This window comes from Lipophrys pholis (assembly GCF_963383615.2).
Source record: "Lipophrys pholis genome assembly, chromosome: 4".
NCBI classification, from domain to species: domain Eukaryota; kingdom Metazoa; phylum Chordata; class Actinopteri; order Blenniiformes; family Blenniidae; genus Lipophrys; species Lipophrys pholis.
In genome coordinates this window covers 33036018-33096965 of record NC_137637.1, presented here as the reverse complement: position 1 = coordinate 33096965, position 60948 = coordinate 33036018, and the positions used below count along the sequence as shown (strand labels likewise).

Sequence of the window (60948 nt, the reverse complement as noted above, 5' to 3'; positions counted from 1 at the left end):
AGTGGAGCAAGCAGGTGAGGGAGGAGACAGAATTTCTTCACTTCTGGGCCGCATACACAGGCTATAGGGACACATATTACTGATATGAAACCAGTAGAAATGAATTTTGTATAATATAGGACCTTTAACATTTGATTAAAAAAGTATATTTATCATTTTCAAAGCAGAGGATTTTTTTTTTCTTCTTCAATGCTGGAGGTGACTCCATCTTATAATGGGTGAAGGCAGGGTACACCGTGAACAGGTGACCAATACATCACAGGTCAAACACAATCATACAGATTCACATGTTTATGTCACCTGAGAAATCAGAGGAAACCCACACATGCACATGGAAAACATGCAAACTCTGCAAGCCTAAGATTTGAACCGGGCATTTTCATGCTGTGAGGCGCAAATACTACACACTACACCACTCCTGAATACAGTAAACAGATATCTGACTGTACCAAAGTAAGTATTTAGGACATTCACCTCAAAACACAAACTTGTGATCACAGTTCGTTCCACTGGTTCAAGCAGGGGTGGAATTTTCCCTCTCAGCACTCATCATACTGCATTTCCACTTCAAAGGGAGGCCGACTCACTCCACCACCCTGCTGGTCCGTCTCATAATCAAGGCACAGTTTGTTGCGCACCGTCTCATTTCGTTTGATTTGGGTTGATCACAGTGCAGCTCGGGCCGGTGGGGGTTTACAGGGGCCGATGATGCAAGCTGATAGATAATTTAACGGGGTCAGATAAGACTCTGGCTCCAGTGCAGAGCACCGCGATAAGACCAGAACATGTTACGGTGCTAATAAGTCAGAACCAGCAGGAGCAGCAGACTTTCTACATGTGAGCGCCTTCATGTTTTACTGATCCACACACGTTTCAGTCCTTCTGGAGACAACATGTGAACCCAGTGCAGTTTCTTAACGCAAACATCGCTGATCTGAGCGACAAAATCTAATCCCAAGCTTTTACACTTTTCTTTAAGTTCAATGAGCATAATCTGCATGTGCACATTTTAGAGTCACACATTGGTGTCATGCTCATTGGTTTACCTCACATATTAGCTGGTTCACAGTTAAAACGAGGTTGATTAAAAAACAGATTTTTCATTCACTTTTTAAAAATAATTGATCAATTTTTAAAAGAAATCAGTCACAATTACATGACAAAGTCTGGGAAAGACAGAGAAAAATTAATGCAGAGCAACTAGCTCATAAAAACTGCTTTTTATCAACAGATCATTTTCTTATTGAGCGAAACTGAAGCCGACTGACGTCTCGGCTCACCACAGTCGATCTTATTTTCCTTGAGGGAAAATTAGCTGCTCTCCCCTGGTTATGATGTTTTTAGTGAAGAAGTCCCCGGCTGCAGTTGAAGATGGGAATGTGGACGTTACTGTGTGGAGTTTGCATGTTCTGCCTGCTCATGTGTGGATTTCATCTGAGCAGCCCGGTTTCCCCCAATAAACCTACATTTGAGGTCCCGTTTGCACGACATTGTTTTAAGTGAAAACTCATAATTTTGGCATTTTTGTTTCACAGAAGTTTTGAGTTTTGAAAACTATGTTTACACAGAAACAGCAGAAACGCTTTAAACTGTGTGATTTTCATGTTGGGCCACTAGTGAGTGCTGTTAGTTGTTTTTGTAATGAAACTATTCTGGGTGTATGTCAACGACAAAACCGTCACGTCCCAGGAGAAAATGGACGGGGAGTCATGACACTCTGGAGGCAAACACTGTTATTGGTCATCTCATTGCGCACGTGCAGAAGAAGTATTCACGATTTTCAGAAAGTTGCGTTTCCCCCCAGATTACACGACAATGTAATCGGAGTGTTTTCAAAAAAAGTCCACCTTGGGAGTCATTCCCCGGTGACTCCGATCACCATTGCCGTGTAAACGGACACCCAAAAAGCAATGAAAGTTTTCAGTTCTCAATTGAATACGTGCATGAGTAATTAAAAAAAGAAATCCTTTAAATATGAATGTGTGTTTGTTTGTCCTGCACTCTGTAAATAATCAGCTTGGATTGGCTCCGGTCTCCTGCAAACCTGAGTTGTATAGAGCGGTAAAAAGTCGGATGGATGTAAGCGTACATTGTGTTCTGGCAGCCTTTAGAGATGCATTTTCCTGCTGCTCCCCCGTTCAAGTCGCTCCCACTCGGCCGTGCTGATGACTGTCAATCCTGTCGTAACTCGTCCCTCGCTCTCCTTCTGGAGCCGATCAGGTCTGTCTCATCTCCTCAACCCAAACAGTGTACCACTCCACTCCACCAACAACGGTGTTCCAGCCTGACTTCACTATTTATCTGGGTCAAGACGTGCGTGACCACATTGGAGACTGAACGCAAAAAACAAAATTCAATATTCAATAAAATCTCATCACTAATTTGGTAGTTTGTAAAAGGATTGCTGCTGTATATGGTAAACACACACACACACACACACACACACACACACACACACACACACACACACACACACACACACACACACACACACACACACACACACACACACACACACACACAGAGTCTTGCACAAGCTGTAATTACTCCTTCTGGTTTCTGTCCTGCTGAGCGCTGCAACATTTCCACTTCCTTCCTGTTCGTGGTTGCCATGGTAACAGTCAAGGAGATCTCTGTTTATCACCGAATGGATCGGCCCTAAAAATACAAAAAAGATTTTTTACTTTTTTTTTTTTTTAAATCTCCACTTCCCTGTCTGTCGGCCCCGGGAAACGAGTGTCCTCGCAGGTTTCATGCTACAGCTCAAGCGTGCGGCAATAATATAGAAGAGCGGAAGTTCAAATAAATCTTCATCAGAGGATTAACGTGTTAAAGTCTCAATTAATCAAAATGCACCTTTTTTTTCAAAGGATTGAAGAAAAAATATAATAATGAAAACTGTGAACTTTTATTCGCCTGTATTTTTTAACACTGCGGTTGATTTTGAGTCAATCCCACACACAGTAGAAGAGATGTGTCTGCGCATTCTTTATTTAGGTCGTGAGCACGAGACATTCAGTGAAGGAAAAAGGCTGGAAATCATCCCTTTGCTCACAAATTCAGATGGTTCATAGATTTTATTTATTTTTTTTTGTTTGTTTAAATAATGCATTTAGTTTTGCCCGTGTCAGACTGTACTCCAGGCGTCTGACCAAGACATTCAATCAGAAAACCTGTCTGATTCAGGACGAAGTGCAAAACTGCCAACCTCTTGCAGAAACGTGGAAATGACTCCTCTTACTGGTGCCAGCAACAGCAGCATATATCAATAATTCAAAAGCCAGTTCCTCACCAGATGACACAACACAGAGGGCAGCAAGCACAATTTAAGATGCCACTTGGCTGGAAATACTGAAAGAGAGAGAGAGCGGGACATCTTGAGAATGAAATGGACAGTTTAGGGCGGACCAGGTCTCTTCTCTCAGAGTGTGTGGAGCCCGTCTCATAGCCGGCAGCCAGTTTATATCCGACCGGAGCAGCCGGGGTGAAAGAGGAGCACGGCGGTGCTCTTCTGACGTTTGGGGCAATTTGAGGGAGTCGACCTGCTAATGGCCTGCTAATCCGACTCTGGGGAGCACAAGGCAGCGCTTCATTCATCATTCATGAATGCCAGAGAGGAGATCATGTCTAATCACTGATTATTTTATGGGTGCATTTTACCTGTGTGCTGAAAAAAGACTGGATAACTGAAATAAAAGGAATCCGGAGGACTAATATCAATGTTCAGCAATGACTGATGTCACATTTGTCATGATCCAAGTGGACGAGACTGATGGTCTGTCACCAGTCTGGAGAAACAATCACACAAACCACATTTACGGGCAATTAAATTCAAGATGGTTTTGGTAAAGAAATAGATGTAAAAAAGCGAGTTAGTGTGAAGGAAATCACCTTAGATGATCAATAATTGATATATATATCACAAAGTTTGTTTCTGTTCAGCTACAATTCAACTCAAATTCCCTCGAGTTGAACTGGAATGCAGTTAAAACGGCTCTGTAAACCTTCATATGTGTGAATGTGTGTTTTTCTATACTCACAGTCTGGTCCCTCCCTTGAAATGATCAGTTTCTAGTGCAACGTCTCTCAGAATGACATAATTTAATCAGCAAACAGTAAAACAAAGTCTTAAACCTCAAATCTTCTTTGCTGCTGAACGCATTGCCACAGACAGAAAGTCACAATATGTTATCTCCCCTAAATAATCTTTTTAAAAAAAAATCTGGTTCAATATTTGGCATCAATATTCAGGCACTTTTAATCCAGCTAGTTCAAGAAATAAGTGGGGAAAAGTTATTTTCCCAACTATTAAGACAAAATGCATCACTAGTTTGCAGAATGCTCAAGTCGCTGTGAATTTTCTTTTAAATCTAAATAGTCACTGACCTCAAAAAAGACACCGATCTCATATGAGGAAACGCTGGGACAGCTTGTTCTAATCCGTCCTGACATCAACAGGGTCGCCTGGTACCATTCAGCTTATTATTATTCAAGGTTTTATTGATTCGCATAAAGTGAGATGGTGCCTATTACTCCTTTAAGGGACACATGATAACATGTGATTTAGGTTTCTTCACCAGGACACACTAACACACTTTATGCACGACGCTTATCTCCCTCCTAAAATACTTGTGTGTGTGTGTGTGTGTGTGTGTGTGTGTGTGTGTGTGTGTGTGTGTGTGTGTGTGTGTGTGTGTGTGTGTGTGTGTGTGTGTGTGTGTGTGTGTGTGTGGTCACGTCGAGCTGTAATCACCTGCTGCTGTTAGTCTTTAACTTACAGGCGGATGTGTGAGTGTGACCCTCGCCCTGCGTTAGTCATGTTACACTGAGGAGGTGAGGGAGGAGGTGAGAGAACCTGAGAGAGAAACAAAGACCAAAAAAAAAAAAAAAGAAATGGAAGAGGATTTGGAGTTAATTCACTGAGATGGAAATGAAGGGAGACGGGGAGGATAAAACGGGCTGAAGAAGAAAGACGCCTCCTTTCATCTTTATCACTACAATGTGCCAAACTTCACTGTGACTTACAGACGAACCCACAGAGAAGTTTCAGCAGATCTCCGGATCGCCGGCGTACACGTTGGAAAAGGCTTTTAAAAACCATAAATAACTAATAGCAGCCAAGAAAAAAAACATCCGTCAGAGCTCGGTTCTCTGCTGGAAACCGAAAAAGAACATTTTTGACCTTGGCATTGATCAGAAATATATTTAACATAACGAGGACTGAGCAAACACACCCAATGGCCTCTTGGGCAATGCCACCAGGGTCAAACAGATAAGACGGACTTTGAATGTGTTTGCTCACCCTGGACAGGGTCAAAGTCAAACATCCACTCAGGCACATGTGGCCGCCCACGTACACATTCACACATTCACACGTTCACACGTTCAGACATCAGACTCCACCAGTCCTATTGAGATGCAGCGTAAAGAAGACAAACATTCTTTTAAACTGCTCAGGTGAATTCCTCCATTTCATAACAGGGTTTGATCTCAATACATCGACGATGGGTTTTGTGCCGTATTGAGAGTTGGTGAGCGGCGTGGGGCTGACGTCAGCGCCGTGCGGCGGCCGGACTTTGCTCAGGTGTGTGTTCAGGTGACGTGGAGAGGCGTGTATTCACCAGCTGTTCTCGTTAAACAAATGGAGGACGAGACCCACTGACCCGAAAGGGAAGACGTGATCAAACTCACAGACTTTTTTAAAACCACCGTTATGGAGAAATTACAATATAGAGCCTGTTTACTACACAATTCATGCGACTTCCCTGAGCATTTGGAGAGATCATTTAGAGCAGGGATGCCAAACATAAGGTCTGTGGGCCGACACTGATCCACAAGAGGACATTATTATAAAATCAATAGCCATAAAATGGAGAAACAATCGAGCATTAGGATGCTGTTTATGTATCTATGCCTCTCAGATATTTATATAATCGGTACTGTTACTGTCTGGTCTGTCATGTTATCCAGTATAACATGCAGCAATATAACAGACACAATAATAGACCATAATTCATGTGATAAAATAGTTGATAGACGTTTCACGGAATGCATCAGTTGAAACTTTTTTTCCTGAATCTGTTTTTCCCAGTTTCCATTTATTTCACATGCAGGTACTCCGACATGATGAGACATGAACATCGCTCCCCTCATCCAACCTCCCTCAACTTCCACTCCGTCGCAATCCCCTCTCATTGTGCTCTTCAAGCGGTGCGTTACTGTGGAGAGAGCAGCACCGTGTGTGTGTGTGTGTGTGTGTGTGTGTGTGTGTGTGTGTGTGTGTGTGTGTGTGTGTGTGTGTGTGTGTGTGTGTGTGTGTGTGTGTGTGTGTGTGTGTGTTTTAATATATAACAGTGAAAGACAGTACAGCTCCACTAACAGTGGGAGGACAGTATTCTCGCTCAAGTACTGCAGCAGCAGCCATAGCAGCTATTTACTGTAATTACTGGAGCCCATTAAAGGAGCCAGCGACCGTGGGATGTTAGTGAAGCATCAGGACCTGTAGCTCTTCATATGTCACCGTCACGACTCTGGCAGATGTAATTTATTTCACAGGGCTTGAAGCACGGCAGTCAGACAGAGACGACACGGAGAGTCTCATTAAAAGAAGATGGAGGAGTCAGATCGGGAATAAGTCAGAGCAGCCGCAGCTTCCAGCGACTAATTCTGGATTTTGCGTTTGAGTCTTTCGCCTTTATTTGGATAATGAAGGTTTTTAAAGTACAAATGTGTTCCAGTTTGAAATGGCCTGTTTTGGTCTTTACATTTAGATTTTGATGGAGTACCTTCCTGTCAGCCAGATTTATTATGAGTTACTGCTTTAACTATTTACTTCAGGAGTCCATCGAACTAACTGCTTCTTCGCAGTAGATTTATGAAAACATAATGAGGATTGAGATTTTCCTTTTTTTTTTCAATAATTTTATAAAGAAAACTTTGGCTCAGTCATCAGACTGAAACCCGGAGCCAAACATATCTTTAAAACAAACAAACCCAAACACTTCTTTGATATAGTTTGGTGTGTCGATGTTTTTTTATTGTGTCACGTCCATCTGTGAACATCCAGTTCCTACATCCTCCACAATACAACAGTGATACCAGCAGGGTTCCAGTGTGCAGCCAGATGCAGACGTTTCATAATGTCATTTCCTGCACCACAGCTTGATAAGCTGGAGGTTTTTATGAATTTATTTTTCAGCCTCTGCCATGTGACTGCTACAGGTTGGAGGTGTTATACGTCGTGGGTCCTCCCAACACTTGCTGGTGTGATATCATACATATTCACCGTTACTGAAAGGTTAAATGTGCCATTCCCTTTAACAGTTCATTTAGACTCACGGACTAAAACAAGGAAAACAAACTATCACCCACACTAACTTTCACACCGATGTCCGAAGAGTCACGGGTTATGTTCAGGATTCTCTCGAGGAAACTTCTGCAGAGGCATCGACCGGGATAGGAGTCGTTTTTGTTGTTTTATTCCAGCAGAGCAACACAACGATAACAGTGACAATGGTAACAACATGCAGTGCAAAGACCATTAAATCAAAACTAAAAAGCAAGTGAAGAGCTGGACAATAACGATGTTTTCCTCCAGAGTGTCGTGACTCCCAGTCCAGATGCTCCAGGAACTTGGTGGTTTTATTTAATTTATAATAACAATCCACCTTCATTGTCTGTCCATACGAATATCCATGAACTCGCCATGTTTATAGCATATTATGATAAATGATTATTCTCCTCTGCATGTGTTTGTGATTTTCTTACATAAACACGCAACAGCACCAACTGGTGGCCTGGCGTGCCAACTACAACGTTTTTTTTAGTGTTTCTGCCTTTTCCGTGAAAACTGACATAGCTTACAGAAGGTTGCCATGGAAACGCAAAACACATCAAAGATTCGTTATTATGGGGGACTGATTGTGCCAAAATTAAATTTAAAAAAGACACCATTAAATTAATTATACGTGTTATTAATTGATTAAGATTAGAATTAAACATATAAATAATTAATGACTTCTAATGACACATTTATATATTTAATTCCAATTTGAATAAGTTAATGGCACATTTAATTAATTGTTTGATGGTCTATTTATTTATTTAACTTTGGCACATTGAGTCCTCCGTAAGTTTATACTTGAAACATTGTTGTGTAAATGGGGCCTTGACTACTTCACTCTCAAGATGGAATAATTTTCTGTTACATGAAGTCTCAGAATGATGATGATGATGATGATGATGATGATGATGATGATGATGATGATGATGATGATGATGATGATGATGACGATGATGATGATGGGAAACCCCGTCATCGCATTGCCTGGATACGAGAAACTAATCAGTCGGCGTTGTCGATCATCCGGTGGCCTCGCTCCTCAAGTGGGGGCGGGGCCTTCATTTCCGCGGTCTCACCTCCACCGCCGCTGCAACATCCTGTGCAAATTACCGTGAGGCCAAGCGGCTCGCTGGACGTCGAGGGGAAATCATTGGGAAAGAGAGGGAGGTCCGTGGAAGAACAGAGGATGGAGCGAGAGAAGGAGCCAGAGATATTTATAGCCGGCTCAGTGGTGCTGTTTTTAAAGAGCTCACTTCCTCGCTGTCTTCTCCTGCACACCGCCGTCTTTCATGTGCACATGTGGCAGCGCTGAGCGGAGATGAAAGCTCGAGGAGGAGAGGTTACACATGAGGAAGAAACAGATTTCTACTTCATGCTGATGGTTTCACAAATCTTGTGCAACAATTAGCTTCACATGACGAGGAATTCTGAATGAAACTGAATGACGGCGACCATCTTCGTGGGCTTTATTCTCAGGCCGGGACTGGGGGATCAGTGGGCCGCGTGTTTCTTCCCTTTCAAGTTAAACACAAACGCGATTTTGGTGTCAGCAAACTTTGGTCGCATCTGAGAAGGGAAGTGGGGAAGTTTCCCGTTAAGCAATCAGACACGTCGCTTTGAGAAATCAGTCAAAACCACAACAAAGAGTAAACAAGACGAGTTCTTCCTTTAATGTCTTTGAAACACACAACACTTGGGGGGGGGGGGGGGGGGGGGACTAATATCATCAAGTTTCTTCGGATGTGGCGTGAAAATGTCACGTCAGTAAAATCTTTAGAAAGCCTGTCCTTTGTACTATTTGGCTTTCAGATAAAACAGAATAAGAGATTATAGGAATTTACACATTTTTATTGAATATATTGACTAAAAGATTGACAGAGTATTTACCACCAGTGTAAACGGAAAGGCTTGACACTGCATTTTATTGCTTTATTCTTATTATTGACTGATTGATTGGTCGTTTTTTGTCGTTCTTTTTTTTCTTTTTAATGTTTTGTCTTACGTTCTGTATTTGTTCACTTTGTGGTGTTGCATTATGAAATAAAATAAAAAAAGATTGATCTAAATAAAAAAAGTAAAACAAAAAAAAGTTTTACCTGTCAACAGCATCATTCTAATCTCTTTTACACCATTTAAGAGATTTTTATACATACGTGTAAATCACCCACATGATAAACCTTGATTTAAATGTCGCAATACTAAAATCATTTCTTTATGTCTTTTAAAGAAACATATCAGATTTTGACAATTTGGACAAGAAAACACCACTATGGTATTTATTTGTGAACTATAAATAAATTTCTTACACCCGTGTGTGACGGTTTAAAGTAAAGCAGCTTCTTCTTCCTGACCCAGTTCTATCAATGACAATGCTTTATGAATATTATTGCGTTGATTCAGTTATTTATAGAAACACAGACCTGTAAAACAATCCAATTATTCATGTCATTTCCACCAAAGGAGGAAAAAAAGTGAACCTAGTCATTACATTCAAGAAAGATTCTAAAATGTTTTCGATTCAAGCACATTGATGTGAATACCGAATGTTGATTTGTTTTTTTTGTTGGCCTGAGTAGTAAAATATGGATAAAGATCTGTTAGCTCATCTTTAAAACTAGAAGTTCTAAACACCAAATATAAAGTCCGAAACACGAGGAGATGCTGAAAAGTTCCAACAGAGGAACTCAGAAAAGACAGACAGAGTGACAGGAGCCCTGTGCACACAGAGACAGGGACACAGACTGACTGGCGACCAGAACACACAGAAGACGACCAATATAAACCACAACCACCAGGTGCAGACGATCACACACTCAGGTGAAACACATCACAGCAATCAGACACGAGGAGGGGAAGTCAAGGAGCCTGAGGCCTCATTTACGCCTTCTCAGGGTTTTACAAAAACGGATATTTCAAAAAAAAAAATCTTCATTGACGAGAAGCATGAAGCCATGATAGCCAATCAGAATCCTGGAAAAAACACGACGTCACAAATTGTGACGTAAATATGTGCATACCCCCCTTTAGATGTAAACAGAGTTTATCCAGATCTCCAATGTGGTCGGAGTTTTCAGGAATCATCGTTTGTGGTCAGTCGTTGCTGCGTTTTCAGAAAAGCGTCCTGGTGTAAAATACTTTGAAATGTAAAAAAAAAATTGTATTTTAACAACAATATGTCCTCTTGTAGCTTTTAAAAAAAATATTGACATTTTCACCAATTCACCCTCACAATGATGCTAATTGTACCTTTTACTGATACTGTATATCTCTCGACTCAGGTCCTAGTATGTTACTATATCCACTATTAGTAGTAAAATAATGTGAGTCCCAATCAGAAACAGTAGTTACGTTCAAAGAAAAATTCAAGTTGGGTTAATTTTCACACCAGGGGAAGCACATTTGAAACCAAAATATTTAGGTAAATTTACGCATTTCCTGATTATTTTCATGTTATATGAGATATTCATGATTTCACAAAAAAAAGCATTTTTAAATCAGAGCGCTCAAACTGAAGGTTCAACATGGCCTCCAATCCAAACTAATTGTAAAAACTTTCAAAGAAAGCAGATTTTTTAATACTTTTCTTAAAAGTAGTCTCTGCGTTTCTCTGCACTTACACCTAAACGCAGCTACGACTCACCACAAACGATGATTCCTAAAATCTCTGGCCACAGTGGAGATTTAGAAAAACTCTGTCTCTGGTTGCATCTAAAGAGAGGTAGGCGGATATTTATGTCACAATTCGTGATGTCATGTTTTTCCCAGGACTCTGATTGGCTATCATGGTTTCATGCTTCTTGTTACACTGCCCCCTACAGGTTTGGCTGCTCATAGCAGCTCTGAACCAGCTGTATATGCAGTCCGTGTCAATGAAGATTTTTTTGTAAACATAGAGGGGGGAATATCAGTTTTTGTAAAAACCTGGGTAGGTGTAAACGAGGCCTGAGACCTGAGCTGAGATATAGACGAAATCGAAGCACTGCATTGCTATCAAACAAGCCTCACAGCCTGGCTGGCCGTGTGAGTTTGTAGACAGAGGAGGATTTTTGGACATATAACTTTATTTTGCACCAGAAGGTTTCATTAAAATTCTCTTCAGATTGTAGTTATTTTCTCTAGTAAACGTTTGGTTTTGTGGAAATATAGACATTTTCATCACGTATACTCGAAGACACAAAAAAGAAAAACTCAAAAAGTTAAAATTTAAAGGTTATTATGGCACTACTTTACCGGTCCAGCCCACTCAGAATAAAATTGGTCTGTTTTTGTGCGTGACACCCAGTGATTTAGAAGATTTGCATTTCAAATTCAGCAGGTCTTTATATATAGTTTGCAAAAGTTGCAATCATTGCGTAATCTCCATTAAACTTACAAGATATTCAATCATGAAAAACTAAAAGGAAAAAAAAAAAAATCCAAAAAGACCATCAGCTTTTACCTGCTTCTGTTTTCTGCTTTGTCCTGGAGCTTCTCTAATGCACAGGTAGAACCTGCAAACTCCACAACTGCAGGCTCCAACATGAGTAAGTGTATAAATTAGTAAACAACATTGAGGTGTTTCATTCATTGTGTTATTGATAACGAAGAAAAAAACCAAAGGAAACATGTTAAAGAAAAAAATATTTCAATATTTATTTGCAGTATAAACATGTCTTGTGTTGTTTCCATACACTGTACAATACATGGGGTCAATCATATTTCCTTCAGTAGACAGAAAGGTGAAACTGCCCCCGGTTAACAACATGCCCCCCTTTTGTTTTCATACACAGACAGATTGCATCGGGGGTTTTTTGTCTTTTTTTTTTTTTTTTTTTTTTTTTAAAAACTGTTTACAGCACGATACAAAACAGCTATTTAACTTGACTTCGAAGCTGTAACACTGCAAGATGCATTGTCAAAAAAATCCCTGAAAAATTCCTCACTGAGGTAACATTTTTAAAATCATTCACTTTATCTTTCACTTTGTGTGTTCAGGCTGAAAACGCTCCCCCCCTCCCTCCATCCCTCCTCCCTCCATCCCTCCTCCCTCCATCCCCCCCTCCCTCCCTCCTCTCTGCTCCATCCCCCCCCCCCCGCTATCGAGCGCATTCTTACCGAGATGTAGCTACAAGTTTAAGGACACAGAAACGGCCGTTCCCGTGATCTGGCAAATTTACAAACAAGAGAAAAAGACTGGATTTCTCTTTCATTGTTACAAAGACACACACACACACACAAAAAAAAAAATAATAATAATAATAATAAAACATGAGAAAGCAGCTTGAAATCAACCGTATTCTTTTCCTTTTTGTTTGTTTGGAATAGAAAAGCTCCGTACTGAGATAGATATCAATCCTAGGGTGCTGAGTGATCGTCAAGTTCCCCCCGACGGGTTTTATTATCATATAATAATAATAATATTAAAAAATAATAATATTAATATTAATAATAATAATAATAATAATAATAATAATAATAATAATAATAATAATAATAATATTGTAAGTGGGGTTTGACTAAAGACCAAGTCCGTTGAAGCAAGGTGGCATTGTTTTTCATCTTTGATGCTGTAATAGGAGAGGAACTTTGCATATAAATTCATCACACATACATATATATATATATATATATATATATATATATGTATATATACTGAGATATAGATTCATATTGAAAGGCCACAGGAATAGCATAGAGCACATTATATCAAAACAAGATGGAAAAAAATACTTTGTAATTATTTAAGCCGGGTGGTGGAATTGTCTATATAACTGGCATGCTGAACCACAGCTCCGGGTGTGTGTGTGTGTGTGTGTGTGTGTGTGTGTGTGTGTGTGTGTGTGTGTGTGTGTGTGTGTGTGTGTGTGTGTGTGTGTGTGTGTGTGTGTGTGTGTGTGTGTGTGTGTGTGTGTGTGTGTGTGTGTGTGTGTGTGTCTGGCCCTACGTTTTGGGACACCCCAGGTGAAATGTTATTTTAGTCCTTAAGCCATAATGGAGCTGGATCTTGTATAATAATACAGTACAGTACAAAAAAAGAGAAGAAGAATTTAAAAACTCTGAGGTCTTCGATCTACAAAATACTGCAGAAAAGGTGTTTTGATATATTGCAGAGTAACAAAGACGACCTCGTGTGACCCGTTGACGGTGAGGCGGCAGCTCGCTGTCCGTCGTCACCGACTTCTTATTCAAATAACAGATAAACAAACTTTTATTTTCCCCCCCACACACACAATGTTGTTGTTGTTTTTTCTTCCCTAAAGTTGAGATACAAAGAGTATTGAACAGTCAGCATTAGAAACAAGTTAGAAAGATTATATAAGGCCAGCTAAAAAAAAACCCAACGCTCATCAGATCCTACTGCTGTGCCCTCCAAAACCCGCTTCTTTGTTTCTGTTCAGACCTCGTCCATATCTCTGCTTCCAAGGCCAGAAGTTCTGGCAGGGAACACGGGGCCTCGTGCAAAACAACACTTACATGAGTGGATTTGTTTGATGCCATTCAAAAGGTTTTTTTAATTTTCTTCGCTCGACGCCAGGTTTGTACCAGATCTGCGATGGTGAATGCGAAGTGACAGATGTGCACTGCAGGAATTAAGAAGAGCCACAAATACATGCTGTTGCATTTTTTTTTAAGCATTTTGTTGTTCGTATAACCACATATATGACTTACGGCTTCCTCATACACACCAGTGAACCGGCGCCATAATAACCTTGAAATTTAAACTTTTCTATTGTTGTCGTGCGGAGTATACGTGATGAAACCCGAACAACCACTGACAAAAAAATGTACTACAATCTCAACATAAAGCCAATTCTAATGAAACCTTCGGGTACAAAATGCAGTGAAATATTAAAAAAAATAAAAGCTTCTCCTACAGCTGTTGCATTCTGGGTGTTTTTGCAAACTCACCCTGACAGCATGACTTTGAGGCTAATGCTCGTTTGCTATCTTTACTGACACCATCACTGATATCTCAGCTCTGATCTCAGTGATGTTCGGTCCACTACTCTTAAGAACTTTTAAAAAAATTTTTTTATCAATATTTCTTTGGAATTTTCACTATTTTGGTTTTGGCCCAAAGGCCTTATGTTTGACCCCGTGTGATCTAATCAATTAGAATACAATGGAAAACTCTCCTGTAATTTAATTAACTATGAAACTTAGAACTTTTTAAAACGAAAAAGTAAATATTTCGGCCTTATGTGTTTAATTCTTGGGCAAAAAAAAAAAAAAAAAAGACTGTATCTGAACTGTAATCTGTGGAAATGAAAGATCTGCTGAGTTTCAATGGCGGATTCATTTTATGTGTAACTGACATCTCGACCTCCACGTCTCTGAAATATCTGACAGGGGAACTCGTGTTTCCTTCCAGCAGCTGCCTCAGCGTCTTCACGCCGGTGTCACTGTGGAGTTAAAAATATCCCCGCTCACACCTGGCCCTGAGAAAACACCACCTGGAGCTCGACGCTCGTTTGTCTCCGCCTCACCTTGAAAACACCTTTTCTGGCATCCGGCTATAAAGTCCGTCGGTCTTTTTAATTCTGCAGTGCAATGTTCAGAGGTTTTTTTTATTTTTTTTGTGTGTGTGTGATCTTTTATCGTGTCTGAAACGTGGAACTGGCGTCGCGTGTCAACTCTGAGGTGTCGATTTCAGGATTATACGACCTGGCGAGCAGATGGTTTGTATTCATTACGTCCCGCGGACGCGCGATTCTCAATATGCCTGTGCAAAGAGGAAGAAGATGAAGCTGTTTGTTTTCCCACCAGGCCCGATGCGTCCGCTTCTCTAATTGGCAGAAGAAAAAAAAAAAAACCCTCTTAAACCCGCCGCTGGGGGTTTTTCCTCGTTTGTCTTCCAGATGATTCTTCTTTTTTTTTTTTTTAAAGCGTATCAAATCTCTTTTTGGTATAAGTGCTACAGATGTGGACGCTGTCTCAGAAAACGCCTCGGCCACACGCTGTGCGCCACCGCAGCGGCAACAGCAGTTAAAAAAACGGTCCTCGTTTGTTTTGTCTTTCCTCCGGTTTAAAGCAACATCCAGCCCGTGGTTACGTCTACTGTTAAGAGAGCGTACGGCACCACAGCATGCTCAGGGTATACAAAACAATATAGCTCTGTTCACTATTGACTATCATATAAATATCTGTCCATATATATTCATTTGTATTTAATATAACTTTCGTATAATATACCCAAGGCTTAAGGGTGAACGGACTCCGACAAAGCTTTCTTTGATGAGATGGGTGATTTGGAGACCTTCTGTTTCCACCGCTGCAGTTCAGGGACACGAAGCCCCGTTTGGCGTTCGGTAAGTGCAGGTTGTATAAGTTGAGGCCAGTCCCAGCACGTATCGCCGCAATCACGTAAAAAAAAAAACGACTGTGTGAAACGATCCGTGTTGCGATTTCTTCCAAGTATCGTGACGCTGCAGAGGGCGCTCGACATTTCCAGTGACAGTTTCCCAGACGCTCGTCCGGGTGTGCAGGACGCGGCGTCGCCTCTTCGGCTTTTCAAGTGTCTTTGTCAGAAAAAGTGAACGCAAACCGAACCGCGAGCCGGCGAGCTGTCGGTTTTTCAGAAGGCTGAGGTTCCTGTTAGCACGTGGCTACTAAGATAAGCTGCCCCGAAGAGTCACCCTCACGTTCTCTCCTTGTACGAGTACAATAAAAAAAAAAAAACATTCGTTCATTTGTTCACTCACTCACACCACGACGAGCGAGGAAGTGCCGAGTTTAGGTTCTAACTGCAGTGGAACACACGAGAGGAGCTGGTGGAAACGGTGGCCGCTACGTCACAAACGGGAAGGAAGACGGAACCGGGAATGGGGAACCAAGCGACCCCCCCCCCCCCCCCCCCCCCACCCACCCACCCACCCCCGGTTCCGTCTCCCTCCCCACTGCAGCGTGCAGCTGTCAGGACTCGTCGCAGCCTGGGACTGGCCTCCTCCGCTCTGAATGTCTCTTTATCCGCCTGCTTCCAGCGACGGGCTCCAAGTGCCAGCGAGTCAATGGCTGCACCACTGTGCAAACTGCATTAGGTCATTACAGACCTGGAGGAAAACACAAACCAAGTAGAAAACAAAAACTAAAACAGACAACTACCTCCACACCCATTCCCCTTCTTTAGTTTTACAATCTCTTAAGCCATTATTGGATTACTTTGTTGTTTTGGATAAAGAGAAGATTTCTATGCGTATATATTTATATAAGGTTTAGATCTGTGCGTAAATGTACATAAAAATATACAAAAATGCATAAAGACATACTGAATTCGTTAAGGACTGCCCATACATCTTCTGCAATGTACGTTGACATACATACAGTACAAACGTACATACTTTGTTGATGTGTGTGTGTGTGTGTGTGTGTGTAAATTCCTTGGTTTTGAAAAACTCTACATTCAGTAGAGCGAGATTTCCTACGAGTAAATCCCAGATTCTCCACTTGGCACCAGTCGGCTCGGCTGGAGGAGCCGAGACAGAAAGACAGAGAGGACGCCGTCGTCTCCTAAAGCCGGCGCCGCACATTTTCCGGCGTTCCTGTCTTTGTACGACGCTGCGAGCCGTCGGTCCCTCGCTCCCTTGTTCTGGCGTCGCCAGACAGGCCGACCAGGGTTTATTCCTTCCCTCAATGTAAATCAATGCTGAGGAGAACGTAAACACACAGTTCACCCGTCTCTGGGTTGCAAAAAAGAAAAGGAAAAAAAAAAGAAAGAAAGAAAGAAGAAAACAGAAATCTCCCCGTCCTCTTTACCGTGGCTTCTGCGACCCTGCCGTCGCTTCGCGGCCGCCCCGCGGCCGGGCTCTCCGCCGACGAGCCTCGGGAGGCCGAAACATTCATTAAAAGCTGGCCGCTCTCCACCGGCGCAGCCGTTCGTTAACCGCGACCCTCCCTTTCGCTCTCAAGCCGTGAATCTCATGTGGACTCCAGCGTGTCCAGCTGAAACACGTTGTGATTGGTCGGGGTGGTGAAGAAGAGCTGGTCGTGCGTGGGCGAGGCGGAGTGGTTGTCGCAGGGGCTGTTGAGGCCCAGCGTCCGCTCAAAGTCCAGCAGCTGGCCCATGAAGTTGAAGTTCGGGGAGATGTTGGACTTTTTCCGCTTGACGAAGTCGTAGGCGTCGTTGAGCGACAGGTTGAGCTTCTGCATCAGGTAGGCCACGGTGACGGTGACCGAGCGGCTGATGCCGGCCAGGCAGTGCACCAGGATGCCGCACTTCTGTGAGCGCGCCTCGTCTGGGGGGGGGGGGGGGGGGGGGGGGGGGGGGGGGGGAACAGTTGTTAGTCACTGGGGATAGAAACACTACGTCCATCTGGAAACGTGAACAGAACCAAGCATGCAAACTGAATTCACTTCTCGGCCTATCCAGCGCCGCACTCCAACATCGGCATGGAATTGGCTTGAAAGCTTCGCCGTTGCTCAAAGTGAGTTTGTAAAAACATGAAGGATGCAACAGTTTTAGGAGGTTTTTTTTCTTTTCTTTGACATTTCACTGTATTTTGTACCAGAAGCTTTCATTTAAATTGGCTTTATGTTGAAATTGGCAGTGACATTTTTGGCAGAAATCGATTGATTTTGTAGAAATATAGACATTTTCATCACATATTACTCAACAAAGAAAAACTTTAAAGGATAAATGTAAAGTTTATCATGGCACTATTTTACCAGTCCGGCTCAGTTAAGATGAACTAAACTAAAAGGTTGTTGACACTCCTGATTTAGCCTGAGTTACTTTATCCTGCCAGTAGAAATACTTTGTTCACATCACTGTACATGTCATGTGCTTAATTCATTTTTTAATGACTTTTAACCACATTAATCCAATTCTTTCTATTGTGCACCACCAAAATGTGTTAATCAAGCCAAAGGTACACGATTAGATCAGATCAGATCAGATCAGATCAGATCAGATCAGATCAGATCAGATCAGATCAGATCAGATCAGATCAGATTAGATTAGATTAGATTAGATTAGATTAGATTAGATCAGATCAGATCAGATCAGATCAGATCAGATCAGATCAGATCAGATCAGATCAGATCAGATTAGATTAGATCAGATCAGATCAGATCAGATCAGATCAGATCAGATCAGATTAGATTAGATTAGATTAGATTAGATCAGATTAGATTAGATTAGATGTCCTTTCTGCTGCCAGTGAGAGTTAAAGCAGTGCAAAAGGTATAAGAAAGTGACCACAGTCTCAATTTAATAAAATTTTGAGGATAATTATTCTTGCTTGGTATTATTTGGTCTCAAATCATGAATGAACCAAAGGGAGAAAAAAAAAAAAAATCACTTCAAATTGACATTTTGACCAACATTTATATGCAAATGTATGAATTGAATCTCTGGAGTCAGATTCATTTAAAATCCAATTTAATTCCAGGTGATTCATTGCGAGTGCTAATCGGCTTCATAAGCCGGTTGCTAAGGTGCCGTTAATGCCGCCGTTCTGAAGTATAATAGATTTCAAATGACTGGAATCGTCAAGCGTACTGTTAGGAAATCAATCGCGGCGTATTTGGAGTATCATTGAAAGTCGCCGTAATGGAGGAGAATGTCAAGTGATGCAGAAAACCACTCTTATCTGTGAGAAAGGTTCCGCAGCGAATGTTTCTCACAGTGGGACTTGGTGTGCGCTGCTGTCGGGCGACTGAGCGCAGGATTAATGAGGCGTTCCCCCGTCGGGACCACAGGAGTTTAGTGAAATAGTGACCAACAGAAATTTTAAATAAATTAAAAAAAGCAAATGTTAAATGTCACAAATTCGAAGTATAATCACATGTGGTCAAATACTAAGCTGGAATCTTTTAGTCAGTTTGCGCTGCAGCTATTTTATACTAATCGACTATTTAGTGTCATAATGTTCCATAATAACCTGTAATAAATGTGCTCTAACCTGATAACGTCTGTCGTATCAGTTTTGATGCATGAATCTATTGAACTTGTATTCAGTGCATTGAGTCTCTCAAATGTGTAAATGAGCTTTTCTTTCTGAATTTCTTATTTTCTAGACCGTTAAGAAACTGAATTACGATCAAACCCGCACATGTTTCATCATAGCCGATAATTACATTCAGTAAAAGCTGCAGGTTTTCACTAAAAATCAATCACACGGAGACGAATCAGCTCAAAGTATTTTAAAAATCAAGACGTTTTCTTTCTGAAAAGCCTCCACATGATCTTGTTTTTTAAACTGGAATGACCTTTTTCTCAATGACAGGAGAAAGTTGAGTGTCATTCTGCTTTCTAGCTCTGCAACGGCAGAAAAAAACCTTCAAAAAACCCCAAAACATTTTACATTATTAACCAGCTACATTCATCCACCTATCAGTTTCCAGTCTTTGCACTTGCATCCCGACAGGCCATTAGAGCCGGAGTTAAGTGCTTCTTTCCTTCCTTTCTTGTCTCCCTCTCTTTCATCCCCTCCTCCCTCTTCCTCTCTCTCTCTCTTGTTGTAGGATTGGGGTCAGTTGGCTCACCAGCCCAGGCTGCCAAATTAAATTTATATGTGATGTGTGCTCACTTTCCACAATACAAAAAGAAGGGCAGGAAACCCTCGTCAGGAGAGTCGGATCAGGCTCAGAATTCACAGGAGGAACCGGCGGTGAGCAGACCTGCAGGCCGAGCGAGCGGCGTTACATCACTTCCAACACATCGCACTGCAACAATCCTCCGCTTATCAAGCTGTTAAAGTGCCAGAGAAAATCGAATCGCGGCCTCTGCACACGCTGGAGTGGCGACTTTCAGTTATTTAAGGATTTTGCAACTTTCAGCGGCACATCTGCATCTCCTTTACCCATAATTACCCCCGAGTGATGTAATCCCCCACACACTACGGCCAGCTCCATTTAACATCGGCGTGACCCAGATCTGCCACGACCTCTGGCTCTGGCGTTTGTCACACTTCCTCCCACCTAGGCAGAATCGCTACTCTCAACAAAAAGGAGAAATATCGCTGGTCCGTGTGGTTTACATGAAGACTCTGGCAAGGAGTCACCGGAGAGGGAATTCACTCATTCTCGGGGAATGAAGTCAGGAGGAACGACCGGAATGACGGGGTAAAAAAAACACTTAAGAGCGGACGAGCTGATGTTCTCAGAGGATCTGTTCCCATGTCTCGGTCAAAACAAGGGCTGTGAATTCCTGTTTCATCAGTCACAGAGGAACGCCGAGGTTTAAAGATCTCGCATTCTCACTGACTGTCTGAAACGTCGCCACGCAGCGCACGTACACAGAGAAGAAACCTCTTTCACCGCATTTGCCTTATACAAGGACATGAGCTGTCAAAAACACTGTCCTTCTGCACAGAAACGGCAGGAAACGATCTAATTCCATGTAGGGCCACTAGTGGGTGCTGTTGTTAGTATTTGTAATGAAACCAAAGACACATGAGAGCAGAGAACAATACGCTCTGAACATTAGCAATGAGGATTCCCCGATACTCTTACGGCAAAGTCGGATTGTTATTACAGCGACTGTCAACTAGAAAACTACCAAGTCCCGGGAGAATATGGACTGGGAGTCAAGACACGACGGAGGACGCCATTGTTCTTATTGTCCATCTACTCTTGCATGTGCAGAAGAACTATTTACTACGTTCCATAGTTCACATGCACAGGAGCGCTTCCATCGTCTACATGGAGGTGGAGCCCAGGCATTACTAGTAAGTCCTCCCCTCCCCCCCCCCCCCCCCCCCTCCTCCCCCCCCCCACCCCCCACAGAAATATTCCGTCCCCCGCAAGTGACCTAGTGATCCCACTCACCAATGAACGAAATGGCCTCTGGGAAAAACTGCGAGAGGTTCTGGCTCCAGTGGTCGGAGATGGGAATCTGTTTGTACTTGAAGTCTCCCTCGTGCTCGAACATGTTGGGCAGGTTGGGCGTCACGTTCAGGATGTACTTGATGTTGTACTTGCTGAGCACGTCCAGGTTGGTGGAGTCTTTGGCACAGCCCAGGTAGAGGTACGGCAGGATCTGGACGGGGAACGCCGGCTGGTTGTTGGGGAGCGGGCTGCCCTCCGACTCGGTGGCGCTGCCCGGCTCGCGGTCCGACTCCCCGTCTGAGCAGTCGGAGCTGATGCGGAGTCCCCCGAGGCCGAGGACGGAGGTCGGCGGGGAGCTGCTGGGACACGAGCAGTCCAGGTTGGTCTCGCAGTGCTCGGGGTACTCCGACTGGAACTTGTTAAAACCCCCTGGAAAACACCAAAAAAAAAACAACCCACATTTAGCACTTTAGATGAAGAGCCATACTCAAATATTCTCACGGTGAGGCAGCAGCGCTAACCACTACACCACCGTTCCACATATGACAAGGTCCTCCAAAAGTTATTCAGCGTTTGGAAGAAGCCGAGAAGATTATTACAGAGTTTGGAATAGAAATGAGACTTGTACACAGACACCATCTGCCGTGGCGAGGGGTGTAGCTCTGTGACATCTACAAAATGGCAGCTAAATGTCAACACTGCCTGATTAAAAAAACATAAACGCCAAGAAAATAACCTTTAGGATTGTGTCATTCATACTGTTGCAAAATATTTTAGAAAAAACACAAAGCAATACAAGTGTTGGAACGTGTTAGAATGGAGGATTATAAGTCGACTGTACCTCAATGTTTTACACAACTATTACCCAGACAGATGTAGAATCCCTTTTAAAGCATTTTAATTTGCACATTTACCTTGACATATGAATCCATAATGAGTACAATAAGATAATTATGAAATGTCTTGTGGTTGGAAATAATGTGAAAATGTTTTACCTGCTTTAACAAACTTTACTGGACAGATGATAACAGCTGGATTTATGTGAGGCGGCTGCACTGCGACCCCTAGTTACCCCTGCGCACATACTAATGTATTAATATGTCATGTTTTATTCACATATTATTAATCCTGGCAGAGTCGTAGCAGAGGATTAGCAAATTTAATTACTTTATGACTTTTACAAAGACATTTGTACTTTGTAGGGAATCTGAATACCAAAATAAGTAGTATATTATCATCATATATGTTTACGGTTGCAAAACTGTTCACAACAAAGTTTGGTGAACTGATAAGAGCTCACATTGTGACCTCTCATTGCATCGACCAATACATTATTTATCTTTCCATTTTCAGACACATATAAGCTCATTATTAGCAGATTAACCTCATACAGGGATGAATTAATACACAACAGGTGATTTTATGTGATTACGCAATGAGTATCAGTTAAAAATCACGTTAATTTAACAGTTTTTTGTTCAAATGTTGGTCGCTGAAGTAGGAAAAAACTGTTATATTAGTGGACAGATGACAACAGCAGGATTTATTTGAGGTGGCCGCACGTGACCTCTAATTAACCCTACAAATACTTTATGTATTGCTGTTTGCATTTTTAGGAACATTAGCTACTAATTTATTGTTAACATTCATGTGAGAATAAAATCCGCCTTTGCCATAGATTACTTCATGTAATGATCAATTAACACAATGACTAGTATTCAATCATTACGCAATCGGTCGACGTTTGGAAATTACGCAAGAAAATAATGACTTTTGGAGAAGATGTGATGTTTTCCTTAATGGGAGCCGTCACGTCACATGCTGGTGAGACAGATAACAGCACGGTGATGTGATTTTCACGCAGGCACGAGCAGGAACACGAGCTGGACAGATGTGGTCCATTGAGAAAAGCTGCGCCCTGCGGAGGATCCGGACAGGAGCTGCGCAGCGCTGCGCGCCGCTCCGCCACAGCAGCGCGCAGCGCAGCGGACTTTTTGTGAATGGCGGCTCCGCTTCTGACTCCCGTCAAACGTTCTTATCACGGAAATACCAAACAAAACCAGCATTTTGCCACCGCCGGCATCTAACATGTACGCATGTGCGCCAGCTATGAAGAGAAATTGCGTTTTTATTCCCGAGCTGGATGATTAATCCGCGCGCGTCGTCTCCCAGTTTTCCGGTTCATTCATGAAAAAAAAAACCAACAACAAACAAACAACAAAAAACTGCCAGTATTTTCTTGAAGGAACATAACATGGCGGGGCCATTTTAATTGAAAACATGCATTAAACCCAGCTCTGGTGTGTGTGAAACAAAGCAGGCTTAAGTGGCTTAATTCTGATTTTCTTGTGATTTATGCGCACTAACATAATAAATCATCATCCTCGGACATTAGTTACCTATCGACTACACCGTATCTGATATTACAGCCAAAACTGCTGGGATTTTCTGTGGATAAATAACAAAGTTTAGTGGCCAGATGATAACAGCTGGATTTATTAGAGGTGGCGCCACTCGGTGACCCCTAATTACCCCTGCCCGCACTTTATTGAGGTATTCATGTTTCATGGGCTTCTAACAGGAGTGACGTGACATTTGTGACTCGAGTAAAAGATCAGGATTCATTAAAACTAACGGAATCGCGGGCAGAGATAACAAACCAGTGGCAGATCACGTCCAAATAGTTTGTTTAAATCAGTCGGGTTTAGAGGCTGTGGACGAGAAGAGTGGCAGTGGAACGTGTGATCTCACCCTCCAGATAAAACGCCTTGCAGCCGTCGTCCCGGAGCTTGTGCAGGAGCAGCCCCAGCACGGAGCTGCCCAGCCCGGACCCGGACTCCTGCCGCTCGGGGGTCGATTCGTCGTACAGGACCACCACGTCCGTCTTGCAGCGCTTGACGAATTTCTCCTTGTCCTCGTTGTTGGGGATGATGGAGCGGATGGGGAGGTTTCCCTTCTTCAGCCTCCGGAGCATGAGGCCCGGGATGGCCAGGTTGATGGCCGACTCGATGTGCGATGACTCGTACAGCTCATGGGGTCTGCAGTCCAGCAGGAGCAGGGAGCTGGCCCCGGACTCCAGCTCCTCCTGCAGCCACTCCACACTCTTACTCGACATCATCATCATAGTCACGATCGCGGAGCCTCCCCACGGGTGATTAATTCTCATCAGGGAAACCTTAATCCACCTGTCCCCTGCTGTGACATGAAACAGAATAGAGTCCCCCGACAAAAAATTTTTTAAAAATCACGGCGCTAAACTTCCCTTCCTGCGGCCACCACCACCACCTCCTCCACCATCACCACCTCCACCTCCTCCTCCGCCTCCAGCAGCACCTCCGCCGCCGCTGTTCCTGCGCACCCGACGCACACTTCCACACATCCAACGCGCACGCAGCGAAGCCCCTCTGCCCGGAGCAGGAAACTTGAACATGCAGAACTCTCTGTTCCTCCTTCCTTCAGCCCCACAGAAGAAGAAGAAAAAGAAGAAGAAGTGCTGCTTTCACGCCAGTCCATCGACGTCCATTCGGCGAGACGCGCTCCCAAGTTTGTGGCGCGCTGCGACGCGGGCCCCGGAGATCCGGCGAGGAGTCAGTGACGAGCCGCAGATGCAACAGCCCCGTGATTGTTGTGTTTATTGGACATGCTGGCCCGCGGAGCGCCTCTGGTTTGTCATTTCCACTGGACGCGTTAAAGAGGCGCTGCGGGCATGTCATTGAGGAGAGGGAGGAGCGCAGATTTAAAGGCGCAGAGCGCAGAGCGCGCGCACGAGCTGCACGACGTCCATTCATGGATCGCCCGTGCCGTACATGAATACCAACATGGATTTATGAAATATACATATGAAAGTCTCACTTAGTGCTTGCTGTATTCCCTAGAGAGGCTGTGTATTTTTTTTTCTTTGCGCAGTATTATTTTGTAAAAAATGTCTTAGTGGAAATCTGGAGGTCATGGACATGTATTTTCTGTCTGTGAATCTTTCTCAAAAACTTATGCTATGGAATTATGATTTTAAATTACTAATAACCAGAAGGTAAAACTATAACACGACTTTTTATTTCCTAATCTCTTGTAATTGTAATGGGGATTACTTAAAACAATAGTATATGCGTCACAGGCCATCAGTGTGATAACAATAGAAAACTAATGGTCTTGGTGTAAGAGTTGTGAGGGCTGGAGGCACAGTCTGGTTTCGGCTCATCTGCCCAAACCTTGAACACCACTAACTTAGCTCTACAATACATGATATTTTAGCTTGGTGTAAATCAGTTTAGTCCCAATTAAGCAACAGAATGATACAAAACCAAAATGACAAGGTAATCCCAAGGACAGTTTTGTAAGGTGCTGCTAGTCTATACTTTTTATACCACTTTATCCACCTTCGGGTCATATAGAACATGAGCGAAGAGGGCCAGGTAAAACCCAGATTTGCCACACAGGGCAAAGCCTGAGAGACAATCACACTCACGTCCACTCCCTCTGATCGTTTTGACTCACTAATTAGCCTTAATCACATGTTTTTGAATATTCTGACTGTGGGGAGAGCACTGACCACTGCACGGACAAAAGTGCTGCTCGTAGACCTAATAAAGTCAGGAGGTTTACCAACTTGCCTGTTCAGTCGTGTAATACTAGTGTGTGCCACAAGATGGTGCATCGAGTCAATGAACGAGGCAGATCGACACGCTACAAACATTAAAAATGACGAGTACACGGACCTTTGAACGGACAGACGACCAAGTTGGATTGTTATTACGGCGATTTCAAGTATAAAACTAACAAATCCCAGGAGAATATAAACTGGGAGTCGTGACACTCTGGAGGCAAACATTGTTCTTATGAACAGGAAAAGGAATCCAGTTAATTCAATATACTCTGCATTACTGCATTCCTCCTGCGTTGAGCTTGCATATTCTCACTGCACCTGTACTGGTTTTCTCTGTACTCTGGTGTCAATCCAAAGGTGTAAACATCCATCCATCCATCCATCCATCCATCCATCCATCCATTCAGCTTATCCTTAAATGTTTATTATTGATTCTGAATTGGACATATGTGTAAACATGTGCGTTAGTTTTCTATAGGAACCACTTTCTGTCTTCTTGAATAAAGTCGGTATCCAATATGCTCTGTTAATATTACTGGAGTCGCAAACATGTGATGAGGGACAATTGTCATTTATTAAGTTCTGCACTACCCTTCAAATACATTTTTGCCAATTAATTGGTGTCCACTAAATGAAGCCACACATTGTTTCATGTCAGGGCACCTCAAGCGTCTCATATTTGATGACTGTTTTTCTCACATTTTCTGTGTAAATAGATGCGGCAGTGTATTTAATCGTATGCAATGGCTGCACTGTGGTGTAGTGGTTAGCTCTGTAAACTAAAATCATCATACTTTATTACTTCCCTTGGTGAAATTCATCGTATTTCTAGGATGCGGTCGGTGGTCGCATTACAGTATTCCGGGAGGTTGAGTTTGCAGGTCCGGTGTGGGAATCGAACCTGAAATCTCTCGAACCCAAATCCTCTACTCGAGCTTCTAGGCGCTCGGCGGTGTACCTGCTGCACTGAACACACCATCACTACGTCTCACCACAAATGACCTAATAAGGCATCAGCAGGTTGTGACAGAGGCAGAGCGAGGGAAAAGAGGAGCATTTGATTTCCTCACAGCTGCAGAGAGGAGGGGTGGGGGGGGGGTTGCACCAGCTGCAGACAATGGCTCTTTATCCCCCCCCCCCCCCCAGTGGCTTACACACAAACATTCACTCACCAACAAAACACAAACACACGTGTGCACACGAGTACACACACACACACACACACACACACACACACACACACACACACACACACACACACACACACACACACACACACACACACACACACACACACACACACACACACACACGCACACACAAACTTTAAGGCTCTTGTGTTTCCACTCCCTTCATGGACAACAACAGGCTCTCTGACTGAGTGTGAAGCCACACTGTGAGTGTGTGAGTGTGTTTGTCTGGAAACTGCTGCTTGCCAATAGTAAACAAAAGTATTGCCATTTATTTTTTATTAAATATGAACTTTACTCTTCCCGTGGGCTCACCACCCGCAGGAATGGTTCCTAATCGGTGCAATGTGATCTGGGTGACGGTGCTCAGACTGACACCCCCGCGACCTGGAAATGGATAAGCGGGAGATGGATGGATGGATGGAAGGATGGAAGGATGGATGAACTTTACTCTCAGAGTTTGAAGCGACAAACAACTTGAAACACGCCATCAGTATGAATAGAACCTTTGAGTTGTTCTGTTTCGTTTTGGAGCGGCGGATCTTTTCAGTTTCTCACATAAAAAAACGTGCAAAAGGCCTGAAAGACTCGACTGTTGAGTCTCGTCTTCACACGGTGAATCCAGAAGATGTCAGAACGCTGAAGGAAATTTAGTCTGCGGGGTTGTAGGCCCGAAGTGTATTTTCTATCAATAATCTGCGTTCATATTACAAAGGAACATCTGGAATGCATCATCCTGTCACTGGTGAAAACACACAAATCAAAGCATAATATCCCCTTGATTCCAGAGCAAATTACAAATTGTTACCGACGACTGAGCCCGTTGTAAAATCTCTTCATTGTGAAACTTAGTCTCTCACTTGGAAAGACTTCATTTGTTGATACTGCTGGTAAATTGTATTTTAAAGGGTTACTCACCTAAAATAGACAACAAGCTGTTTAAATCGGTCTCAGTTTCGTCACTGTGAAATCCAGAAAATGTCACTGGGCCTCATGAATATTTATTTGGAGGATTTGATTTTACAGTGAGTAGTGATACAAAAAGGGCAAAAGTAAATATTGGCTCAGCAAAGAGAGAAAAAAATCTGGTTTCAGCTTCTTTTTTTTTTTTTTTAATCTGAGAGGAAAACAGGACAAGATATTTACAGACAGGCTCACGTAGCCACCCGTCATTGTACTATAAAAAGGAAGTACAACTCGATGTGAGAGTAATGTGAACAAGCAACAAGGCTTAGAAACTCTTGGTTTCACTTTGGGAAGACTTCATGTCGTCCCTGTTGTTTACAACATGGATTCTGTTGAATTGCTTCAGTCTCAATGTGCAAAGAAGAAGTGTGTTTAAGATGTTTAAGGGAACAATCAAGCCGAAGTACATTTCAAGCCTAATCTGATGGTCGACAGTAGAAAAAGAAAAAGTTTTATGCAGTCTTTTAAGGAAGAATAAGAATAAACCCAGTTTAAAGCTAAATAAACCCAATATGAATAAATAAATACACCGTACACAATGGAGATCAAGGTCTCACACGTTACAAGAGATCGTCACGGAGCGCCACATTCGTCCGGGGGTCACATTCTGCGCCTCACAGAACACCGCCCAGTCAGAACGGCCATGACGTGGAGTCGCCATAGCGGCACGACGGCAGATGACCTGGCGAGAGACACTTCAGGCCGACCTCAAGTCCGTCAACATCGCCCGGCATGGATCTCATCGAGTCGTCATCGAGTTGCCGTCGAACCGCGATCTTGGAGGAAGTTGGTCGACTTTTGTTCCCGACGGAACAAGCGAGACTGAACCGGACCCCGAACAGAAAGGTCACCCTCGTTCCTCTTTCAGTAAGAGCAGCACCAGATGTTGCACTCGGTACAATCTAAATAAAACTGAATGGACAGATCGTCAGATTAGGCAACAACTGTCATCAGATTGTGATTTGTGATCAGAAATTCGTGACAAATCCCTTTTGAAATAATCTTTCTAAATAAAGCCTGTGACTCTTCAAACCAGTGACTCAGACCTCAAGGGAAGAATCTTTTCTTTTGACTTTTCTTTCGAAGTAAATGAGAAAAGCACCAAACAGAATGACTTCCACTTTCGGACGAGTAAACTCACACGAGGATTTGTCTCACTCGCTGGAAGCGCTGCCCTCCGTTGTGAAAAGGCTCGCTCATACATGTATCGACAGAGCTTTCATCTGCCATTCTGGAAAGCCCAGGAGTGTTTTGATAGTCTATGTACACACACTTCCTGTTTCGCAACACCGCCGCTCTGTGCCAAGACTTGGAGCAAATTGTCACACCGCTGTTCTTAAAGGATTGAGTCAGATTTGTTTTTCAGAAATCTTGAGATGAACTGGGAAGAGGAGGCCCACAAAGGACTCTGACGATAAAGTAACGGGTTTAAACGGAAACAAGCAACGCACGTATTATAAATCTACTCTTCGTTGACACAAAGGAATCCTTCGCTGGCGTTCTCTGCCAGATTGAAGACTCCTTAATTCCATTTTAAATCTTTATTCTGGTGTGGTAATGTAATTTTCCGAAGAGAAGTGTTGAGATAAGTTCCTGCGACTAGAACTTCCTCTCGTGCCAAGCGCTTTTCTCTGACTGGAAACAACACGCGCCAAAGAAATTCACACAAAGAGGTAAAACAGGGACGGAGATAAATCGCGTTACGTGATGATTTTCGGAGGGTGAAGTGCCGTCGTAGCTGGGATTCAGAGGAACAGAACGGCTGAAGAACAGGAAGGAAGGGATGTACCGTCCACAATTCATGAGAAGTTTAAATCTGTCTAGAGACAGAGCACATCTGAAAATAGGAGTTATTTTTGTGGGGATATACAGCATATTAACTGTGTTTCTAAATGAAATAATTATCAATAGGAACAACATGTCTTTCTTGGTCCCTTTCAGATGGAGGGGCTGTGAAGGTTCTGGTCATTCATGGTGTTTTCACACCAGCACGGTCCGGGGACTTGGTTCGATTGGATCGGGAACGTCAAATCAATTCAGTTCACTTTTTTAATAAAGTAACCCGTGAGTCTGATTTCCTTCGGCGCCAAACCGCCGAGGCGAAGTCACACACTTACAGTTGTTGTGGCTGAAAGTTAAAAAACACAAAGAGGAGGAAAACCTGCTTTATCCATTTTAAGTTTTGGGGGGGGGGGGGGGGGGGGGGGGGGAGATGGAATCCATCTTAAAACTTTTGTTGTTTTGAGTCTGTTTACATGACAACAGTCCTCAAGGCATCAAGTCCAGTAAGTGCACTGTTCTGGCAGATAACATGCTCGAGCAAATCTTGAAGTGTTCATGGTCATTGACGCCTTTTCCTTTGGAACTAAAGGTAACCCTTTATTTATTGTTTATTGTTTGCCTGCTGTATCACTCCGGTATACAGTTATTACCTCGTCCTCATCACATTTACTACATTATGAAAGTTGTCCAGCTTGGTTATTGCCATGGTAACAAACAACAGTTTTATTGTGTGTGTGTATGTGCATCGTGCATCATTACAGTTGAAAATTAACTTGTACTCTTTGATTGGACACTTCAAGGTTGGGAAAAAGTGAACTTGCGGGGTAAAGTTCACCCGTTTGATTCCGACTGCTGGCGGGTCACTCTGACCAAGAACCTCAAAGTCCAATCGCCCAAAATCTGTGCTGAACGAAAACTTGTGAATAAAAGGATTGAAAGTTGTAGATTCTGACACTGTCTCAATACTTTGACTTTTTAGTATCGTTGCATCAATTCATGAAAAGAATGTGACTACCTTCACCAACCTCTGTGCTCACTCATGAGCTGAGTTTACGTGATAATACAAGGAAACAGAATGAATATCAACAAAACACAGAACAAGACAAAGTGACAAGGACGGCAGACAATGCACACAAACGTGGCAAGAAAGACAAGACAGACGTGGACAATCAAGACGAAAGGATCACAAAATGGCCAAAAGATCTTCATCTATACAAACCTCATGTTGACAGTGTAACCGGTGCTTGGTCATAAAGACAACCTTTGTAGATATCGATCCTCCTCACTATGATGTGACTGCAGCACTTTGTCCTGATAAAAACTATAATAAAAGTGATAAAATCTAAAACTAAACAACTTTTATATCCGTTCCCCCTGCGATGCAGCTACGTGACGATGATGGTGTTGTAACTTCGAGATCTTTTCTTCCCGCCGCGGCTCTGAACTCTGCCTCTCGTGTCCGTCGGAGGTTTCTTTCAGGGAGACTGTGGTTTAAAGCCACTCACCTCAGTAAGTGAGCGAGGAGGCCTCCCCTCTCCCACGCTGACGCTGGCATTTCCTCTGCTGTTTCCTTTGCCCCCATACGCACAGGTTGTCAACACAGAAGGAACAACTGGTCTGGAAAATGTATCAAGGTATCGTGTCTGATTTACACATCCTACAGTTCAGTAACTCAGAGTCAGACTGGGCATTGAAAGCACTTGTACTGGTCATTTTTCTTGTTTTTCTTTGCCTTTGGATCTACAGCCGTTAACCGTTATAACACAGAGTGTAATAAACACTATGATATGTGGCGTTCAGCCATAAAGTCTCACTTGGCGCGAGACCAAACATGCCAAGAGGTCAGGGAGTCCGATGTGGTTGAGTCCTGTAAACTTTAACAATCCATGCATGTGAGTGCAGCAGGTTCTCTGTGTCTTCACATTAAAACATGTAAACGCTGAATCAACAGGACAACAGACGACTTTCAAACTTCCCTTAAAGTTTGCAGTTAGTGTAAAGGACCCAAATAGCTCGTTATTGTTGCTAGTTTTATTTTGAAGGTGCCTTTAGACTGGTGTTACTTGTTGTCCGCAAGTTATAATATAAACGGTAGACGGTTTATTTTGAAGGGCTATACAATCTGTGCAATGAGGCAGAAGCGACACAAGGAATACAAATAAGTCCTGTTTTAAAGATTATTTAAAGTTCACCTGGTAGATGGAGGCACAAGGTTTGTACATACGTACTTCAGGTACTGTGTAGATTTATTTGGAGCAGCTTGTAGTTCTTTTTGTCATCTCTTTGGGTTTATGTCATGGTGTTTCTGCTAAGGTTCATGCTACAGCAAATACCACAGTCATGCTGAAAGATAAAACTGCTCAGAAAAGTTTTTAGTTTGAAGGAGCAATTTAAGTTTGAATGCTGAAAAGCAAATAGTTATTAAGAATATGGTGAACACATTATTTTTTCAAGGTCAAAGCGATAACATAGTAGTATATTGATGTTTTCTTTATTCGTTTCTTTTAGCTCCTGCGGTGCGTTCACTGTTCGTGGCCATGGAAAGAAAAGGTTTTTCTTCTTAAAATGAAACGTCGTGAACCATCAGTGCACGAGTCAAGTCATCAGTCAACCGGGGATCCTTTTTCCTCAGATTTCCTAAATTGACTTTTTAAGCAATATCTCTTTGCTTCAGGAAGTTACTTTGAGTATTACCCGATGTCCCAAATTGGATTTATTAGGTCCAGTAGGCATTTTTATTGAATAATTTACTTTTTTCCAGCAATGAAGGATTTTATATATCCCATCGATCCATCCATCCAGTTTGTGTATTGGGGAGCTGTAGCCAATCCCAGCCGACTCCACAGGACACCAGCCCATCACAACCACCCCCAAACACACACATCTACAAAAAAACGGCAGAGTTACCAAAAAGCTAGTAATTAACCAAACAAGTGTGTCTTATGACTGTTTAAGGAAGCCTACTTAAAAGATAAAACCAAACAGACACAAGCAAACTCCACAAAGAATGAACCTGAAAACGAACCCAGTTCATTGCGAGGCGAGTGTGCCAACCACTGAATCACTATGCTGACCCTTCACTGGGTCAGTTTGCCATGAAAATGCTTGGATATGCCAAACACGTAAAAATCTGACACCGGATGTACATTTTCCCGAGAGCCAGCCGACATGGAGGGAATTACAAACTGGATCATTCAAAAAAGAGGTTGTGAGGTTGGAGAGTTAACTGAAAAAGAGCACTCTCCTCTGGAATTATTAATGAAAAACCTCCCAATGGAGCACGTGCTCCACTCTTACAGAGTTCCAAGGTCCGGAATGGAGACAAGCCGACACTGCATGCCTTAAAAATGACCTTTAAACCACCATATAATGCACAGGAAACCAGTGGAGAGAAGCAAAATTGATGCTTTCCTCATTCGGCATCCAGTTGAGGTTTGCCTGGGTTTGGTTGACTCCGGCACAGTTTAAAAAAAAAAGAGAATATTTGATGGTCAAACCTATGAATAAGTCAAATTTAGATATTCTCTTCAAAAAGACTGACACAGAATAAATTAGCTGGTCATAATTCAGTTTATCGAGAAAACAAAGTCAAATGTCTTCTCAAATGTGAAGATTTTTAAACGTCTTTCATAAAGTTTTATGCCGCATATCTTTGTTGCTGGGAGAATGTCCCAATGAACCTGTGATCGGTGCTTTACCTCCGTTTCTGTCCTGCCATTGAGCGATTCATCTTTCTGATGTTACAGGAGTGGCACGGCGCAATAAAACTAACATTTTTGCAGGTTTTGAAGAAGTGTGAAGTTTGTGTGTGAGACGAACAACAAGACAACCTGAGCTGGCAAAGAAACTGGAAAAATCTCATTTTGGGACCAACATCTTCATAGGAGCGTCACGTCACGCCAGAGCCAAAACCGTGTGTGTGGGATTGGACATTTTGGCGTTGACACACGCAAACGAAAGAGTGGTTTAATACGGATATGCTTGGCTGGTGTGTGTGAGTTATGGCTGCAATGAATTTTTTAAGAAACCGAGAGAATTCAAGTGTGCGTGGGTGTCTCTTTAAGAGTACACTTTATATACCATCTGAGTATGGCTATCAAAGAGCTGCAGACACGTGCTTACACTGTGAACTCTGACCCACAGAGAAAAAGCTCAGCTCCTTTCATTATTAATGACCAAACTAGAAAGAGAAGACGAGAGAAAGGCTGCCACACATGAAAAATGCAGAACATCTGGGGACACAGATGATTGAGAGCGAATCTAAAGATGAACTGACTGAGCAATAACTCCTAAAGAAGCAGTTTATCAGTGAGACTGTGGCAGAAACAGTAGTAAACCTGAAAGATGTCTCTTATTTTTCTGTCCACTCATTCCTCAAGGTCGCTTCGGATAGACTCAAGTATTGGACACGAACTACAACAGCCACTCGACTTGGGGTTGCGATCCTTTTGATCTTTTTGATCACATTTAGTGCAAAAATGTATGGTCTTCTAAGAGTGTTGATGTATGCTGATGATCGATTGAGCTATCCTCCAAAACTTCCAAATAATCACAATTTCAAACAGTCAATTCAGTACAACAAACAAACACACACAAACCTCACATAGTCATTGGGGAGAGTTACTCTACTAGTTGAGAGTCGCCAGTAATAAACAATCCAACTTTTTCGTCTATCTATACGAATGTCTGTGTGCTCGCCATCGATCATGTTGATAGCTCATTGTTCTCTGCGCGCGTGTGATGGTGGTTTCTTCATAAAAATCGGCAGCGTCGTCAACGTTTTCAGCATTTCAGCCATTTCCCATGTAAAAGTACATCGTTTTTAGAAAACTTAAATGTGAAACTTTTCCAAAACGAAAATGCAAAAATGATGCGTTTTCACTGGAAACGTCACTTAAACGGGGCCTGAGACAGGATGTGAGGGAATAAAATAAATATTGAATTTTATCATATAAGGTTTGCATGTCAGCTCTGTATATACCAGTGTGTTGGGCTCACACACTGTCTGACTGTCCTGTCCATCCATCCATCCATCCATCCATCCATCCATCCATCCATCCATCCATCCATCCATCCATCCATCGTTTTTGGCACAGGAAGAACACGTAAACTCCATGTAAAAATGCTCTTGCTGTAAAGCGAGAGCATTTGTTACTCTACCACTATGTCGCTCCCATGGAGAATAAAATCAACTTCAGTTTATCTCTAGAACAAAAAACCTGTAATAAATGGGTCAGAGTACAGTGAGAGAAAACTTGAGTCAGTTTAGGTCAATCTACTGCACATGGGTGGAAAAACCTGTGTGATTTAGTACACATAAGGACTCCACGAATACGAGCAATGAACATTGTTCGATTGCTTTTTTTTTTTTTTTTGTTATTATTATTTTTAGCTTCAATCAGGAGTCTCCAGCTCAGGTACCTGTAGCCCCATGTGGCTCTTCAGGCGCTCTTTAGTGTACTCAGACCAAACAAAGAGAAGTCACCCTAACTGTTGAGTAAGAGGCAAAAAAGTGAACAGAAGAAATTCACTCTAGATGTGAGTCACCCAACCGGTCCTCTCTCTCCAGCTTTGGACGAGCTCCATGAAACACACTGGTTTTGTTCCCAGTTTGAGTGCTTATTTTCATAAATCACAAGACACAAGCAACAATGATTCTTTTTAAATGAACACCGAAGTATATTTTAACCATCTGTATCCCTGCCGACTGCATCTAATGAAGCTGCACAGCAAACACACGGGACCGACACAGTCAGGACTGTAAAAGCGCCGAGGTGAGTCATCGTATATTAACCCAGTCCTCAACCCCCATCTTACTTTTACACACACACACCATCAGCCTCACCCCATTATATCACTATGACAGCAAAGAGGCAGGGCCATAAAGAGAAACGGTGCCGACGGTCAAAGGTGGCTAAACGACGGGATAACAATCTATCTCCTGAAGAGTTTCACTTTCCTCCTCTGGACGAGCAGAAACAGAACACCAGTCCACCATCAGCATCATAGATTGCGAGAAGAAGTTCTAAATGACACGTGATTGTTCCCTGCTAAGTAAACAGAATAAATGATCTAGGTCAGCATTTGTTTGTGGGTGTGTGAAAAAAAAAAAAAAAAAAAAAAAATCATTGGTCAGCAAGTTTGAAAGCGAGCTGGCACATGCGATGAACGCTTACCACCATGACTGATGGCCAAAAATGGAGATGCGAAGCCTAAACGGTCTTATGAGTGTTCCTTATTTGTAAGAAAGAAAGGCTGGATATCCACTTGAAGAAGTGCGGATTCACTTGAGTGCACAAGGACTTGTGTAACTCGGACATTATGGTGTGAACGGACCAGGTGGACCTGGACAAGCCGACACCAACGACTGCTGCTCCTCTAAAGACCTGTGGTACAACGAGTTCACCTCGGCTGTGATCCCGTATGAATTCATGAGTTTGATGTGAACAGACGAACCCTTCGAACCGACATAAATAGCATCTGTTTTGTTCCTGCTCAGTCATGAAAAATGAGCCACGAAGAACTATCAGGCTTTTTGGAAATGTTCTGAGAACTCTTCCCACGACGTTTCATCTAACCTGCGAAGAAACATTCTGCCATAAAAGCGACTTTTCCTCTTCCGGGACCACCGTTGTCGTGTGAACGGACACTCAAAACGCTATGAAAGTTTTCTGTTTTCACTAGAAAAGGCTGTCGTGTAAACACGAAGCCTGAGATGTAAACTGATCCCCTCGTCGTTTGAAGCTGCTTCACCAGCAGAACAAACATACAAATCAAATGTTCAAAGAATTAACAGTATTGAACATTTTAAAAGTCATCACGTTTATGTAAAACTGGTTATTGAACTGGTAATCGAATGCGTTAAATGCTGAAGGAAACACCAGAGAACCTTAAAAAGAAAAGATTTCTGGTGAGTTTTAGTGTCGATGAAACATATCGATTCTCAAAAAGATTAAGAAGTAAGTTTAATACATTCGCACATCACCTGGTTTGTTTTATGGGTTGGCCTGCTGCAAAAGTAGGTCGTCAGTTTGAATCACATTTACGCAGCCTGAAGCTTGTGCGAGCCAGTTTTATTTGTGTTACTCGTGTGGCAGCACCGCAGGTCGAGTGTGATTTACATTTTAAAGCCACAATACTCAAAATTAAGCTTTACTTCAGCCTCAAATCAGTCGTAGCTATGCCAATATATGAGTTCTAGGTATTTTTTTATATTTTATATTTATATTTATTTATATATTATATTATATATACATATTTATTTATTATTTTTGTATATATTAATTTGTCATATTTTATATTTATAATTATTTATATATTATATATATATTTATTTATTATTTATGTATATATATTTATATTTATTTATATTTTATATTTTTTATATGATTTTATTAAGCTGGAAATGGCATCGATATGAAACAAATATGGTAAAACTAAAAGCCTGTTTACACAGCAATGGTTTCAAGTAAAAACACAAAACTTCCATTGCGTTCTGGGTTTCCGTTTACACAACAACGGTGCTCAGAGCAACTGAAAACGCAACTTTTTGAAAACTTTCAGCATTACTGTTGTCTAAACGGACACCGTCTTCAGAAAGTTAACGTGTAAATAAGAAACTCTTCGGAGACAAAAATGCAAAAACGATACGTTTTCTCTAAAAATGTCGTTAAAACCGGGAAAACAATATTTTAAGTCTTTGCTAAAGCTCACAAAATCATTCGTTCTTCTTGACGCCATGACAACTCATAGCTAAAACCAAGGCTGACTAGACGTGTGAAGGGTATAAGTGCCAATAGCCACAATACATATTGATAAAGTAGTAGTCGTAGACTGGAAATACAAATTTAGACCCGGCGGAGACCGAAAATGTTTGCTGAGCAGCAGATGTTCAGTTTCTGTTTGCTGACACAGGTTTAAGACTGATGATAGCAGACCAGCTTTCTAGAGGACTTCTAGATGAACAGCAACCCCCTCCCCCCCCCACCTCGTTCAACCCATAAAATTAAAAGCCTTTCGTCGCACAGGAGAAGAAATGCAGAGCTGAACGTCGCTCCCGCCGGGATCGAATGGAAAAAGATGGTTTTGGAGCTGCAGCCGAGGCGTGGGCCGGAGGAGCGACGCGCCAAAACCTCAGCCGCTGCCGTCAAGCGCGGCTCAGTCTCAGAGCCGGGAAAGAAGTGGGAGGTGGTGAGGGGAGCTAAAGAGTGTGGGGGCGAGGGGGAAGGGGAGGAGAGGTGAAGCAGGAAATGAGGCACGGGGGAGTTTTTTTGCCAAAATTCAACGGCGGTCAGAAAGACCTGGCAGGACCGACGCTCACTGCTCTGAAGGCGTTCTGTCAAACTTGTACACCTGTGCTGACTTCAGTGTTGTTTCTGTGTGCGTGGATTCATCAGGTTCCACCAGTAAGAGGTGGACGGCGTCTGTTTAGGATAACTCTCGAAAAGAGCGGCGCTTTCACACAACTACTGGAGGACATTTACGGGGTTATATACGCACATTAAACGTGCCACAAAGGAACAGTGAAGAGTTGTGTGTAAAAAAGACGAGCAGCCAACAAAGTGTGACGTCGGACTGATGTGGGCAGAGGGAGAACTTCATGTATTCAACAGATGTTCGACAATCGGTACGCAGTGCAGTCTGAACACTTGATCAAGTTTCTCCCAGGAAACGTATCTTGTCCCAGGATCAAACACTCTTCTGGGTGAAACTGGAGTTTCCCAGATCTGTTGATCAGATCAGAGCTGCGTATTTTACTTTTAACTGACTTAAATATCCAGTATGGGGCCTTTCACATTGGGACAGTCTGGGACTCGGTTCACTCGGGGGGGAGTGGGACAGAGAATTTTCACCCCTTCATTTGGTTCGGGTGGCGTTCACATTCACTTTAGAGACCGGATCAAACTGCCTGGAAAATGTCACGTAATTACAACAGCCGCTGGTTTGGAGTAGCCACCAGCAACAGCGATATATGGGGAGCTGCCATATCGTCCCTCCTATCTCCTTTCCTAGCCACTTTTCCTTAACCCCATGAATTGAGTCACGGAATTAAAGGTGTTAGGAGGCTTCCTAAAGGAATTATGGAAGGGTGATCACGTTGTGACAATCAGACCACACTTCCACTAGGTGACATAATAATAATCCGATGGAGGCAAAGGTTAGTGACAAATTTTCTGAAAATGGACGACAAAAAGAGCATTTCACTCACTTCCCCGTGAGGCTCTATCTGCTGATAAAATCTCAAATATCACAAGGTTTGAATGTAAATCAATGGAAGAGGAACTAAAGGTAAACGGCTGCCAGGTAAATAAAGAACCAATCAAATAGGCTGCACTAAATCTTTACTGTGTTTGTTTTTCAACATTCACCTAACATTCCTAGTTGGGATCTGGGTTCTAGATGGTTTCAAGTTGTTCTAGGCAGATTATTGCTTTGGTAACTTACATGATCTGCTCCCTTTTCAGTCATCCTGAGTTTCCCTGAACGCTCCGATGAGCGGGTTCCTTTAAATGTTGTCACCGCAAGGAATTGTGGGGGAACATGAGCTGGTCTCCTTTTGGTAAAGAAAGCATCAGTGGTTCCTAGGCTAAAGGAGGTTCTAAAGGAAGCGTCAGTGTTTCCTAGGCTAAAGGAGGTTCTAAAGGAAGCATCAGTGGTTCCTAGGCTAAAGGAGGTTCTAAAGGAAGCGTCAGTGTTTCCTAGGCTAAAGGAGGTTCTAAAGGAAGCGTCAGTGTTTCCTAGGCTAAAGGAGGTTCTAAAGGAAGCGTCAGTGGTTCCTAGGCTAAAGAAGGTTCTAAAGGAAGCATCAGTGGTTCCTAGGCTAAAGAAGGTTCTAAAGGAAGCATCAGTGGTTCCTAGGCTAAAGGAGGTTCTAATGGAAGCGTCAGTGGTTCCTAAGCTAAAGGAGGTTCTAAAGGAAGCATCAGTGTTTCCTAGGCTAAAGGAGGTTCTAAAGGAAGCGTCAGTGTTTCCTAGGCTAAAGGAGGTTCTAAAGGAAGCGTCAGTGGTTCCTAGGCTAAAGGAGGTTCTAAAGGAAGCGTCAGTGGTTCCTAGGCTAAAGAAGGTTCTAAAGGAAGCATCAGTGGTTCCTAAGCTAAAGGAGGTTCTAAAAGAAGCGTCAGTGGTTCCTAGGCTAAAGAAGGTTCTAAAGGAAGCATCAGTGGTTCCTAGGCTAAAGAAGGTTCTAAAGGAAGCATCAGTGGTTCCTAGGCTAAAGGAGGTTCTAAAGGAAGCATTGAGCCTCGTTTCTTTAGCTTAGTGAGAATTCCAATGCTCCTTATCACGGCCGCCATTTAAACACTTCTGGGGTTTAGGAGAAGTGGATAGGAAAGGAGATAGGAGGGACTATCAGGACGCACCCATGGTCTTCAGAGCAGATATCAATGAGTCTTCCTCACTACTTCTTCCTCACTACTCCACGTCTGAACACGGGATATTTTCCAACCTTTTCTTTCTGCATCTAATTCTCCTGATTCACGTGGTTGGCTTTGTTTGCTTACTACCCAGAATGCATTGGGCCAGAAAGATCGTTGCATTTCAAGAGGACCATAGATCTTGTTTGCTCCGGTTCAGAGTTTGTGGGCTTAGTTTCTTCTCGTCGCCCAAACGAAAGGTTTTTTCCCCCCTGAAGAGACTCTGGTTCGGTTTAGACAGGGGAATGTGAACACGCCCGATATCTCATGTATACCAGCGTTTAAATTAAAGTAGGTCATCAGCATAGAGGGTAACAAATCACCGAAGTGCTGCTGATATACACAGGGTTAGCTCCACTCTGTGTCGTGTAGATAGGTTATAGGAAATGCATGGATCGACGCTGGGCAGTAAAAGTATGTGAAACCTTTAGAATTCACCAGATTTGTGTATTCGCTGGTCACGAATGTGATTTCATCCACGTCTAAGTCACAAGTACAGACAACCACTGTGTTTATCAGAGTCGTCAGCCAAAGCTCCTCCTCAGTTTTGTGCAGGTCTGATCAGCAGCAGTTGAAGTTAGTGCTGCCAAAAGAGGCTGAACTAGTGAATAAATCCAAGGATTACTCATGTTTTCCACCAGCACTATAAACATTTAATGGATATGTTGAATGAAGACGTGAAGAGATAATTGTATCTGTGGCTCGCCAGTTGGGTGATCTTGCCTTTATCAGATCGCTCAATTGTTACGCTGCGATCGTCGTTCATCTGTTTTGGAATAGTTTTAAAGGGAAAAGGACAAACCTCCATGGGCGTTTGAATGTTTGCAATCCTGCACAAGATGTTGCTTTGGCCAAAAACTCCTCAGCGGCTAACCATGAGGGCTTCAGAGTGAGGAAATTATATTTGAAAAGTCTTCTCTTCTTATTCTAGTGAAACATATTGGAGTCATTTAGTTCAAAGTCCTGATATTAACCTCACATGGATTTATCTGTTGTGAGACGTAAGGTCGGATACACTGAACTTCATAAAGTTAGTAATCAAAAATAACATTTATATATTCATTTTAAATGACAAAGCTACTTTTAAGTAATGAGGTTTTTCCTGGATTCTTCATGAGATTTCAGAGTGTTTCCTTTGTGACAGAGGCGTTTCACTACTGCCCCCCGTTTAAGATAAATCAGTCCCTGTGCTGCCGTCGCAGACGTTATTCCTTTATTTATATTAAAAGGTCTGAAAAAAAACCTATTTGGAATTTCATTTCGAGTTTTGATTTAAAGATTGCAGCAAATTGTTCAGTGCCTCTGATCCATCATTTAGACAGCTGAACACTTGTTTTGCACTTATTTTTCAATATTTTGATATATTATGAAGTATTTTCATGACAATTGGTAGCATGTATGGTGTTGGGGTGTCGTACATGGCAGAGCCACACGTTGGTCTCAGAACAGCTTTAAACCTCAGAAGGGGTTTACGTTCAGGCTTTGTTCACGTCGGTTAATTAAAACCACAATGAGCCCCATCGTCTCACACACAAACACACACACACACACACACACACACACACACACACACACACACACGCACACACACACACACACACACACACACACACACACACACACACACACACACCCTTTCTTCCTCTCCCTTTCAACTGCAGATTTTCCAGAAGTTTTGCAAAGAAAAGAAAAAAGCTGTTCCTCCCTTTGATTGCCAATATATACGATCGAATCAGCAATCAGCAATCAGCAAACACCTTCCATTGTAGATCAGATCTCATTTTATGGTCAATTAATGCAGAACATTCTACAGGAAGAAGCCCCCAAACTCAAAATCGAGGGACCCCCCCCCCCCACAATATGATTCCGTGTTTAAATGTTTCGTTGACTTTTTGATTAGATATCTATGTGTTCGAGGTTGTACGGTATATTCTCACATTTTCCATCCTCTCTAACACTTTATCCAACTTACGATCACGGGGGGGGGTTTTCACATTTCATTCTACACAATAACATACGGCAGGCAGGAAATATGCGCTTGTGGTTAAAAAGACATTAACCAACAAGTGTGTAATGGGAGTCCATTATATACATGTGGAGATTTTTACTCAAACACGTGATTTTTTTTCCCCCCAACTAGATTCCAAACTTTGGACTCTTTGGTTGAAAGTATTTTGAGGGTCATTTGTAGAAATAATACTAAATCACATTACAAGTTGGAAGTTAAGCAGAGAGGAGTCGTGAGTCTGGGGTAACCTCGTGAAGATAGAAGCTTCAGAAATCACAATACACTGAAATACCACAAACAACTGTGAGTTAGTTCACTTTCTGCAACAATCCAAACACCATTGAAGGAATGAGCGTTTCATCATGGGGCGCAGACTCCACCGGCGTTATCGATTGAAATCGGGGCAGTTCGGTTCAACAGTCTATCCAGCTGGGCCCAGACAAATGAGTAAACAACAACATACTATGAGACAGAGGCACAATCAAAGTGCAAACAAAATATTCAAAGTACAAGGCCATCAATGCGTGAAGCCTGCACGGTAGGATTCAACCATCTGATTCTTTTTTTTCTAGGTAGTGCGAAAAACGTTAGGAAAGGATTTGGTCGTCTTAATCAATCAATCATAATCAAATTTTCCTGTAAACAATTCGTTTTTTAATCCTACCACAGACTAATTAAAGACGTCAAATCTTCATCACTTGTTTGTTTTTTTAAGCCAAAATTAAATTATGGTTCTTCTTCTGTTTCTTATTGTGAATAACTTTCACATCGAGTGTTTAGGTTACTTTGCCCGCCGATCTGTATGAAGCTCCGTCTGTGTTTATGAGCCTCTCACTGGGCTTGTTAAAAACTTCAGACTGCACCTGACTTCGCCGTGACTCACTGGAAAAACCTCTGTACATCACATCCTACAGTTTCCAGCGAGCCGGCTTATTTTACTTCTCACGACTCCTCTGTGGAATCCGTATCCTCACGACGCCTCTCATTTATTTCCTAGAAACTACAAAACCTCCAGTTGCCCGACAGCTCATTAAGGAGTGACCGCCACAATGATCGAATGACTATTTGAGCGGGTTTTTTTTCGGTCCAAATCGGGAACGGCCTGAAGTTCAACAGGACGCAGCGGCTAAAGACGGTTTGTAAAAGTGGCAGCGGGAGAGGGAACGAGGTGGCAAGCAAAACAAAATGTCGAAGGAAATGAACAAACCAAGGAGAGAAGGAGACCTGACACACTGAACCGGCAAAGCACTAAAACACACACACACACACACACACACACACAGACACACACACACACACACACAGGCGAACAGCGGCGGCAACCACAGCACACCAGGAAAAATATCTCCAGATGTTCTCCTCATAGGATTCCCAACCCCCTCCTACACACACTCATGACCACACATGGGCTACATTTTACAGAGGCACACTCTCCATTTATTCTCCCCGTCTTTCTTGTACACACACACACACACACACACACACACACACACACAATACAGCTATTCTTGTGAGCACTTCTCAACACAACGTAAATTTTTTTTGGTCGAGCCTGTTACTTCAGGTGTGACAAATAAAAGTGAGATGTTTGAGAAACTGATCTCATTTGGAAGACTCTTCAGAAGCTTTATGTCATTGCGGCACAAAAGATCTGGCCGCTCCCACGGCGAGCTCCATGAGGCAGAAACTTGGCTTTTCAGTTATGGAGTAAGCTTACAGGAATGCGCAGGCAAACTTGATAGTCCATTCTAAGACCTCGGTGGAAGTGGTTACAGAGCGCCGCGACAAAAGACGAACCAGGTTCAGCTTTTTAGTTTTTTTTTGCCAGATGCTTGGTTGTGTCAACAGAGGAGCTTCAGCCAAACAACGGACAGGATTCATGTGGTTTTTTATGCTAAATCCAACAAAGGTGAAAACTACAAATCATTTTCACCAGAGGATTTATCTCCTAAAGTTAGTGTTTTGAGCATGACAATTTCAGAATTTCTTTGAATGCTTGCTTAAAATGGTGTAACAGTGAAGTACAATACTCATAGAGAAATATTAAAACAACGAATAGAATCTGGGTTGTCCTCCTCCAGAAGACAGAACAAAGAAACACAATCTGATCCTCACAGAAACTTCAGAGGACATCACATCAACTTCCCAGAGACATTCAAACTAAAAAAAATACTTTTGCAACTTAAAACTTGTTACCAGTTTTACATAACAGATTTTATAATGTCTCCATAAGAAAGACGTGTCCTTACGTAAACAGACCCAGGTACCCACAATGTAAGCCACACACACACACACACACACACACACACATGCAGTGTAGCTGCTATCGAACGCGCTCTTTAAGCCCCTCCCCTCCTCCACTAGTGCTCCTGGCAGACCGTCTGGTTGAGGCCCACAGCAAAGGGAGCTATATTCTGTGTGTGTGTGTGTGTGTGTGTGTGTGTGTGTGTGTGTGTGTGTGTGTGTGTGTGTGTGTGTGTGTGTGTCCACGGGCCCCAGACAGGAAGGAAGAGAGTGGGCCCGGCATTGCAGCTCCAGAATTCCGGTTTTGTTTTTCCTCTTTTTCCATCAGCGCGGAGCCGAGCGAGCGAGGTCTTAAAGAAACAGTCATTAATATTTTTCCCTCTTAATGGGGTTGCATGCTTCTCATAGAGACCCTCCACAACAGGACCAGATATGACTCATTACTGCGGTGTATTATCATAGTCCCAGTTTATTGAATTCAAAAAAGAAAAACATTAGAAGGACAGTCTGGGTTCAGCCGAACATGTTACTTGAGAAATCGCAGTGTGTGTCTAAGCACGGCCTCGGGCTCATTTTCATTGAAGCTTCTAAAAATAAAGAGTACTGATCCAGCATCGATGGTCAGGTTACGTAAATTACTCGGGGGGGGGGGGGGGGGGTTGAAACATAAGGATTTTGGACATAAGCAGGGGCGGGCGTGTTTAGCTGCCACCCCCATGCTTTTGTAATAAATCACCACTCACCAAATCTGGCAAGGAAAGGGTTTGGGAATTACTCGCCGTGAGCAATGGATGACACAGCTCACAGCTCATGATCTTAACATCCCTGCTGAGGACAATAAAGACAGGAAAGTCATGATTTCTCCGGTAACTGCCTGAGCCCGGCGGAGCGGAGCGCGAAACGGCCTCTTAAAAGCAACCCGTGACATCACTGATTTGGCAGCGATTATGAAAACAAACTCTCTTTCACTGGACACACAAACGGAGCTCAGTGCTCACAAGGACGATCCGCAGTCACTTCACCCACTAACATCCTAGTCAAGGTTGAGAGTGTGAAGCGTTTAAGAGAGCGCTCAATTACTTTATGGATAATAGTTTTGGGCACACACAAGGTTTAAAGGTCATATAATACAACTTTTCATCACTTTCACATGAGCTCGTTGGTTTACAAATGTAGTTTTCAAAGTTTCCAGCTCCTCCTTGATTTTCCTCCATTTGAATATTGGATCATTGGAGCTGCATTCAGAATCTGCAGTGTCTGTGTGAGCTGGACTGGCTCCGCCCACACATGCCCATCTTGGGAAGAGGAGGAAGTACTTCCTCTCGTGGTGCCATGTGCCAGAGCAGAGCTGCCTAATTGTGGGAGGAGTCAAAGGGAGGGGCCTACCTTGATGTGGATTGGCTAAACCCCCGATGACACTATATAGGGTTTGATCTCTGATTGGCTGCTTGGAGCAACACACTTTTTAAAACCTGAAACAAGCCAGGGAGAGAGAGGACAGACTGTCTTCACTTCTGGGGCGTCGGTCCAGGTATGGGGACAATTAGTACTGATGGAAAACCTTGAGAAATAGATGCAAAGGTGAAATGCAGAGGTGAAAATAACTTTGTACTTGTAAATGAGTTTGGTGGTACATCTCTGAATAATTTTAAAAATCTCCCATCTTGCCTGTGGAACTCCTCCAACAGCTGTTTTGAAAAAAAAAAAGTGTTGGAAATCAATGAGTACACAAGCAACTCGCAGTAACGTGTTATTTTCAAAGTGGGCCATCTTTAATAGTAAAGTAAGGCAGTTGAATTCCTCACCGACTGCTCCGGGGTCAAGTTTGATATCAAACTAATGCCACTTGATGTATTGGTTCAATGAGATTTTAATCATTTGTAAACAAAATACAGAATTAATTTAACTTGGAGCAAAAACAAAAGCTGCCTCAGACAAACACATCTGGACATTGCAGTAGTGTATTAATAACAGATTGAAGGAAACAAAAATGTTTTTTAGATCTTGGGAGTACAAGAAAAAGGTCCCGAGTTTAAATAAATGATATGAAAATGTCAAAATAAATTGTGCCAGTATTTTATTATCCTTCAATGTGGACTCTTGCAGAAACAGTTTCTTCTTGTGTGGCTAAAACAATTAAAAAAAAAAGGCACTGTATGGGTTCAGCTCAGTCAGACAATATGAAGTAATCCTCATTGAATTCAGACTGATGATAAACTTCACTTAAGCTTCTTTAACGGATTTTAAAAATGTGTAACAACCCCTGGTTGTGTATTTACATCCACCAGCCTTTTATTGAAGGAGAACGTTTCAGTGATGTCATCCCACACACACACACACACACACACACACACACACACACACACACACACACACACACACACACACACACACACACACACACACACACACACACACACACACACACACACACACACACACACACACACACACACACACACTGGTAGCAGCAGGTCCTTTGTCAGCAGAAACAGGGACTGCGCGCTCAGCACTGCTGTAGAGGGAACTTCTCTAATATTCACTTCTTTCACTTCTTACATGTCTCGTTGTAAAACAACCAAAAACGGCACGTCAGCATTAAGGCTCACGGTGGATTCAATCCTTCCCCCAGAGGAGATCCAACATACGTACGTGCTCGTGCGCACGCGATCACACGTTTCAAACGGCAGCAGTGTGCACCTCTGCCTGTGTTGTCGCTGTGACCATGTTTCACCCTCCACACCACAGGTCAACGCTCTGACGCCGCCATCTTTAAGCCTCTTCATCTCTTCTCTGGAGGTGCAGGCCGATCTCCACCTGGTTCTCCAAACACTCCTTGAGCTTGTCCTCTGTCAGCGTCAGCCGCTGCTCCAAGATGGAAACCGTCTTCAGCGGACAAGACAAGGGAAAGAAGAAGGGGAAGGAAGAGGATGGATGAGAGAAGGAGCGTGTTAGTGAGGGCTGCACAGAGTCAGCCTGACAGTAATGACTACATAACGGCCGGGTTTGTGTGTTTGTGCGTGTGTGTGTTCGAGACAGATGTTGTGCGTACAAGACAATCCAGCTGATTATTGTAGGGAAATCTGCTGCATGAGCTGAAAACACTAGAGCCTCTGTGTTTGGCTGGCTCTCGCTCTTGTCCTCTCTCGCGCATAAACACACTTACAGAAAAAAAAACAAAAAAAAAAACAAGAAAGTCACTTTCCGATACAGGACGGGCATGTGTGGGTAGTGAGATCACAGCGCGACATACTTTTCCTCTCAGCATCCTCCAACAGTGACAGCGTTTGTTGGGTGTCTGCGCCTGCAGGTGGAATTATCAGGGGTTTCACAGTCTGAATGAAAAGATAACTGACGTATGAACTCGCTTAAGATGAACAATCAAGAAGAAAGAGCCCATTTATGGAGAATTTGAGCTCAACATAATTGAAAATGTCTGAAATGCAGGACACATTCTGGACAGGCACGTACACACTGCTTAATGTGTTGGTCTTTGGGCTACGGGAAGGAACCAGATTTTCCTGGGAGAAAAGCGGAACATTCAAACTCCACACTTGAAAGAGCTCGGAAGCCAAAATCGAACATGTGATTTTCTTGCTGTGAGCCGACAGTGCTAACCACTTCGCCATTGTCGTGGGGTAACGACATTTTGAGAAGTCCTGCTCAGAGAATACCCGTGAGTTGAGGTTGACTTGGAGATATAATATTGAATTTCACTGTTATGCGGATGACACCCAGCTCTACCTTTCCACCACTTCTCCATAAGCGCCACTGGCTTCCAATTCACAAACGGAATTAGTTCCAACTCTTACTTCTGACAATTTTATTTATATAGCACCACATACAACACACGTCCAGTCCCTGCATTGTTTTAAATCTCATGTTAAAACTCTTTGGTTTTTAACAGCTACAAATAGCATTTTTACTCATTTTTAACAGGTGTTTGGGTGTTGGGTGGTTTGAAAGGTGCTGATAAATAAAATGTATTATCATCAGAACTGCAGATACGACCTTAAAAAATTATCCATCCATCCATCCTGTTCAGCGTCACGGGACTCCAAGCCCAGCGTATTGTGAGGGTCGGTCACACCTGGACAGGAGGCCAGTCTGTCACCGGGCAAACACATATAGACAGACCGACAACCACACACAGTCACACTCACACCTAGAGGCAATTCAGCATCGACAATTGTCTTCACGTGCTGTGAGAGGAAACCCACACACACACAGGGAGAACATGCAAACTGCACATAGAAAGGCCCCCAGCCGTACCTGAACCCACGACCTTCTCACAGTACTCCCATTGTAAATGTTTATTGCATATTTTTCTCTGCATGTGTGTGTGTGTGTGTGGTTTCATTAGAAAAACAACCAGCGCTGCCCACCAGTGGCCGGGCATGCTAAGCACATCATTTTCAGCCGTTTCCGCGTTTTCAAAACGTCGCCGTGTGAACACGAGACCTTTCTGAAACAAAAACTCAAAAATGATGTGTTTATACTTGACGCTCGTTTGCTTTCTATATCGCACGTGTTGATATTGCAATGTCGATGAAAATTTGCAATACTTTGTTCAGCCTTTGTGAGAACGACATTCCAATGTTGAACGTGTTCAAAAAATATTTGTAGCTGTGGCTACACCAAAGCTGCCAAAACTAAAGTGAAGCACAACAAATGCCAGCTGCATTTTAATCACATTAGCAGTGTGACGGGGTCTTCACTCAGAGCACTTTGCTCTGTAACCTTATAAAGATGATAGTGGGCTGTAGTTTAACATCAGGTATAGTCCGAGTACAGAGGCCATGAGGGTGAGCAGGGGTAAATGCTGCTGTTGTGAGATAATAAATCACTGAAACAGCTTCAGGTGGAAACATGATTTCATGTTTTGTGTTTTTTCGGGGGGGAACAGACGGTCATTGCTCCAGGCTAAACCAGCATAAAATTGCTGGAAATCACGACTGATAAATCAAATCTTGCGTGTGGTACGCACTGCAACAATACACTACATTTGTGGCTTGAATCTTGATTTGAGAAGAGGGCGGCATTAACAGGTGGAGCATCGAGAACAGATGACTGCACAAATGCTACGAGAACAATGCTCCTTTTTCTCCAACCACCAAAAACACACTCAAACTCCTGCGTATGATGGGGTTTTTTTTCCCTCCTTCCCTGCGGCTGCCACAGTAAAATCCTTTAAAAAAAATAAAATAAAATTATAGAAGTCATTTATGATTAATTAATCACAGGTCTGTTTTCAAAATCAGACCAGAGCGAAAAATCCTAGGAAACTAGAGCAGACCGACAAATTCCTGGAAGGAAAGAACTGTGAAGCCATTGTGAGACTGAACATGGGCAATTTTCTTGATGGAAGCTGCTTTAACCAATTAAAATTGACCTCAAACCAAGGTTTTCTTCTGCCTCTGATTATTTAATATGATTCATAGTCTATCGTTTGCGTTATCGTTATATGTAATAATAACTGAAATGTGTGTATTTTCACATTTGCCTGTATATTGAATTGTGTCTTTTCTTGCAGGTCAAACTATAAAGCCAAGAGGAACATGAGTTACTGTTTACTTGAAGGAAATGCAATGAAAACGAGCGAATGAAGCACCAGAAACAAACAGAATCGAGCCTCGAAAGACATTGAAGCTGAATCAAACGTAATAACAAAATCTCGAGCAAAAAAAGAAAAAAAAAAGGGACAGTAATTTGAGTCTTTTTTGCGGAGACGCAAAAGTAGCAACAGTCGCCTCTCCGTCGCTGACATAACTGTTTCACTGAGCTAATGTTGCCTGGTGACAAACACAATCCCAGCGACTTGAGCAGTTTTGAATGGTCGCGCTTGGCAACAGAAATTTGGTGACGGGCAGGAGCACTCAAACGGTAAACACGCCGTCCCCACACGTACCCGGCGCTCTGGGTTGAGCATGAAAGTATGTCAGCGTGTCCTGACCCGTCGTCCTACGGTAATTCACGACCTGCGCCAGAGAGGGTAGTTTTGAAATTGCTCGAAAGCGGCGCGAGATGAGTCACTGGACTGGTATTTATCACAACGCAACCAGCAGCGGATGAGACAGGATGGAGAAGACTGGAAAACTGAAAATCACAGCGAAGAGTGTAAATCCTGTGGCCTATGGCATTGTGGCAGTAGCGCATGCCACCGTCGGGTTCACCCGCGAGGTGTGGAGTCAGGGCTTTCCAAAACCGTGATTCTATTAAAAGGAAAACAAAACCAAAACTGACACCGATACACTTTCTCTTCCAGTCTCTCATCTGTGTCTCCCCCCTGTCACCCCGTATGTCCGGGCGGCTCCTCCTTTATGGGCAGAGAGGCGAGGCAGCACACCTGATTCCCATCAGGGCCTTAATCACCTCCCTGCCACAGTCATGCACAGAGTTCAGATACTGAAAGTGAGTCCGGAGATCTTTCTACCTTCGCCAACAAAAGGTGGCCGAGAAGGTTGTTTTTATCTGTGTGTATTTTACTTTTATTAACTTTTCACCCCCAAAAAATCACCCGAATTGCATGAAATCTCCAGGGATTATTTGCCATCAACCAAGGCTCAATCGATTAGGTTTTGGGACGTTAACGACTAACGGTTTCCGAATAAATCCTCAAAAACTGCGAAAAAAAACAAACAAAATCCCATGCAAAGCGGATGGGAGAAGCACCTCATGGAGATCAGCGTCTGTTGCCATGGAGACGCTCCCTGCTCAGTGTTTCACACAGTGATGTTGCTACCTGACCTACCTAGTTAGCATTGATATGAGCTAACGGCTAACAATCTCGCTACGCTAATTCTGTTCGGCAAACAGATGTGGCGTTGGTGGCGCTCTACCGGGTGTAGCTCTAGTTGTTATTGCACAGCAAAGTTATTCCAGGAAAGTCTCCCCCTGATCATTTCACCATACAATGAAGGCTCTGCTCAAAAAAACAAGTGGTTGAACTCTAAACAGGGTCATTTGATTCTGTCTGAACAGAAAAAAAACAACAACTCTATTTTCTCTTCCACAGATCTGAAGACTGTTTTGTTTTTTTAAATTAACAAAAAACTCTTCTTTGACTATTTGGTAACTTCTGCATTCATTTACATCCCCCCCCCCCCCCAAACTAAAATTAGTAAAATAATGACACTTCAGGCCACATTCACACAACAGCAAGCAAAAACTGTGCCTCCTCACCATAGCCAATAACAGTCATGACTCTGTAGTTTTATAGTTTGCTTCCAGAGTGTCATGACTCAGTAGTTTTATAGTTGACAGTCACTGAAATAACAATCCAACTACGTCATATGTCCATACAAATGCCACGATGCCATTGTTAATGTGTGGTTTCATTACAAAAACTAACAACAGCAGCCACTGGTGGCTTAACATGCTAACTACACTGTTTTCAAAATGTTGCCATGTAAACACGAAACCTTTCTGAAACGAAAACAACAAAACGATGTCTTTCCACTTGAAACGTTGTCGTGTAAACACGGCCATAACGTGAGTATATGGTTGTGGTAAACATTGAAAATCAGTGAAATTATATAAATGCATGACAAATCTTTTCATGTCAATCTCTGCACCAGTACACTAAATTGCTGTTAAGTTGAAATTAAAGGACAAAAAGAAAAAGCGAGACATCTTGTCGTTGTAATTTATGCACTGTGTACATAAACTACGGGGGATATTTGGCAAAGCTCTGCTGTACTTTGATAAGAAAAATACATTTATTTCATGGTTTGGTGTTGATCATACCTTGGGGGTGATATATTTCACCTAACTATATAAAAAACAAAAAAAGAATGGAGGGTAAATAGCTCAGAGAAAGTTCTATCCCTATGATTTTAGTTATGCAGAACATATTCCAAATGGCTATAAAATAGTTATGTTTTGTTTATTGTTTTTAATCCTTCTTTTGAGCATTATGACCGTCTTAGAAAAGTCTCTTCTGTTTCTGTAATAATTGTCAAAACATGGCAATCAAATTAAACTGATGAAACAAACAGGTGCGTAAAACACTGAGACGGGTGCTGCTGTTGTGTTTGGCTCATTGGCCTCTGGTAAAGAAAAATGACTCTTGATTGATGCGTTTAACTTCAAAACATAAAAGAGAAAATTATAACAATGTGCTCCAGGACATAAAACACTCCTGTTAATAAAACGTGACTTGGTAGACAGAGATACACAACAGTGTGTCGCTAACATTTTACTTGATATCTGGTGTGTAAGAAATCAGTTGATTTCCGATTACTGAAAACGGTAAACAAGATTATTTTGGACAATTTAATCCTTTTTAGTGTTTTTTTCAACCCTCATATAAACGGCTCATGTCACTTGAAATATCACAAGCTGAGAGAGTTCAACTTCCTGCTGACACACAAACATGATGAATGAAGAAGGCTTATCATCTTCTCAAGGTAATCTCGTCGTCTCTCATGCGCATGGCATGGAGACGGGTCCGAGGATGTTTGGATGAGTGGCGTTTCCATTCTGGGTCATCAACCCAGATATCATCTCCTGCCATTTCATGCTTCATGTGAGCACTTGCGTTTCCTCTTTCGTTCCCTCCAGCTGCCCGTTTCTGTTTTCCAGATCAATGCTGCCCTGTTCGCGGCGCCACCTTGATACGGTTACCTCGCCCTCCACCCAGCTCGCTCTCTGTGTCTGTTTGTGTGATTCTGCACGTGTCCCCAGGCAGCAGCAACATTATACAGGCCTATGGTTTTCATCTGGAGTGGAAACCAAATCTTTATGCTCCTAAAAATAGAGCGAGCTGTTTTTCTTTTCTTTCCAGAACACATTATACTCCCCCGTTGCCCCGGGCACTGTTGGCCTCTGTTTCAAAGTCTCCCGGCTTTGGCATGACCCGCGCGCTTCCAATAGTCCGAAGGTTAGTGGAAGGCAAGCTGGCGCTGGTGGAAAGGTGAGAATGTAGAGTCTTTTCCTTTAAAGGAAGCAACAGAAATTGTTAAATATACAAGTTTGGACATCCAGACTTGCTGAAATTGAGACACAAGCCAAAAAAGACTGGTGGTTGATGTGAAAAAGACCAAGAATCCATGACTGTAGGTGTGAGGTAAAACACAAATGTGGTTTAAATCCTCTGTAATATTATCCATAACCACATTAAAATACAGAGGCTTGTCAGAAAAGTGAGCGTGATGTGATAAAGTCAGGTTGAGGAACAGATTAAAACAGTTATAGTGTTGGACAGCATTGATAACTTCATGGTGTATGAGCCAAATAATGATCAAATGTGACCTGGTTTCTGTAGATATATATATATAAATTAAGAATTAATATAAGAGAGAGGAAGGTTAACAAGTTGAAGGAGCTAACGCAGCAAACTGAAACTTTGGAAGCTTCAGATTAACGTTGAATAATTCATCACCTTCCTTCTCGGTCCCCTCGACTATTAGTGTTACAAAGAGACGTGATGGTGACAAACAATGCTGGAGAAAAGCCTCATGAAGGAGAATTAATACAGCGCAGGCAGAAATATTGTTTTATCGGTCCAGTCGCAGAAGGATGGGCAGCAGTAACACACACACACACACACACACACACACACACACACACACACACACACACACTTAGAAAAGACGTCTAGAAGTAGTGCAGCCTGGAAATAAATACATTTAAGTTCAGAAATACATACAGAGGCCTGTATTTAAATACCATACATGCAAAGTGTGTATTTGAGGAACTGAAATGCAGCTTTGTGAAGTAATTTAAGAACACCAACAAATGTTTCAGTGTATTTTAAGCAAGCGGTTTAAAGAGCGTCAGCATTGTTATGGAGCCCAGTTTGTGATTTACAAACCACTGGCTTCCTCAGCGTTATCCAGTATGTAACTGTTTAAAGGTTTAAAGCGGTCCTAATAGGCGGTCAGGGATAATTCCAGTGAAATAAGGCTCAAACTGGAAGGCGGTGTGACCTTGTTGAAGATCTAATAAATCAGTTCTGGATTCTGAAAAAGCTCAGCTGTGTGATGAAGGAGACACCGAAGCCCTGAAACATGTAATTGAAAGGCTTCATGAGTGTTTCACCAAATCAAACATTTAAAGTCTGTATCGCAAATATTCATAAGCAGCAGTCCTGTGCAATCTTTTTGAGTTAATATTTGTAGTTTTGTGAACTTTACCTTCACCTGACAACTCGTGTCTCTCGCTGGTAAAAACAACTCAAAACGGCTTCGGTCCAAATTAAACATGTAGTTTAAATTTGAAGTTACAGTATTCTGCCAATCAATGGTGTAACTTCAGTCGCACTTTAACATTTAAGGGGCTGGTTCTGCTGCTGCGGTCCAGAACCCTTCACAAAAGCCTACGGGTTGAGGAAAATGCCACGTAAACCGCAACGTCCATCATTCAGCTCCCAGTCGTCCGACCCTTTGTTGCATATCATGCCTCCCATTCTCTTCTCATTTCCTGTCTGCATTTATTGCAAGAAAATGACAAGCTGTAAAGTGGAAGAACTGGAAACAACTACAAAGCCACAAGGGAAGAGAGATTCTTTTTCAGAAGAGCAAATGTCCGTTAATGTCGGTGGTTAGAAATGTGTGTTAACATAAAACGCTAGAAAAAAAGAATCAACGGAATTTGCCTTAAATGACGTTCTAATCTGGAGAATCAGCGTGAAGAAGTCATCCCCATTGTTTCCATCCCCGAGGAATGAAAACAAACATTAAAGGCCCGAGAATAAAACTGGATCCAGGTGGTCCATCTGGTACCGTGGTAGGGGTACTTCAGCCTTGAAAGGAAAAGACTGGCACTGCCCCCCCTGGGAGGAGCCAGCGAGCTGCCCAGCAGCCCCGCACCAAAATAAAACACTTCCACATGCTTCGCAACAGCTTGATCAAGAAAAAGGGGCATGAAACAGCGAGTCTGAGTGAAAAACTTTGACAGAAACAGAAACGGAGAGCCTCTGTGTCTCTGCAAGGCCATTTAGTATTCACACCTGATATAAGTGAGCGAGGCAGCGAGTGCTGCTGGTATTCCTATACGAAGGATGTATTTTCCTCAGGCCACACACACCTGCAGTTAAAACACAGCATCACACACACACCAGACGTCTCGGCGCTCTCCTTGTGCTCCTTCTCATTGAGCTCTGTCGATCTCTGTGACCTCTTGATGGCCGGTCCTGCTCCTCGGCCTCCTCCTTTCAAACTCAATCTTTGTCTCCTGCACCGCATCAGCGTGATTTCATTTCTCTCATTGCCCTTTTTGTTCCGTCCTCAATCCCTTTTCCTTGGTGAACTGCCGTCTCAGGTACATTTACTTTGAATCAGACAATAAAGGAGACGCATGAGACTTGTCTCTTCCCCTGCTGTGGTATTCAAATGATGGATGAGGTCAATATTGTGTAAATCAAAATAAAATTTACATGATGGCACAAAGCTGAATCCGGCCATATATGGAAAAAAATCTATATAATTCCCCAACGATATACAACACCAACAGCACCTAAAGCGGATCTATGACAACTTCAGGCTGGAGTAACTCGTGTAGCTGAGCTGGTTTTCCATCCTTTTACTTCCAGATGTTCAACAATCCTGAGCTAAAACAGACTGTAAGAACATGTGGTGCAGTAGAAAGAAAGTCCTCTGTACTGAAAATGAACACCTTTGATTAATTACTCCCCAGTCAGCAGGCGTTGGCATGCAGAATGAAGTTTTAATGTTTAATGTGATTATGGGAGGATTGCAATGAGCTTAAGACTAATGGGTGTTTCCCTGCTGGATCTATTTACAGTGCACTGATGTAGCCTAATTCTCCCAATAAAAGCTGGTTAAACAGAGAAGTGAAAGGACTGTGGCTTTTTAAGCATTTGTAGCAGACAGGGACACATACAATTCCGGCGTACAATGACAGATTTGGACGTTATTGATGTTGTTCATTGAATTATGTGGTGGTGAGAAAAACCCAATGATGTGAGCGGTGATTTGAGCCTCGGAGTCCTCAGACTCAGCAGAGTGGCCACCAAAGGTGCAAAGGATGTATAAAATGATTCACTAATTACAAATAATAAAGCAAGAGTACAGAACTCCTTCGTCTTACATGTCTATATGTAATTACCTACATATTAGGAGATTGGTTAAGCCGAGACCAGCTGCTCTCCTCGCTGTCGGCAGCGAGTTACCACTTACATGTTAATGGCTTCGAGTCTTTTTGTAAACAGTGGAGTTCTGCAGCTTTAGGTTACAATAATGTACGCAGGTGTTGGTCTATTAATCAGTGCAGAGAAAGTTGTTTTCTTTTAGAACACGTCTGACAAGAGCATAGTCTGGAGGTAAAGAAATTTAAATAATGTATTATTTTTGTTATGTGTTGCCAAAGTGCCTCATCTTCCCCCAATACTTTCAGTTTCCTCTGTCCTTCTTCGTCTCTCTCACTTTCCCATCAAACTGTCTCCTCTAATGAACTCATTCTGAATCCAGATCATCCTGATCCCTCCCAACGTAAACCTCACCAGCAACAGATCTGACGAACCCAGTCCAGCCTCATCTACTGAACAGAACCACCGTCTCCGTGATTAATATTAATCACATGTTTAAAAAAAAACAGGGGAGAAAAAATAAATTACGACACATTGATAGTAAGCAGAGTATTTAGGGCCTAAACTGGTTGCTGTTCTTTATTGTTTTTGTTCAACAATCTATTTTTATCATTGCAGGCTCTGGTTTGGTTCGACTTTAAACCGTGTCTGGCCTCCATGAACCATCAAACTGTGAGCAGTGTGAGTGCAACCGAGGAACACAGACTGGTTTTTACCACAGAAATGTTTTTAAAACTTTTTCTAGAACCGATCACACAAACGCAAAAGATCAAATATTAACTCCCCCAAAAGTAGTAAAATCATAAACAGATGAATAAGAAAAAGGCAAAAATGTCAGTATGGTCTGCATGGATATGAGCTGTTTGCTCATCTTTAGTTAATGCCCCCCCCCCAAAAGAATTACAAAACGCGTAAATTACAATAAAATAAACTACATCCTCTTTTAACCACCTTTACAGTTTAAGTATTTACAGTGGAACATTATTCTTTGCTGACAGGGTCATTTCTAGCACCTGTAATTATGTTTAGTCTAACAGGATTTTTTCTTTTTTATTTGGGGGGAGGGGGGGGGGGGGCATATTTAACAATGTTTTATCTTCTGCTTTGTGTTTACGTGGGCGCCCAGTCAAAAACTTGTCCATTATGCTCGCAGTGCCCAAGCATTAATCTTTTCATTCATTCATACCCCCCCTGCAATGGCACTGCGCCTCCTTTAGGGGGCGCGCCCCCCACTTTGGGAACCACTGGCTCAGTGGAATTTAAACATGTGTCCAGCAGTGAAATATGGCCGGACAGTGGTACAGTGTTTAGCACTCTCACGTCATACCGAGGGGAACCTCGGTTCTATCTAAGCTCAGCTTGGGGGCTTTCTGTATCGGGTCTACATGTTCTACATGTTCTACATGTTCTACATGTGCATCCCTGGGATTCCTCGCTTTCCTCCCATATTCTGATTTAAACTGCCCATGGGTGTGAATGTGAGTGTGAGAGACTGTCCCGCTCTCTTTCATTTCCCTGCGATAGACGAGTGAATTCACACACGGGGAGCTGGGATCCATCCCGAGTTGGATGAAGTGGAACAGAAGTGGACGGCGAACTTTTTGGGTTTTTTTTAACTAAAAAAAACTTTGTCTCTACACCGTCCGAGCATTTGTGTCAACAAAGGCTGCAAGAAAGTTCTCAAATTGTGAACCACACCAGGAAGACACAACAGTGCAGTTTCAGTGTAATGGAGTACACTGAACGTTGAAGTGAAAAATGTGTCTATGCAGCTGAAACCATATCTGGCCTGCAGGTTGAAAAGTAAAAAAAGAATAAAAAGAAAAAGCTTTTGTTCTGAACAGTGTGGGCGGCCGGCACATCCAAAGTACAGGACGTGATGTTTGCGATGAAAGATTAGCGCATCTTCTGCTTACCTGAGTGAGAATACTCAGCTGACCGAGGATGTGCTCCAGGGTTGCGGCTAAACCAGGCGGGACCTCCGGCTCCGAGGGTGGGCCCGGCGCCCCATCCGGGTGTGGAGGCTGCTGGAAACTCTGGTTCTGCGTGTGTGAGGAGGAAGAGGAACCGGTGCTGGGGTTTCTGTAGGCGTGGGAATGAGTGGTTCTACTGAGGCTGCTGCTACGATTGTTGTTGAGAGTGTGGGCAGCAGTTTGACAGTCCGGCCTGGTAAAGTGCTCGGCTGGTTCAGGGGTCTGGGAACACAAAACGCAGAGGGAGAAGATCTGTTAAAAACTGAAGTAGGTAAATAAATACATCCCAAGAGTAGACAGCTGTGTTATCGGTATTGAGTGTTCAGTAGACACTGGGATGTGTCTTATACCAACCATTTATTGCTTTTATTTTAGTATTTACATTTCAAAACTATTTTATTAAAGGAGACATATCATGCTTTTAAATCCTTCCTTTTTACATATAAATCATACAGTTGTGGTCTATACAACGCGAAACTGCAATGCTTGGGTCTGAATTCCTCATTATTAGAGCTCCACAGGCCCCTTTTCAACCCCTTTTCTGATGTGCTTCTGAGAGCAACTCGTTTTGGGGCGGTCTCTTCAAATGCAAATGAGACACTTCATACCCCTCCTCCTCTCCAGGTTGCAGAGGTGACACTCGGTTCAACGCCACCCTGTTCGGCCATCTTTGTAGTTTGATAGAACAGATACAATTATCTAGCGGCGCAGAAACTTTATATTCACACATTATTTACAAAATGTCAACAACGGAAGATTTGTCCATCCAGCCATACATGTTGGAGCCAGAGTCGGACCCGGCGGAGCGAGATGAAAATGACCATGATGCACCTACAGAACAACGTCTTCATATGGATGTAACGCAATGGTGTGTTACTATATTTACACTAACTTCTCCATCCATGCCCACTACTACAATACTGCCTGTATTACAACGACTATTTAACACAGAAGTTACATTATAATCTAAAACGAGCACACAGCGCTAACATATGAAGACGGTGCAACTGCTAATGCTAACAAAACAATGACAGGGACGTCTTATCATCACACTTTTTAGCGTTATATACAGCTTACCGAAGTGCTCTGTTCGTCGTCTCCATAGATAGAAGGAACTGACCGCTCAATCAGACGAAGTCTTTCGGCAAATCCTTCTTTATACTGGCGGAGGTTGCTGAAGCAGTCGTCCTTAAAGTGATTCGCGCACACAAAAATGACCTTACCCACAGATGTGGGTACATTTCTGTGAAAAATAAAACTCAACCAGGCACTTCGAAAAGGTTCTGATGCTGGGAGACGGTGTAACGAAGCTTGTGGGTTACTACATCCAACAACCGAACATTTCGACTTATCCTCTCGTAACTTCGGTTGGACTACAAAATCGCAGCGAGAAACAAAAATGGCGGATTGCTCGAAATGTCGATGTCCTAATTTGGCAGTTCCGCTGAGAATACTGTGACGTCATTGTTCAAAAAACGTAATAGAGAATAGAAAAATCGAAACCGATCGCAAAATATGACCAAAACAGAATATAAAGATATCAACGGAGCACCTGAAGAGACTACTTTGAACTTTTCTGTACTTCTAAACACTCTAAATATACAACAAAATGCATTTAAGGGCTAAAAAAGTGGATTTAGCATGATATGTCCCCTTTAAGGTTAGTTCTGCAAGGCTAAAATAGAAACCATTCTAATAATAAAAAAAAAAAAAAAAAAAAAAAAGCTCATACAAGGACCACAATGAGAGAGCAGATCATCAGACACATCCAGTTCTCAGGAGAAGCCACATGGCATGAATTCATTTATGAGCATTTGAGCCACACAGTGGCATCGATACTTTAACTTGAGTACGATTTACCTGATCATACCTCAGTGCAGTAGGGTAGAGGCTCCCCTGTTCACCAGGATCCCTAGTTAGAGTCCGCTTGAGAAGCTTTGTGTGTGGAGTTTGTAAGTTCCCCAGGTTTTCTGTACTCCTGTTTAATCCCTTGCTGAATTTCCCTAAATTTCCTTAATTTCTCAAGTTCTAACATGTTGGAATTAATTGATAATAAAATAAGTGGAAGCTAAAAAGGAAATAAATACGGAGAAAATCATATACTGTATTATTCATGGAGAAGGGACAGGATTTATTAACCTTTACTTCTTCCCACTACTTTTCATGCAACCTAAACATATTGTTCTGCTGTACTTAGTCACTGTTTCTTTGTGTCTTTGGGTAACTGGTGTTGACTGTTGATGTCTGATTTTGAGCATGACCGAAGTACAAAAATGAAATGAAATTTCCCCTCTGGATGGGAATATGAATACGAGTGTTTGTGAGCCTGTGATCAACTACCAACATGTTCCTGATCGGCTCCATGTGTGGGAGACGGATGAATCGACATCATTGGTTCCAGCTTAAGATTCTTCCACAAACTTCCACTACCAGACCGAAACTGTAAAAAGAAAGTTCTTACCCAAACTGTCTGAAGAGCCATTCTGTTGCATTGGAAGCAGGCAGATTGAGGGTGTGACACCCTTTGCTGTTCTCACATTGCTCATAATACTGACAACCGAAGGGCTTTGTTTACAAGTCAACAGCTCAATCACCACTGTGAGACCTTATTTAGAAACCACATAGTTAATTAA

General features: G+C 42.6%; 2 protein-coding genes across 2 annotated transcripts in view; both read right to left on the bottom strand.

The window, feature by feature from the left end:
• Nucleotides 1-16508: 16508 nt before the first annotated feature.
• On the bottom strand, nt 16509-24772 carry dusp7 (dual specificity phosphatase 7). Its single transcript, XM_080460890.1, has 3 exons — nt 23840-24772; nt 21089-21517; nt 16509-17553 (listed from the first exon to the last, which is right to left on the bottom strand). Exons 1-3 carry the CDS (start codon nt 24252-24254, stop codon nt 17237-17239), a joined length of 1161 nt encoding a protein of 386 aa, XP_080317016.1. The 5' UTR covers nt 24255-24772; the 3' UTR covers nt 16509-17236.
• Nucleotides 24773-46051: 21279 nt separating this feature from the next.
• poc1a (POC1 centriolar protein A) overlaps nt 46052-60948 on the bottom strand; it is a 43901-nt gene continuing 29004 nt past the window's right edge. The window contains exons 10-11 of the mRNA XM_080460944.1: nt 58259-58537; nt 46052-47179 (exon numbers count right to left, since the gene is read on the bottom strand). Coding sequence (XP_080317070.1) covers nt 47066-47179; nt 58259-58537 — 393 coding nt within the window. The 3' untranslated portion in view covers nt 46052-47065. The remainder of the gene's footprint in view (nt 47180-58258; nt 58538-60948) is intronic.

Excerpts from the sequence above, each read along its gene's own strand:
- dusp7 (XM_080460890.1), bottom strand. The coding sequence starts at position 24,254 with ATGAGAATTAATCACCCGTGGGGAGGCTCCGCGATCGTGACTATGATG. Across the intron at positions 21,518-23,839 it reads CAAGGCGTTTTATCTGGAGG|GGGGTTTTAACAAGTTCCAG; the intron begins GTGAGATCACAC and ends GGTGTTTTCCAG. Across the intron at positions 17,554-21,088 it reads AGAGGCCATTTCGTTCATTG|ACGAGGCGCGCTCACAGAAG; the intron begins GTGAGTGGGATC and ends CCCCCCCCCCAG.